The 72089-nt window shown below is 38.5% G+C and overlaps 4 protein-coding genes across 8 annotated transcripts; 2 read left to right on the top strand and 2 right to left on the bottom strand.

Moving 5' to 3' along the window:
- Positions 1-11600: 11600 nt before the first annotated feature.
- Positions 11601-13261, bottom strand: LOC143037251 (uncharacterized). The gene is made up of 2 exons (XM_076205378.1): positions 12013-13261; positions 11601-11734 (listed from the first exon to the last, which is right to left on the bottom strand). Exons 1-2 carry the CDS (start codon positions 12431-12433, stop codon positions 11646-11648), a joined length of 510 nt encoding a protein of 169 aa, XP_076061493.1. The 5' UTR covers positions 12434-13261; the 3' UTR covers positions 11601-11645.
- An 18414-nt stretch (positions 13262-31675) lies between these two features.
- On the top strand, positions 31676-48016 carry LOC143037566 (uncharacterized). Of its 4 annotated transcripts, none has more exons than XM_076205994.1 (6): positions 31676-31735; positions 44151-44369; positions 44784-45712; positions 45960-46029; positions 46332-46503; positions 46632-48014. In XM_076205994.1, the coding sequence occupies exons 3-6, from the start codon at positions 45665-45667 to the stop codon at positions 46741-46743; spliced, it is 402 nt and encodes a 133-aa protein (XP_076062109.1). In that variant the 5' UTR covers positions 31676-31735; positions 44151-44369; positions 44784-45664; the 3' UTR covers positions 46744-48014. The 4 variants fall into 4 exon arrangements, with proteins under 4 accessions (XP_076062109.1, XP_076062108.1, XP_076062107.1 ...); XM_076205993.1 differs by having other exon boundaries at positions 31681-31735; positions 44119-44369; XM_076205992.1 differs by having other exon boundaries at positions 31682-31753; positions 44119-44369.
- On the top strand, positions 40358-41687 carry LOC143037379 (uncharacterized). The gene is made up of 2 exons (XM_076205516.1): positions 40358-40817; positions 41005-41687. The coding sequence occupies exons 1-2, from the start codon at positions 40358-40360 to the stop codon at positions 41685-41687; spliced, it is 1143 nt and encodes a 380-aa protein (XP_076061631.1).
- A 12581-nt stretch (positions 48017-60597) lies between the features above and the next one.
- Positions 60598-63300, bottom strand: LOC143037565 (uncharacterized). 2 transcript variants are annotated; one of them, XM_076205991.1, is made up of 3 exons: positions 63168-63300; positions 62383-62889; positions 60598-61732 (listed from the first exon to the last, which is right to left on the bottom strand). In XM_076205991.1, exons 2-3 carry the CDS (start codon positions 62854-62856, stop codon positions 61373-61375), a joined length of 834 nt encoding a protein of 277 aa, XP_076062106.1. In that variant the 5' UTR covers positions 62857-62889; positions 63168-63300; the 3' UTR covers positions 60598-61372. The 2 variants fall into 2 exon arrangements, with proteins under 2 accessions (XP_076062106.1, XP_076062105.1); XM_076205990.1 differs by having other exon boundaries at positions 61592-62889.
- Between the last annotated feature and the right edge of the window lie 8789 nt (positions 63301-72089).

The following is a 72089-nucleotide window of genomic DNA, read 5'->3' as shown; positions in this document are numbered from 1 at the left end:
GGCAGAGAAGCATGTCAGAATCGTAAGGGCGACGACAGGGACATCTGCTAGGGAAGAAAGAAGGAAAAAATACAACGCCAATAGAGAGAAGCTGATAAAGTTGGAGGAAAAGTAAGAATAATAAATAAGATGTGTAAATAGATATCAAACACATAGGGAATCAACGATAAGAATAATAATTGAAAAAGATCAGCAGAGAAGCATTTCAGAATCGTAAGGGCGACGACATGCATCTTCTGCTAGGGAAGAAAGAAGGAAGAAATACAACGCCAATAGAGATGAGCTGATAAAGGTAGAGAAAGTACATGATTAATAAATAAATGTAAATAAACATGAAACAGATAGGGGAACAACGTTAAGAATAAAAAAAAGTTCACAAGAAGCATTTCAGGTAGAAGTAGGAGAGACCTGTTAAATCGAGGAAATATTAGAATGGTAAATAAAAAGTATATAAAACATACTGGAAACAATTAAGGATGCAACGATAAGAATAATAGATAAATATGAAAAACATGAGAGATAGGGAAGCAACTAAGAATTATGAATAAAATATAAATAAACAAGAAAAACATACGAAAGCTACGATTGGAATGATAAATAATAGATATAAATAAAAAGATAAGAAACAGACAAGGAAGCAACGATAGAAAAATAATTCATCAAAGACGAGAAGACCTTTTACGAAATGCAGATGATGACACGACAGCAACAGTACGACAATACCAATAGAGAAATATGGTAAAAGATGAGAAAATATAAAAATAACGAATAAGAAATATAAAAAAAAAAAAACAAGAAATATATAGAGATGTAAAAATGAAAAGTAATCAAAGACGAGAAGAAAAGTTTGTGTCGTCTGGGCGTAATTACAATGTACATGAGAGGTAAAGATGTCATGGTATCAGTGAACGAAATTTTCAGGTCAGCACGTGGCCTTACGTAACACTGATCGAAACATTCTGAGAAACCCGTGTAGAGAAAAATGTTTTAAGAAGAAAAGACGATGAAATTTGACAATTGTGTTCTTATTAAAACTGAGCGAAACATTCCGAGAAAATCTTTAAATAATATAGAGATAAACGTTTTAAAAATGTAGAGATGATGGATTTTGACAATTGTGTTGAACGAGACATTCTGAGAAATTTTTAAACACGTGGAAAGAAATGTTTTAAAAATATAGAAAATATATGCGACGTGACGTCATAACGTCGGCATCAGAGCGCGGGAAGATTTTTCGGTCCTTGTGTATGGTCATCGCGAATAAAACAAAAAATAAATGTGAAGCAAGACGTCGACATAGAAAACCAAAATCGACGGTATTTTGCCTAATGTGAAGATGGAAATCGACGGCATTTTTGCCTAGTGTGAAGATAAAAAGCGACGGTAATTTTGCCTAGTGTGATTATTGAAATTGACGGCAGTTTTGCTCAGTGTGAACATGGAAATCAACGGTATTTCTGCCTAGTGTGAAGATGGAAATCGACGGTATTTTGCCTAGTGTGAATATGAAAATCGACGGCATTTTGCTTAGTGTGAAGATGGTAATCGACGGTATTTTGCCTAGTGTGAAGACGAAAATCGACGGCAGTTTTGCCTAGTGTGAACATGGATATCAACGGTATTTTTTGCCTAATGTGAAGACGGAAATCAACGGTGTTTTTGCCTACTTTAAGACGACATGAGAGGTAAAGATGTCATGGTATCAGTGAACGAAATTTTCAGGTCAGCACGTGGCCTTACGTAACACTGAACGAAACATTCTGAGAAACCCGTGTAGAGAAAAATGTTTTAAGAAGAAAAGACGATGAAATTTGACAATTGTGTTCTTATCAAAACTGAGCGAAACATTCCGAGAAAATCTTTATATACATATAGAGAGAAACGTTTAAAAAATGTAGAAGAGACGATGAATTTTGACAATTGTGTTGAACGAGACATTCTGAGAAATTTTTAAACACGTGGAAAGAAAGATGTTTTAAAAATATAGAAAATATATGCGACGTGACGTCATAACGTCGGCATCAGAGCGCGGGAAGATTTTTCGGTCCTTGTGTATGGTCATCGCGAATAAAACAAAAAATAAATGTGAAGCAAGACGTCGACCTAGAAAACCAAAATCGACGGTATTTTGCCTAATGTGAAGATGGAAATCGACGGCATTTTTGCCTAGTGTGAAGATAAAAATCGACGGTAATTTTGCCTAGTGTGAAGATTGAAATCGACGGCAGTTTTGCTCAGTGTGAACATGGAAATCAACGGTATTTTTGCCTAGTGTGAAGATGGAAATCGACGGCACTTTGCCTAATGTGAAGATGGAAATCGACGGCATTTTTGCCTAGTGTGAAGATAAAAATCGACGGTAATTTTGCCTAGTGTGAAGATGGAAATCGACGGCAGTTTTGCCTAGTGTGAACATGGAAATCAACGGTATATTTGACTAGTGTGAAGATGGAAATCGACGGTATTTTGCCTAGTGTGAAGATGAAAATCGACGGTATTTTTGCTTAGTGTGAAGATAGTAATCGACGATATTTTGCCTAGTGTGAAGATGGAAATCGACGGTATTTTGCCTAGTGTGAAGATCAAAATCGACGACATTTTTGCTTAGCGTGAAGATAGTAATCGACGGTATTTTACCTAGTGTGAAGATGAAAATCGACGGCAGTTTTGCCTTGTGTGTACATGGAAATTAACGGTATTTTTGCCTAGTGTGTAGATGGAAATCGACGGAAGTTTTGCACTGTGTGAAAGAGGAAATCGACGGTATTTTTGCCTAGTGTGTAGATGGAAATCGACGGTATTTTTGCCTTTTGAGAAGGAGGAAATCGAAGGTATTTTTGCCTAGTGTGAAGATGGAAATCGATGTTGTTTTTGCCTAGTTTAAGACGACGTGAAAGGGAAATCAAGGTATCAGGGAGCGAAATTTTCTGAGAAAGCCGTGCAGAGAAATATGTATAAAAAAGAATATAGACGACGATGAATTTTGACAATTGTGTTCTTATTGTGTTCTGAGCGAAACATTCTGAGAAAATCCTTAAATACACGGAGAGAAACGTTTTGAAAATATAGAAAAGACGATGAATTTTGACAATTGTGTTGAACGAAACATTGAGAAATTTTTTAAACACGTGGAAAGGTGGATAAAAATATAGAAAATATGATGGAATTTGATGCGACGTGACGTCATAACGTCGGCATCAGAGCGCGGGAAGATTTTTCGGTCCTTGTGTATGGTCATCGCGTGTAGGCAACCTTTTCCTTGACTTTTGGCGAAGAAGACATATTTCTGTATTTTGATTTGATTTGATTTATGAATTTTTTTGGCACAAAGGCCAAGCGCCGGAGCCGGTAGGCCATTCAGCGCAATTTTGTATTTTGAGGACCAAAAACTCGATGGACATGATCAGGAAACTTAATATATATATATATATATATATATATATATATATATATATACAAAAATAGCGTTTTCTATCGACGTCACGAAAATAATGACGGCAATGGAGCGCGGTGCATTGTGAGAATCTAAAAAAAAATATATATATATTTTCCTTTTTGTCATCTATGCATGAACACAGTTGTATGATTAAACAGTTGTTACACAGATTATATTTCTGACATATTTCCACCAAAATGGAAATATTTCTTGTCCAAACTCACCCTTTTTGGCGCATTCCGTGTACTGCAAAGTATCTACATTAAATACAATGTCTTCATTTGATTCCTTCTTCCTTAAAGAACCTAATATTGCAAATTAATCGACAAAAGTAATTACAAAGATACCAAGTATCAAGATGATATAATGTATCATCAAAATTCGCAAACACAGTAGCACATGTACTCGTACCTCCAACTTCCATTTGAATAACGACAATATGACTTTCGTTGCAGACATCTAGACGTCTCTAAGGACATATTCAACAGCATATGATGGAAAGATAATTTGTTGTTTGGAGATTTGAAAAATTATATTTTGTAACCATATATCAAAATCCCACGAATCAAAATGCCATAGTCAAAATTATCCCATTGTTCATAATCCCACACATAATATTCTAGGATGTTGATAGTATCAATAAACACTATATGAAGTATAATTTCATTTGATAAATCTATTAATGAATATAGGCCTAGGTTAATTGGCGTGGGATTTTTACCAATGGGATTATGACCTTCTGGGACTGTGATGGATTCGACACAGGCAAGGTCATCATATCGAGATAACAGGTCAGGACTCGCAGTAATGGATTTAAACTGGACAAATTTAGATCAAGTTGTTTTAAGAAACGGTTAGACAACTTTATGCACACGGATGACAGGTGGTAATGTACATGGAACTGCCTAGTGTAGGCCACATGGTCTCTTGCAATCTCCTTCGTTCTTATCACACTAGGCGCCGACGACCGTTGAGAGCTCGTTCGAGTCAAAAACGACTTCGGTTACAAAATTCAAATATTTCCGTTACATCTAGCAAAGATGAAGGATGAACGAAGAGATTATGTAAACCTAGATACGGATGTTAGACATGCTGTAGAATTGTTCTTAGGAATGTCTAGGTTTCTGTAATAAGCGAAGTCATATTCTAGTTATATTCAAATGGAGGTTGGAGGTAGGATGATGTCGGAGGATAAATAGCCCAGTGTGATTGATAACCCTCCTGGAGGTCAGCCATATTGGATTTGCAGATCTCTATTAAAAATTACCCCTTTGGCATAACTAAAGGTATAGTGGGGTTTAACTTCCTTAATGTCGGATTTCTGTTTCAAGTTAAGCACCATGGCAGCTTGTTCATAAGATTTTACATGAATTAAGAAGGAATTTCTTCCAAATCGTGATACCTGCGAGTTCGTCAAATTACCAGAGCTAGGTGACTCTTCAAGAATCTTCTAAACTCGAACAAGTTAGCACGTTCCTTTGCAAGAGTGATAATAAGCCACTTAGCTGGATTGGGAGGCCTCTGCACACTTTCCTTCCTTTCCTCTACCGGGTTTTCTGGATAAAAGATATCCAGGTTAGGTGGCACTCTAGCAACAAGTTGGGCCGAAGACTCATTTTCATTGCAATTATTATAATCCAAGCAGGCAGCAGCTGCATCCTGATTAGAAAGAAATGAGATCCAGACTAGCCAAGCTTTAAAGTTGTCAGTTAGTTTAACCCTGAGCTCTTTAATTTGTCCAAATTTACGGAACTTTTCATATAAGTGTATAACTCTTATCAAGAGAGACATATTTTAGATGTAAGATTCTATGACTATTAGGGGCAGTATTTGGGCTATTTATTGGTTTCTGAGTATCTAAAGATGTTTTCATCACTTCAGAATCCATTCTAATTGTAAGTTTCTGGGCTACAGAACGACTATTTACACATGCAGGGCCTCGGAGGTGAATTAGAGACTTTGTCAACCCGGGGTTTGTCCTCTTTTGTTTTGTCCCATTTAGGATGGGTCCGGCATAGTCACTCTGCATGTGTACTGGATAGGGAGAAAGGAAGTCAGCAGCCTAGTACCTACCTCACAAACATGCATTCCCCAGTCGGTGGGCTTTTGGCCCTCGCAGGGTGTAGTGACCTCGCGGTATACATCCCCACTTGACTGGGTTCAGACATGTAGCTTGGGAGGCACCAAGATACCAGAACCTTCCTTAACAAGTATTAGAGAAAGATGGTGAAAAAGGAGAGTAGGGTAGCAAATATGAAGGGTAGGGATAGGGAAATTTACAAAGGAAAAGGGTGAGGGACCCCCTATCTATTCACTACCCCCCCCCCCCCCAAAAAAAAAAATTGGCTCAGTTTTTGTCTGGTAGCTTAGGGCTGACCTCTCCAGTATGGTTGCACCTGGCTGGCACAGCTCAGTCCGTCCTTGCTACACGGAAGCCCCCCCCACTACATCAAAGTACTGGGCCTCGGGGGGGCAAACACATTTGACAAACGTGTTTGAAGTGACATTTGACTGTGTGAATGTCAAATGATTCGACAAACGTGTTTGAAGTGATGTTTGACCGTGGGAATGTTTGACAGTTTGTCAAACATGTTTGTCGAATGAATGAAAAGTAATGATACAAGATCCATTTTAACATAATTGTAAGTTTTGACTAATTCATTACATAGTGATGGATATGTACATGTTTATGTTAAATATAATTCTTCTTTCCAGGCATTCTACCCATCATAACTGATCGTTTTGGAGTTCTATGGTCCTCCATACGTGCCACATGCCCAGCCCATCTCAGTTTTGTTCTGCTTATAAATGTTAAAAATAATAATAAAGAAAATCAAACTAAAGGCTGCATGTAAAGGTAGGGTTGCCAACTCTGTTAAGCTACAATAAAGGACATAAAAACTTTATTTATACTGATTTCAGTGGCTATAGATCATAATAGATGCAAATATTAAATGCAGCTCAAAATTACATTTCTCTTACCTAAATGAAAATACAAAAACAAGAATGAGAAGCCATTTATTATCAAAGGATTCTAATCTTTAAAACTATATTTGCCCTGGCTTTTTGCTGCCTTCAGAAAACTTGTATCATCTTTGCTGTTTTTAGCAAATTCCAAACAACTATATTTTATGTTAAAATGTATGAGGTTCATTCTTAATTGATTCAACAGAGCATCAGTTCCTTTCATTTCACCATTTAGATGACATTAAACTAAAAACTCTCTCACAATAAGATGATGTTCCAGGAATTGATGGTACAAAAGAAACTATTTTGAAAACATTAATACATTTAAAGTCCATAGAAATAAAATACCATTTCTGGTGGTTGTGTTTGAGCTTATGATGAGTCCAGAGCTTTTGCTAGTGTCGAAGTTTCTTTGAATTAATACTACTTCATCAAAAAGTTCATCCATCTTTAATTTAAACTTTCCTTTTAGCTTCAAATGTTTTACTACTTCTACAAATTTCTGAAACTTTGGGAAATGAATGGCCAACGAAGCTTAGGTTTGATAATTTGCTGAATGTTGAATTTCTTTGAAATTTATTCTGTTTTTCCAAATATATGTTTATAACATGAAATATTGGCACTACAAGTTTTCTCACACAGATTTCAGTTCTTCTGATATTTATAACAAATTATGACTCGATTTTGTGAAGGGTCTCATCATTACATTGTTGTATAATAGGCCATATTTGTTTTGGTTCTTCGTGAGTTCAGTTAATAGGCAGAAGTATTGGTTGCAAAAGATGACAGGGGAGTCATATGAGACGTACAAAGAAAAGAAAAGAGAAGTAAAGCAAAAGGTAAAGGAGGCAAAGAGGAGAGCAGATGTGAAATGGGGTAGGAGTATGACAGAAAATTTTGAAAGTAATAAAAAGATGTTCTGGAAAGAAATTAAGAGAGGAAGAGGAGGCGAATCAAGTAGGGAAGAAAAGGTAAAAGGTACAGATGGAGAGTTGATAATGGAAGAGATGGCAGTGAGGGGAAGATGGGCAGAATATTTTAGGGAGTTGCTGAATGTGAAGGAGGATAGGGAGGGAAAGATAGCTGCAGTGGGAAATGCGAAGAAAATGAGAGTGATGAGTGAGGAGAATGGAGGAGAAATAAGGAAGGATGAGGTGAAGGCAGTTGTTAAGATGATGAAAGCAGGTAAGGCACCTGGTCTGGATGGATGTCATGCAGAATGTCTGAAAAAGGGAGGTTCAGTGATGGTGGACTGGTTGGTGAGGTTATTTAATGTTTGCTGGAGAGAGGGTAGAGTACCGGAGGACTGGAGTAGTGCCTGTATAGTTCCTCTTTACAAGGGAAAAGGGGACAAGTGTGAATGTAGTAATTTCAGAGGGATTAGCCTGTTGAGTGTAGTAGGGAAGGCTTATGGGAGGATCTTAATTGAGAGGATTAGGAGAGGAACAGAAGGAGTAATTGGTGAGGAACAGTGTTGATTTAGGACGGGTAGAGGTTGTGTAGATCAGATCTTTGTGGTAAGACAGATATGTGAGAAAGCTATAGGAAAGGGGAAGGATGTTTTTTGGGCTTTTATGGATCTGGAAAAGGCTTATGATAGGGTAGACAGAAAGGCACTGTGGGAGGTTATGCAGATTTATGGGATAGGAGGAAAGCTTTTGGGAGCTGTTAAGAGTTTCTATGAGAGTAGTAGAGCATGTGTTAGGATTAGAAATGGAGAGAGTGAGTGGTTTGAAGTAAAGGTGGGACTTCGTCAAGGATGCGTTATGTCGCCCTGGCTGTTCAACTTATACATGGATGGGGTGGTGTGAGAGGTGAATGCTAGGGTAGTGAGTCAGGGATTGGAGATGGTTAAAGAAAATGGAGAAAAGTGGGAGGTGAGCCAGCTGTTGTTTGCGGACGACACTGCGCTTGTGGCAGGGTCAGAGGAGGGATTGAGGAAGCTGGTGGCAGAGTTTGGGAGAGTATGTGATAGAAGAAAGCTAAAGATAAATGTGGGTAAAAGTAAGGTGATGAGATGTACAAGGGGTGAAAGTGGCAGTAGACTGGAAGTGAGCATTAAGGGAGAGCGACTGGAGGAAGTGGATAGTTTTAGATACTTGGGTGCAAGTGTAGCAGGAAAAGGTGGAGTGAAGGTGGAGGTAGAATGTAGATTGAGAGAAGCGAGTAAATGCCTTGGTGGTTTAAAGAGTGTAATGAGGAATAGACATTTGGGAATGGATACAAAGAGGAGACTGTATGAAGGAGTGATTGTGCCAACAGCACTGTATGGGGCAGAAACGTGGAACATAAGAGAAGAAGAGAGAAGGAGTTTGAATGTGTTTGAGATGAGGTGTCTGAGAAGTATGGTGGGGGTTACTAGGCTGGATAGAGTGAGAAATGAGGAGGTGAGGAGGAGAACAGGGGTGAAAAAGGATTTGGGAGATAGGGTTGATGAAAGAATATTAGGATGGTTTGGACACATGGAAAGAATGAGTGAAGAAAGACTAGTAAAAGAGGTATGGAAGGCAGATGTGGAGGGAGTGAACATGAGGGGACGTCCTAGGATGAGGTGCATGGATGGGGTGAAGGGGGCTTTGGGGAAGAGGGGAATGTCTGTTGAGGAAGGAAGGGAGAGGACGGAAGACAGAGGTGAGTGGAGAATGGTTGTATATGGATGATGTTGTGACTGCATGAGGAGGAATGGGCGGGGGGGTGGGGGGTGGGGTAGTATGTGTGAGTAAATTTTGACACAGCCCGAAGGGATTTCTCCCCGTCCTCGCCTTATATGCAAAGGGGGACGGAGAGGGGGGGTCGCCGATTAAATGAAGCGGCCTTGCTGTGGATGTACTGTGTCTTGCGACACTGTTTCTGACCCAGGGCGGTGGGCAGGGTGCAGGGATGACCCGTCATCCAGGAGGTGCTCAGATGAGAGGAAGGGTGGGAGGGGTGTGGAGTGTATTTAGGGATGAAATGGGTGGGAGTGTTTTTATGCCTTTCCCTTTTTGGCTACCTCCCTTGGAAGGGGGAAAAAGCCTTGGTATATGTATGTATGTATTGCCTTTCCAAAACGTCCAACGGCACCTCCTTTCTTTCTCTATTGTTTTTCTTTTCTTTTTTCTTGGTAGTGGCTCTCATATTTAATAACATAGTTTATGATTATCTGGTTTTCCCAAAATGAGTGCCTTTTTTTTAATGGAAAATCGAGTTAAAAATAAAATGAGGCTAATTTTACACCCTGGTCTGTGGTCTGCCGTTCTGTGCATCTGGTATTGTGCAGAATGGTGAGTTGACAGAGTGTGCAGTCCTACAAGAAGTAAACACTTTTGCAATCATCACATCTTGAGAGCAGGAAATTGAACTCAGTCAAAACGATTTCAAAATAAAGGACAAATAGTGTCATTTCAAATCTCAATAAAGGACAAGGACAAATAGAGCTGAATAAAGGACTGTCCTTTGAAATAAAGGACGCTTGGCATCCCTATGTAAAGGTGACACACCCCTCCCCCCAACACATGCTGTTCCACAACTGCAGGCTCACATATTCTTATCTTTTGCATACTCGTAGATGTAAGTTCCACATTTTGTGTCGAAAATAATTTCTTTGAAATTATTTTTGTTTGTTCAGGGGGTGTTGAAAATTATTTTGGCACCTTCCAGTGGTTATTACATTTTTTTTTGTTCATTGCTTTGAAATCACTCTCATAAATTCCACATTGATGGGCGTCATGTGTACATTGTATTGAGATTAGTGATTAAAAAAAAAAAATAAATAATAATAATAGCAAGTTTTATTTATAAAATATATGATTTTTTTGAAACATGCAAATTTGTTCAGATATTAAATATCAAGTATATGAAAACAGGTGTAAGTACTTGATTCATCTTAAGATCACCCAAGAGAATTGTACTTTCTTCTAATATGTGCGGAGGTAAATTATCAATGTACAGGGCACCAGAATGAACATACATATTAGTGATATATATATAGTTATTTGATAAATGTAGACACACAGTGATATATTCTATTCCCCCATTGACTCCTTTCTCCACCAAGGTAACTGGAAGTCCAGACTTAACATAAGTAACCATACCTCTACTGCTTCCATCATCACAACTAAGAATATGTTGATAATATCCTCTGAGTTCATACACCTCTGGTCCAGTTTCCTGTACAGCTATGAAGTCAGGGCTCTGTTGAAGAATATATGCATGTATATCAGTTACCCTACCTCTTAGTCCATTAACATTCCATGTCAATAAATGGAAAATTTTGTTATTCATTGTAGGGTTTTGCATCATTTTGGTGGGGGCCACTGTTTATTGTTCTGGCTAGCTAAGACTTCTCTTCTGAAGGCTTCAAATTTCTCTAGAATTAGTTCTATATTCCTAGATAGCTGTTCATAATTTTCGTGTCTCTCCTTATCTCTCTTTTTCAAAATTTCAAGTTTTTCCATGATAGATTCCATATTCTTTGCTTGTTGACAGTTAGCCTTCTGTATTTCTTGATGCACAGTTTCCTTTACTTCTTGATGAACTTTCTGAATGCCTTGATACACAGTTTCCTGTAATTCATGATGTACTTTCTGAATGTCTTGTTGCACAAATTCCTGTACTTCCTGTTGGACTTTTTGTATGTTTTGATGCACTAATTCCTGCACTTCTTTAAATTTAGAGTCTGTGTATTCTTTCATCTTTCTCTCAAGCCTTACTCTATCTGCTCTTAATTCTTCTATACTTTCATTTAACAATGTATTAAGTCTGTCCACTGCTATACTTTGTCGTTCCTGCTCTTTAGCCACTATATTTACTTTATTTGACTGAGTAACGGATAGTGACCTCACCTTAGTTGTAGAATTAGTTGTTGCTTTCTCCTGTTGCAAAGGTGGAAATTCTTCCTGCATTGCTGTGACGTTCCAAGCAGTTCTTGTAGGTGGAGGAGCAGTTTGGTATACAGTAGTGGGTATACTTGGTATACTTGGTGGTAGAGTCTTGTAGCGTGGTTTTTTTAGGGCATACTGGAGAACTTGCATTGTGTTGACCTCCACAGTTGCAGCATTTCGGTGGTACAGCTACTTTTTGTTGAATCTTTTCCCAGCACTCCTCTGAGAGATGTCCCCCAGCACAGTATCTGCATCGCACATATGTAGTTCGACATCGCCAACTTTTGTGTCCCCATTTGCTACATTTTTGACACAGGTCTGGCTCTGGAACATAGGGAGCAACTCTCTTCCTTCCAACACCGATGATGTGAGTTTCTGTGTCAATAGGTCCTGATACTGCTCCTAGGAGTTGTGGCCTTGGATTTTTTCCAACCATCCGTCGTTTTAGCCACTGGAATCCTGGTGGACACTGTAATAAATTGACATTTATATAAGTAGGTACGTCAAAAATGACCACAGTACGTTGTAAGCCAGTTATAGGTTTCATTACTTGTCCCTGGAAGCCATCTGTTATCATGGTGTTATATTGCTGACCATTGATTAATGTGATATATGGTGCATTCCTCCCTTCCTTAAAGAGTGGCCTACAGTCAGGGTGTTGTTTTAATAGTGCCATATACCAGGTATATTTGTTTTCCAGAGAGAGGTTACATTTTTCTGGAAATGTTATCATAAGTCTTTCCTTACCAGTGGACGTGGTGATGTCCCCGACTATATCTTGATTCACATCAGCTGCTTTAGTGTCTGCGGTGTTATTTTCTTCAATTATCAAGTCCTGGTCCATGCCGGCTGCTTCTATTGCAGTCATTAAGGGATCTTTCGTGGTGGCAGATTTAGCTTGGTCTTCAGTCTTTCCACTAACCTTCAATCTCTTGGCACGGGAACCGGCATTGTTGACACTGTCGTTCAAGTTTTCAGCTATCTCGGTCCAGCCCTTCACTTCTCCTACTCCCTGTGTTGACGTCTCTCCCATGCTACTTCCTTCACAGTTTTCATTATTCCGACTCTGTGGCAGAGTCATATCCATGTTGTTAACTTCCTGGGAGGATTCAATAGTAGCATAGGTGTGATCTAAGGAGCTCCTTTTCTTCCCAAATTTCGTGGTCATATAACTCAAAAAGATTATCTGGAGTTATGATCGGAACAACCTTTCTCCGCCGCTGCCCGGCAGCGAATGTATAAAAAAAAAAAAAAAAAAAAAAAAAAAAAAAAGAGAGAGAGAGAGAGAGAGAAATGTAAACATCGCTTATGAGTCATCCATTTATTTCTAAAAATGCTAAACAATTAAATGCCTGCATTGTTATGCAAAAAAATGACTAATTAAACAAAAATGACATTGAAATAAAAAATATCTAGTGATTAAGAATATAAACTGATTTAGAATACTTATATAAAGGAAAATTGTATACCATATAGATCAAACCCAAATAATTTTCTTTTTACTCATTCTTTTTTGACTGGTGTTTGGTCCAGAAGTGCTAGAACTGGTTCAATTGAAGTTAAAGGATTTTCTTCAACTGAATATTCACTGTATAGATCTCGATTTCAAGATATCATATCACTCAAATCACTGCTTGAAGATGATTTGAATAAATGTTCCTCAGTCTCATAGTTTTCAATAGTTCTAATTATTGTGGGGTTATTCATTATTAGTGTTCAACAGTTCACACACAACAATGAGTCTTTTTTCCATCTTCCATCACACTTTTCAATAAGCACATCAGTCAATTTTCTAAGATTGATTGTTATGCACTTATGTTTTTAGTAGTAGGGTCTTGGCAGTATTTCAAGTGCTGAACCATTGTATTTTGTTGAAAAGGCCTAATAGCCAAGATGTAGATATCACTATGAGTAATTTCTATAAATCTATACAAAAAAATATACAATAAGGTGACACATTTTAGAATCCAGTTATAGATTATATTTGAATTCTTAGTCTATGAGGCTCATTAGAAAACCATAGCAACCAACCACACACACACTTCTGGCTGAAACTGTACTAACTTGTAGATCTAAACTACAACTATCTGTACTGATTCTGTACAAATAGCAACATGTTCCAAAAATTGCCAGATCATTCGGTACTTTATGAATTGACAAACAATTTGTAAATACATGGTGTTCACTTATAAGTTCATTACATGAAAATTACCAAGACAAACAACCTTATATGGCTGTTTATAATAGCCTAGAGATACGCTTTATTTTTCTTATTAGAATAAAAATTCTAAATTAAGAGGAGGAGGAGGTGAATCAATTGGAAAAGAAAAGGTAAAAAGTTTAGATGGAGAGATGATAATGGAAGAGATGGCAATAATAAGAAGATGGGCAGAGTATTTTAGGGAGTTGCTCAATGTGAAGGAGGATAGGGAGGGAAAGGTAGTTGCAGTGGGTAGTGCTAAGAAAATGACAGTGATGAGTGAGGAAAATGGAGGAGAAATAAGGAAACATGAGGTGAAGGAAGTTCTTAAGATGATGAGAGCAGGTAAGGCACCTGGATTGGATGGATGTCATGCAGAATGTCTAAAACAAAAAAGAGGTACAGTGATGGTGGACTGGGTGTTGAGGTTATTTAATGTTTGTTTAAGAGAGGGTAGAGTGCCGGAGGACTGGAGGAGTGACTGTGTATTTCTACTCATCACTCATCACGGTCATTTTCTTAGCATTTCCCACTGCAGCTATCTTTCCCTCCCTATCCTCCTTCACATTTAGCAACTCCTTAAGATATTCCGCCCATCTTCCCCTTACTGCCTTCTCTTCCATTATCATCTCTCCATCTGCACCTTTTACCTTTTCTTCTCCACTTGATTCTCCTCCTCTTCCTCTCTTAATTTCTTTCCAAAACATCTTTTTATTACTTTCAAAATTTTCTGTCATACTCTTACCCCATTTCACATCTGCTCTCCTCTTTGCCTCCTTTACCTTTTGCTTTACTTCTCTTTTCTTTTCTTTGTACCTTTCATATGATTCTCTCGTCCTATTTTGTAACCAATCTGCGCAAGCTTGCTTCTTCTCTTCTACAACCTTCTTTGTTTCCTCATCCCACCATTCACTACCCTTTCTTCTATTTCCTCCTGTCCTTCTTGTTCCACACACCATCGTTGCACACTTTGTGACTCCCTCCTTGAACCATCCCCATTCTTCCTCCACACCTGGCTCTACTCTATCCTTCACTCCCTCCCACTCCTCCTTCAGCTTCTTCTTGTACTCCCTCTCCTTTTCCTTTTCATTTAAAGAGTTCACTCTAAGCACCTCCCTACCTTTTGTCCCTTTCCTCTTTCTCCATCTATCCTCCACTCTCAACTTACCTTTCACCAAAAAATGATCTGATATTCCCCCACCCTCTCCCCTTACCACATGTACATCCTTAACTCTTCCTATCATAATCCTATCTACCACTACATAATCCATTAACGCTCTACCACCCTTCCATCCACCACCCTCTCCCATGTGTATTTATGCTTGACTTTCTTCCAAATCACTGTATTTGCTATCATCAACTCTCTTTCTAGACACATTTCCACCATCAACTCTCCACTACGATTCTTTCCTGGAACTCCACATTTCCCAACCACTCCATCAATTGGACCATTTCCTACCCTAGCATTAAGGTCTCCCAGTACTATTATATTGACATTTCTCCCTAAATCCTCTATGCACTCATTTAAATCTATCCAAAAGGCCTCCCTTTCTTCTACACTCTTCTCACTGCCAGGCCCATATGCACTTACAAAAACCCACATCTCCTTTCCCAGTTTCACCTTCATCCACATTATCCTTGAGGAAACCTCCTTCCACTCCACTACACATTTACCTATCTCTTCACTTACTAGTATAGCCAGCCCTTCCCTCCCTCACCCTCTTCACTCCTGATAACCTCCCACTTACACTCCCAAACTTACACTTGCTCTTCCCTTTCAACATAGTTTCACTCAAAGCCAACACATCCATCTTCCTTCTCACAAACATACTACCTATCTCTTCCCTTTTACTCTCATCTGTACCACATCCACGCACATTAAAAGACCCAAACCTTAGGGTGCTGGTCAGAAAACTCCTACACCCTCTTATGCCTTTACTTTTCTTAGGAATGTCCCCTGCGGGGCTACAAGGAAGGATGCCTAGTCCCAATCCCCGTCCCTTTCTTCTTGCCTCTTATGATCCAAGTGGAAATACTTGGTGGCAGTATTCTTTTCCTCCACCACAGGGAATTCCCCCATCACAGAAAATGAATACTCAGGGAAATGATACAGGACAGCAACAAGGGGTTGGGGGACAGCATAACGGAGGAACAGTTGTAGTATAAAAGTGTCATAATTTCTCTATGAACAGAGTTTTCCTCTATCATAGACAAAATGATGTGTGACTCTGGTCCATAGGGGTGCCCCATATAGACCCTAAAGTATCAACTGCATGCTATTTTGCCACAATAACAAGCAGCCAATACCCCAGACGGGTGAGATTTACTAGAAGAGTGTTTGTGGAGTGTAGTGGCCTAAAACCGTGTTGTGATTCAGCAAGGGGAATATATGGTGTGAGGGAGTTGAGAGATAGGGTTGATGAAAGCGTATTGAATCTATTTTTCCTAATAAAAAAGTAGACTTAGGGGTGATTTGATACAGGTGTTTAAGATTCAAAGGAAATTAATATCAAAAGTAACAATATTTCCACACTGAATGCGAATCAGACAAGACATAATGGTCTCAAATATCAGGAATATGATTTAATTTGGAAGTGGGTACAAACAATTTTGCCAACCGTGTAGTAAATGAATGGAACAAACATCCTGCAGAAGCAGTGCAATGTAGTACAGTTTGAAGTTTTAAGATTCATTTAGATAAGCACCTAAGAAATATGCTGTAATGCCTGGCTTTTTTATTTATTTGTTATTATTATTGGTTTATTTTTTGTTATTCATTTATTATCAATTATTCCTATTTTTGTTTATCATTTTTCATTATTTACTTTATTCTTTTATCTACCTGTTTATTTATTTCTTTCGCATCCAACCTAGTTATGGACCAAAAGGTCACCACCCCTCCCTTGCTCTCTTCTTGGTTCCTCCTGGACAATGGGTCATCCCTGGATCTCGCCCACTGCCCTGGGTCAGAAGCAATGCAGCAAGACACAGCACCTTCACAGCAAGGCCGCTGCATTTAATTAGCGACCCCCGTCTCCGTCCCCTCATGCAGAAAAAGAGAAAATGGGGAGAAATCCCTTTGGGCTGCATCAAAATATCATTTGCACATACAAAAACGGGTCACAACAAGCATAGCTCCCATCCCATAAAATACAACTAGGTAAATACACCCATCCCCTACCCACTCCCTTCCATATATTACAGCATCATCCATACACATTTGTATACTACAATTAGGTAAATACAACTATTCTCCACTCACCCCTATCTTCTATCTTCTTCCATCCTTCCTCAATAGACATTCCCCTCTTTCCAATGCCCCTTTTACCCCATCCATCCATCATATCCTAGGTCGACCCCTCATGTTCACTCCTTCCACACCTTTTACTAATCTTCCTTCACTCATTCTTTCCATGTGTCCAAACCATCCCAACACTCATAAACCCCATCTCCCAACTCCCTTTTCACCTCATTTCTCACTTTATCCAGCCTAATAATCCATAACATACTTCTCAGGCATTTCATCTCAAACACATTTATACTTTTCCTATCTTATGTTCCATGTTTCTGCCCTATAAAGTGCTCTTGGCACAATCACTCCTTCATACAATCTCCTCTTATCATCCATTCCCAAATGTCTATTTCTCATTACACTTTTTAATTCACCAAAGCATTTACTTGCTTCTCTCAATCTACATTCTACCTCCACCTCCATTCCTCCCTTTCCTGCTATATTTGCACCCAAATATCTAAAGCTATCCACTTCCACCAGTCTCACTTCCAATTTGCTGCCATCCTCTCCCGTTGTAATTTCATCACCTTCTATTTACCCACATTTATCTTCTACTTCCTTCTTTCACACACCTTCTCAAACTCTGTTACTAACTCCCTCCTCTGATCCTGCTACAAGCACAGTGTCATCAGCAAACAAGAACTGACTTATCTCCCACTTTTCTCCATTTTCTTTAACCATCTCCAATCCCTGACCCACTACCCTTGCATTTACCTCTCGCACCACCCCATCCATGTATTGATTGAACAGCCAGGGTGACAGAACACATCTCTGACCAGGTCCCACCTTTACCTCAAACCACTCACTCTCTCCATTTCTAATCCCAATGCACACCCTACTCCTCTTGTAAAAACTCTTGACTGCTCTTAACAGCTTTCTTCCTATCTCATATATCTGCAATACCTCCCACAGTGCCTTCCTGTCTACCCTGTCATAAGCCTTTTCCAGATCCATAAAAGCCCAAAAAAACATCCTTACCTTTTCCTATACCTTTCTCACATATCTGTCTTACCACAAAAATCTGATCTACACGACCCCTACCTGTCCTTAACTCACACTGTTCCTCACCAATTACTCCCTCTGTTCCTCTCCTAATCCTCTCAATCAAGACCCTCTCATAGGACTTCCCAACTACACTTAACAAGCTGATCCCTTTAAAACTTCTACACTCACACTTGTTCCCTTCTCCCTTGTAAAATGGAACTATACAGGCAATTCTCCAGTCCTCTGGCACTCTATCCTCTCTTAATCAAACATTAAATAACCTCACTAGCCAGTCCACCATCACTCAACCTCCTTTTTTCACACATTCTGCATGACATCCATCCAACCCAGGTGCCTTACCTGCTCTCATCATCTTAACTGCCTTCACTTCATCTTTCCTTATTTCTCCTCCATTTTCTCCACTCATCACGGTCATTTTCTTAGTGCTTCCCACTGCAACTACCTTTCCCTATCCTCCTTCACATTTAGCAACTCCCTAAAATATTCTTTGTTTTGCATTTTTATTTTGTATTTTATTTTGTATTTCTAGTTTTACCATAGATTTTTATTTTGATGTTTCAATTTATAGTTTCACCATAAATAAATAGTTTTGCAATATATAAACTCTCAAAATTATTCTGAAATTACCTCAGCGGTGATGGCGTTTGGGGGACACTTCTGTATGGGTGACTGAGTGATTGACTGTACAATAACGACTACCGATATGATTCCAGGAGACAAAACAGCAAAGAAGCGTAGACAGAGGTACCTATGGACGTGGCTAACAGCTACCAAGGGTATAATGAAGAAGACGTTCCAAGAAGATAAGGTGTTGGCAGCTAAACTAAGGGACGAGTACAGTAAAATGTTCCCTGGGTTGTACGCTGAAATCAAGACTTTTAATGTGTCTTTTAAGTGTCTACACGTGAGTTCCAAGGGAAGGTGATCGCTTTCAAATTAACTCTAGAGAATGATAAACAATTCAAATACAGTGATGATATGTTTGACAGATTGGAGTGTTCGGATGATATGATAGAGGAGGATTCAGAGGCGTTCATGCGGCATTACTTCTCAGGATATAAGAAATTCGTTAAACACAGACTAGGTCACCCTGATTAATACTGACTGCTGTGTGATACAGAAGAAAGCCCCCCACCCCATCCATCCATCCATCCGTGCACTTGATTTCAAGCTATTTTGGGCCCGTCACTGGGAACAGGGATCTCTGCTTTAAAGACAGCGAGATTGGATCAATGGTGTTTGCAGTATAGGCTATGGTATAGGCGCGAGGCCTAAATCTAGCATGCCTAGGCTTGGGTTTTTATATATCTAACATTTTATGTTGGCATATGTACATAACTATATATTGGTTTGCATTTGGATGCAGAGCCAGGTTTTAAACTGAAAATGGCTGAGTTCAAACCTGTGTCCTATTGGACTCAACGTGGCATAGAAGGATTTTAGCTGGGGTTTCACGGCATCTTCTGGAAATTGCTGATAGCTGTGAAAATAATGATGAAAGTGAAATGCCTTAAGTTTTTACCATGCCTGCTGTATCTGATTATAGTCTGGACAGCTGTGAGAACATTGCTGATGATTGATTCACTTTGTTTTGTTCAGGAAGGTTTTGATCATTAAAACAGGCACGACGTATTGTGGAAGTACTGGGATGACTGGTTCCTTGCATGATTACATTTCAACATATGAGAATGCAGTTGGCTATTTGGTTGGTGATATGGGTGACCTTGACAATGATCATGCAGGAAGTTTATTAAGCAATTTTTCAGATGAAATTTTTTATTCTTCATCTGACTCGGAGGATGAAGTGGGAAAAACTGAATGTATCCATGAAAATTTAGCAGAATGGGCCAGTAAATTTAAAATTTCACACATTACCCTGTATTCCCTTCTTGGCATATTACGGAAAAGTCATTATGACCTTCCCAAAGACCTGAGAACATTAATGTGCACTGAGACAGTAACAAGTATAAGAGAGGTTGCTGGTGGGGGGTGAGGTAGTATGTGTGAGCAAAATTTGATGCAGCCCAAAGGGATTTTTCCCCGACTTCTCCTGTTATGCATGGGGGGACGGAGAGGGGGGCTCGCCGATTTAATGAAGTGGCCTTGATGTGGATGTGCTGTGTCTTGTGACACTGCTTCTGACCCAGGGCAGTGGACAAGGTGCAGGGATGACCTGTCATCCAGGAGGTGCTAAGATAAGAGGGAAGAGGGAGGGTGGAGGGGTGTGGAGTGTATTCAGGGATGGAATGGGTGGGAATGATTTTATGCCTTTTCCATTTTTGGCTACCTCCCTTGTAAGGGGGGAAAAAGCCTTGGTATATGTATGTATGTATGTTGTGTTTTTGTATATATATTGTATATATATATTTGTATATTTTTATATCTATAGTTTTATATATAAAGGTGCAGGATATGATATTGTGTTTTCATAATTTCCAAAAACTTACAAAAAAAAATAATACATTATACAGTTTTGGCTATATTATATATTTGTTACTTTCTTGGGTGGTTTTTTTTTTTTTTTTTTACATTTCTTGGTGTGTGTGGGTGTTCTGCTATGTAGTGTAGCGGGTGTGCTATGTTTGTGGAGGCTGCAGCAAGTGTTTGTGTGTTTCTAATGTCAAGGTGATCTTTGACTTTGAGGACTTTTGTTTCATAGTGTAGGTGGTCTGTAGGTGTTGTATATGTGCAGCCTGTAATTGATTTTAATGCTTTGTTTTGTATGGTCTGAAGGATGTTGAGGTGTGTCTCACTGAGATTAGGTGCCCATGCTGGACTCGCATAATTCATCACTGAGTGTATGCATTGTTTATATAAGGTAGTATTAGTTTCTTTGTTTTGTCCAAATGTTGTTCCAGTAATTTATTTAAGTGCATTGAGTCTAGGTGTGCATTTATGTTTTATGTTTGTGATGTGTTGTTTAAATGACATGGATGTATCATATGTTACACCAAGAATTTTTGGGTGTGTGTGTGTGTGTGGTATTAGTGTTGTTGATATAGAGATGAGGAATGTATTTGTGTTCTTTTGTCCAGTTGGTGAGAAGTGTTGCTGTAGATTTGGCTGGAGCTATCTTGAGTATCTTTGTAATAAACCATGTGTTGAGCGTCTCAAGGTATGGCTGTATTATTTTTGCAGTTTTGTTATGTCATCTGCGTAGGAAGAGATTTGTGTTTCTGAGGTGTCTGGTGTGGGTATATCATGCATGTATAGATTAAATAGTGTGGGGGATAGAACTTAGTCCTGTGGTACGCCATTCTTAACGTTTCTGGTGTGCGATGATTGGCCATCATATGACACATAAGCATTTCTGCCTGCCAGATAACACAACGTAACATTTTTTTTTCTTCAAAAGTTTTGTTTATTGTATTTTTTTTAGAGTTTATTAATCCATTTTTCCTGCTGATTTCAAATATCCAATTATTTTTTCTGTATCATCGACCGTTATAGAAATACATATAATTTCAATGTTACCATGTATATTTTGGAATTGTCATATGGTCTGCTACTAAATGTTTATCTAATTTTCTCTTTCAGATCAATGACTGAACTATTTACCTGTTAAGATGGCTACTAGAGGATGTGAAAATTCTCCTGATACATTTTGCTATGTGTGTGGTTATTAAATTGGGAAAAAACAAGTACTACATAAGATCGTGAGAGGTGCTAAAGTGTGGATAGCGTAGACTCTTATTTCGGAATGCCCATGGGTGACCAGGACAAGCCATGTGATATGTGGAAGCTGCCGATCTACTCTAGAAGGATGGCTGAGAGGTACAGGAAGGGCAATGCCTTTTGCCATTCCTAGAATATGGAGAGAGCCGAAGAACCATCACGACGACTGCTACTTTTGTATGATTGATGTGACGAAGTACAGGAAAGTGAAAGGAAGACAAGCTCTGCAGTATCCAGACATACCATCATCTAGAGCACCTGTCCCACATGATGATAGCTTACCAGTACCACAACCACCAGAAAATGCGAGTTTATTTTTATCATACTCTCTTTACTTTTAATTAACTTCAATATTAAGTACTTAATATACATTCACTTTCCTAAAGATATATGGAATACTAATGCTATTCGTCTTTGTTGAAGTTGCTATATTTAGTTATTTCTTTCTTTCCAGATGGAAGATGCAATGGAAATTTCATCTGAAGGGTCAGCAGGTAGCAGCAGCCATGAAATGGGAGACGAAGATTTCGCACCAAGAACGACTTCGGAGCCTCACTTTCCAAGTCAGAGTGAGCTAGATGACTTAATCAGAGACTTAGGTCTTACTAAGTCAGGAGCTGAGCTTCTTACATCAAGGATGAAAGAATGGAATCTACTAGGAGAAGACTGCAGGACATCTGTGTACCGGAAATGACATGAAGAATTTAAAATTTACTATGACTTTAGTGATGATATGTGTTATTGTAAGGATGTTACTGGTTTGTTTACAGCCCTTGGACTCGAACATGATCCTGCAGAATGGCGACTGTTCATAGATAGCTCAACACGAAGTCTCAAAGCAATATTGCTCCACAATGGAAATAAAAACCCATCTTTGCCTCTTGCACACTCAGTACAGAAGAAAGAAAACTATCATAATGTCAAACAGCTTCTTGAAAAAATCAATTATGCTGAATTCAAATGGGATGTTTGTGGTGATTTCAAGATGCTAGCCTTTTTGCTTGGCTTACAAGGGGGATGCACAAAGTATTCCTGTTTTCTTTGTTTATGGGACAGCAGGGCTGATGATGATCATTATAATAAAGTTCATTGGCCCCCAAGAGTTGAACTGCAGCCAGGAATGTTCAATGTTCTCAGACAGCCTCTAGTAGATTCGAAACAAGTTTTATTACCCCCACTTCATATCAAGCTAGGGTTAATTAAACAGTTTGTGAAGGCTTTGGATTTTGGAGGCGAAACTTTCCAAGAAATTTGTCTCATGTTTCCCAAGCTATCTGAGGCTAAGCTCAAGGGTGGTATATTTGTTGGACCCCAGGTAAACAAAATGTTGAAGTCGGAGAAACTGGAAAGAGCGATGACGAAAGTTGAAAGAGAAGCTTGGTGTTCATTTCGTGATGTAGTTCGTGGATTCCTAGGAAATCACAAGGACCCTAATTATAAACAAATAGTGGCAAAGCTTATTGAAAACTTCAGGAAACTTGGTTGTCGTATGTCCTTGAAGATACATTTCTTGCATTCTCACCTAGATTTCTTCCCCCGAAAACTTGGGGGCTGTCAGTGAGGAGCATGGCGAGAGATTTCATCAGGATATCGCAACTATGGAAAGAAGATATCAAGGACGATGGAATACTGCTATGATGGGAGATTACATATGGTCACTAGTCAGAAAAGACGAAAGCATGCATTCTAGAAAATCTCGATCGTCAAAGCACTTCTAATCATGAGAAGAGTCATCAAAACACTTGCAGTGCAAAGTTGTGTTGTTTATTTTGTTCTTACTAATATTGTAGCTCTTAAATACACTTCATATTATGAAAAAAATACTAGCTGTTGTATAATTATCCTTAGAATGCTAAAGTAGATTGAATCAATTAACTACTGTAGAGAAAGGTTGCGTATATAACAATAAAATATAAAATCAAGAATAAATAAAGAAATATCGATGTTACGTCAAAACTAATGTGATATTTGAATTCAGTGACACGAAATACATATATAAACATGAAAAAATACAAATAAACAGAACATGTGTTACATTGTTATTTGCGCGCAATAGCCCATAACCTAGCTTTATAATTTTAAGTAAACCAATTTATAGTTTTAAGTTTAGTTTAAACTAATTTGTAATTTTCAATAGTTCTGTCATTAAAGAATTTTAACTATTCTTTATAAATACTACGAAAAGATTGGCGGTCTCAGCGGGCCAATCAGAACACAGCGTTATACGCTCGCACACCCCCTTGAGCCGTAAGGCGTGTATATAAACTCTGTATTCAAACCTAGGCTTAATGACCACCTTTTGAGTCGATAGAAAAAAAAATAGTATGCTCATTCCTTTGAGAAAGTCGATAGACGAAACGTCAGGAATAAAAGCTTCACCTCCAGTCCATGTTTCCTTTACCGTGTCTATACAACTTGTTCACATGGATTTTCAACTACGAAAAGAAATTCTTGATCCTAAATAAAGGTTATGAAAGTAATTATTTCATTATCAAAGGTAAAAGTATGCTAAATCAAGGATGAAAACACAACCTAGAATATTTTTATTTTTCGATGAATTGTGTATATCGATGAATTGAGCGTGTCCATGATGTTGTCGGTGAATTCGCCGGATCCCAAAATATATACTATTATTTTCATTATATTTCTTATCGTTAAGGGAATTTTCGTTACAAATAGTTTGATCTTTTAATGATTGTCGTCGAGTTTGCGTAGCATCTAGATGCAGACTTGCAAATCCAATATGGCTGACCTCCAGGAGGGTTATCAATCACACTGGGCTATTTTTCCTCCGACATTATCCTACCTCCAACCTCCATTTGAATATAACTAGAATATGACTTCGCTTATTACAGAAACCTTGACATTCCTAAGAACAATTCTACAGCATCCGTATCTAGGTTTACACAGTCTCTTCGTTCATCCTTCATCTTTGCTAGATGTAACGGAAATATTATTTGAATTTTGTAACCGAAGTCGTTTTTGACTCGAACGAGCTCTCAACGGTCGTCGGCGCCTAGTGTGATAAGAAAATAAGAACGAAGGAGATTGCAAGAGACCATGTTGCCTACACTAGGCAGTTCCATGTCCATTACAAAGGATTACAAAGGCAAAGCATGCCGACAGGAGACCTTTTGATCCATATCTAGGTCGGATGCAAAAAAAAAAAAAAAAAAAAAAAACATATTAATAATAAATTAAAACTATAACAATGTAAATAACAATTAAAATACATAAATAAATGCATTGGTATAGTTGAATAACAAACAAACAGGTAAATAGTAAATGATAATAAATTGACATATAACTAATAATAAATGAAAATCAGACAGACAAATTATAACAAAACAAAAACAAATAATATAACATAAATTATAATAATTACAGCATCTTACTTAGGTATTTATCTAAATGATTCTTAAAGCTTCGAACTGAACTACATTGCACTACCTGTGCAGGAAGTTTATTCCATTCATTAACTACACGGTTGGCAAAGTTGTTTCTACCTACTTCCAAATTGAATCTATTTCCGGACAGTTTGAGACCATTGTTTCTTGTCTGATTCTCATTCAATGTGAAAATTTGGTCACTTTTGATGTTGTCAATTCCCTTTAAAATCTTAAAGACCTGTATCAAGTCACCTCTGAGTCTACGCTTTTTTAGGGAAAACAGATTCATGTGCTTAAGTCGATTTTCGTATGATTTATTTTTGATATTTGGAAACAGTTTTGTGGCTCGCCGTTGTACTTTTTCCAGTCTGTCAATGTCTTTAATGAGATTCGGTGACCATACGGAAACAGCATATTCCAAATGTGGACGAACTAACGATTTATATAGCTTGTTAATGAGTGAGTGACTTTTGAAATCAAAAGATCGCGCAATCAATCCCAGAATCTTATTTGCTTTCTCAGAGGCTGAAATACACTGCTTGGATGATTTGAGGTCGTTACTGATAATTACGCCGAGATCTTTTTCACTATCCACTTTTGTTAACGAATTTCCAAATAACTTGTAATCGTACTTGCTGTTATTTTTACCTATGTGCATTACCTTGCATTTACTTGTGTTAAATTTCATTAGCCACTTTTCAGACCATTGCTGTAATTGATCTAAATCTTCTTGAATATCTAATTGGTTTGAGTGATCATTTGCCACTCCGCACAGTTTTGTATCATCAGCAAATTTGGAAACAGTAGATTTTAGTCCATGGTCTATATCATTTATATATACTATGAATAGAAGTGGCCCAAGAACGGAACCCTGAGGAACTCCACTTGCAACACTTTTCCATCCAGAAGTTTTTCCATTTAAAACAACTCTCTGTTTTCGACCTTTCAACCAATTACTAGTCCAACCTAATAGGCTACCACTTATTCCATGCAAAGCTAATTTAGTAAGTAGTCTTTCGTGTGGGACGGTATCAAAAGCTTTTGCAAAGTCTAGATATATTAAATCTATATTGTTTCTTTTGTCATAATTCGAGACAACTGTGTTGTAGAATTCGAGTAAGTTAGTCACGCAAGAACGTTTCCGTCTGAAACCATGTTGGCTATCATTTATCAAACGGTTACTTTCTAAATGATATTCGATAGCATCTCTGATGATAGTTTCCATTATTTTTCCTACGATCGAAGTCAAACTAATAGGCCTATAGTTATTTGGTTTCTTTTTGTCACCTTTTTTGAATATGGGAGTAACGTTAGCTAGCTTCCATTCTCTTGGGACATCTCCGGATATGATGGATTTCTTGAAAATAATTTCTAATGGAACAACAATCTCATTTTTCATTTCCTTTAAGATTCTTGGATGCCAACCGTCAGGCCCTGGTGTTTTATTAACTTTGAGTTTGTCTATACACCTTTTAATTTTTTCTTTTGTTATATTTACCGTAGTGAGTAAGTTTACCCCAGACTTTTCACAGGTTTCAGTTTGGAATTCACTTTGAGGTGTTTCGTTTACGAATACCGAGCTAAAATAATTGTTTAAGAGATTACACATTCCTTCATTTGAATATTCAAGTTGACCGTCAGCAGATAATAGTGGACCAATGTGATTCCTAACAACCTTTTTATCTCTAATGTAACTATAGAATTCTTTGGGATTCTCTTTGGATTTCTCAGCGATGTTCATTTCGTATTGTCGTTTTCTTTTTCTTATTGTCTTTTTTAAATCTCTCTGTATTGATACATAACTTTCATAGTCATTAGATGCACCCGAGCACTTATATTTCTTATAAGCCTGTCTCTTTTTAGCAATACTTTTTTCAGTTTCTTTGTCGAGCCACTTTGGGCGAGCCTGATTTGGGGGACGTCTGTCCTTAAAAGGAATGTAAGTTTGAATCATCTTAGTGAGCGTATTTTGAAATATTTCCCACATCTGATCTACAGGCCTTTCGTTTAATTTTTCCTCCCAATCTGTAAGCTGAAGCTCCTGACGTAGTTCTATGAACTGAGCTTTACTGAAATCGGGTATTTTAGAAGCACAAGTATCTATTCTAAAATTGTTTAGGAGTTTGAATCTGACTAAGTTGTGATCGCTATTTGCAACAGATTCACCGACTTCTACATCAGTTGCCATGCTTTCGCGGCTAGTGATCAATAAATCGAGTAAGTTTCCATATCTTGTGGGCTCTTTTACATGCTGAATTAAGTAATTGTCACCAAGAAAATCAATCAAGCGACTACCTATATGGCCATGTTCAAGGGTCATCCAATCAATGTCAGTAAAATTGAAATCACCCATTATCAATAAATCCCGGTTGCAGAAACTAGACAGTTCTTGAAATAACAGTTTGTCGTCTGCTAATGATAATGTCTTTGGCCTATATATTACACCTATATTCATTTTTTGTCCATTTGTTTGGGTTAACTCAACCCACAAACTGTCATATGCATCCTGTTTCACTTTCTCTAAAACACAAGCATGAACATTGTTTTTAACGTACAATAGAACACCCCCACCTTTCTTGTGGTTTCTATCCTGATGAAAGTGTTTAAATCCCGCAATATTAAATTCAGCTTCGAACTCTGTACCATTTAACCATGTCTCAGTTATTCCTATCATATCGAGATTTTCGCTTTTGACATACGCCTGTATTTCTTGAAATTTGTTCCTAATACTACGAGCATTAAAGTACATAGTTTTAAGAAACTCCTGATTATTTCTTTTTGACACATTTTGAGTTTCAATATCATGTCTTATATTATCATTTTGTTTTTTATTTATGCCTTGCTCTATATTATTATTATTTGGTCCTTCATTGACATTCAATGCCTCATTAACATTTCTCCTATCAAAATTAACATTTCCCCCATCACGGACATCTGGTCGATTACGGTCATCCGATCTATTTTGTACATTTTGTCCCCCTACGTCACCGTGATTCACGCCGGCCTCCCGTCGTTCAGTGACATTATGTCCGGCATCCCTTTCTAAAATTATATTTTGTCCTCCAGTGACATTATATCCTACCGTGATATTTTTTCCTCCACTATAATTACATCCCATCGTGATCTTTTGTCTTCCACTGTCATTACATCCTATCTTGATATTTTGGCCTTCATTGACATTCTGTCCGGTATCTCTTCCTAAAATTATATTTTGTTCTTCACTGACATTATATCCTACCGTGATATTTTCTCCTCCATTATCATTACATCCTATCGTGATATTTTGTTCTCCACTATCATTATTTCCCATCGTGATCTTTTGTCCTCCACTGTCATTACATCCCATTGTGACATTTTGTCCTAAGACATTACATCCTAATGTGTCATTTCGTCCTCTAGCGATATTACATCCTATCATGATATTTTGGCCTTCATTGGCATTCTGTCCGGTATCCCTTCCTAAAATTACATTTTGGCCTTCAATGACATTATATCCTACCGTGATATTTTCTCCTCCATTATCATTACATCCTATCGTGATATTTTGTTCTCCTTTATCATTACTTCCCATCGTGATCTTTTGTCCTCCACTGTCATTATATCCCATTGCGACATTTTGTCCTATGACATTATATCCTAATGTGACATTTCGTCCTCTAGCGACATTATATCCTAAAATTATATTTTGTCCTATACTGGTACATTGTTCTACATTAATGCTATACTCTACACTGTTTTCCCAAGTACATTCTATTTCCCCTTCCCTTTGGCCTTCTACCCTAAAAAAGGAACTGGTTCATTACAAACTCCCACAATGAGGTTTGTAAGAACATCTTTGCCTCTGCGGGTAAGGTGGATCCCATCAGAAGCGTAAAGGTCATGGCGCCTAGAAAAGAGATACCAAGGATCAAGAAAGTGGTATCCCAATTGTGTGCACAACTGCGATATCCTATCATTGATCCCTATGGCTCTACTGTTCCAACACGAACCTGCGTAGATCCTCGGGAGGATCCCACAGACTACGTGACGGCTCCCACGTTCCTTCATCTCCTGAAGGAGGACCTTGTAATTCCGAACAAGCTCCTCTGATCTCACCCTACCTACATCGTTACTACCCGTATGTACAATCGTAACCGTGTTCTTCCGTCCTTGCTCCCTGATGGACCGGGTACAATCAACGATCCCACGGCCCGGTTGACATACAAGCTTGCAACGTCGCTTAGTCTTTCGCTGCAGGATGTCGTCATAGCCTCGAACCATGGAGTCCCCCACCACCAAGAACTCCTGGTTTCCAGCCACTTCATCCTCCAGTAGAGCAAAACGATTGACTAGAGCCAGCGGTTGCTCCACAGGGCACACGTCTACCGAACGCGGGCTCGACAAACGGGACCCCACGGAGCGCCACTCGCTCATGGCAGTGACAGTAGGTGAAGAAGTGGAACGCTCTTTGGGTTGTGGGGAGGGTTCACTCTTCTCACGGAGCGCACTCCTGAGAAGCCGAATTTCCTCCTCACACATCCTGAGACGGACCTCTAGGTTCACGCAACCTTCACAAGCCATTTCGCTCCCCCTTTAGCAATAAAAACGGCAAAGAGAAAATACAAATCAACAACAACAAAAAATCAAAGCGGTCTCTAATAAACTAAATACGCGAAGCTTACTCTGCTTACCTTATACTATTTCTCCTACCTTTGGAATACGGTAACAGAAAACTGTTTTGAAATTAAATAGAACCCTGCACTTTATCTTATATCTGTAACTGTATAGCGCTATACGTATACAATTACAAAAACACAACACAATCACTTAACACTATTCGGAGATATAAAATTCACAGGTATTCACTAGCTGGTGTCTGTGCAGAAAAACGAGGTCTCTAGCTGAGGTCACGAGTCATCCCTGTGCATAAAGTTGTCTAACCGTTTCTTAAAACAACTTAATCTAAATTTGTCCAGTTTAAATCCATTACTGCGAGTCCTGACCTGTTATCTCGATATGATGACCTTGCCTGTGTCGAATCCATGACAGAGTCCCAGAAGGTCATAATCCCATTGGTAAAAATCCCACGCCAATTAACCTAGGCCTATATTCATTAATAGATTTATCAAATGAAATTATACTTCATGTAGTGTTTATTTATACTATCAACATCCTGGAACATAAGAGAGGAAGAGAGAAGGAGCTTGAATATTCATTACTGCGAGTCCTGACCTGTTGTCTCGATATGATGACCTTGCCTGTGTCGAATCCATGACAGAGTCCCAGAAGGTCATAATCCCATTGGTAAAAATCCCACGCCAATTAACCTAGGCCTATATTCATTAATAGATTTATCAAATGAAATTATACTTCATATAGTGTTTATTTATACTATCAACATCCTGGAACATAAGAGAGGAAGAGAGAAGGAGCTTGAATGTGTTTGAGATGAAGTGTCTGAAAAGTATGATGGGGGTTACTAGGCTAGAGTGAGAAATGAGGAGGAGAACAGGGGTGGAAAGGGAGTTGGGAGATAGGGTTGATGAAAGAGTATTAGGATGGTTTGGGCACATGGAAAGAATGAGTGAAGAAAGACTAGTAAAGGAGGTATGGAACAGATGTGGAGGGAGTGAACATGAGGGGACGTCCTAGGATGAGATGGATGGATGGGGTGAAGGGGGCTTTGGGGAAGAGGGGAATGTCTGTTGAGGAAGGACGGGAGAGGACAGAAGACAGGGGTGAATGGAGAATGGTTGTATATGGAAGATATTGTGATGCATGAGGTGGAATGGATGGGGGGTGAGATAGTGTGTGTGAGCAAAATTTTGACGCAGCCCGAAGGGATTTCTCCCCGTCTTCTCCTTTATATGGGGGGGGGGGGCGGAGAGGGGGGGGTCGCCGATTTAATGAAGCGGCCTTGCTGTGGATGTGCTGTGTCTTGCGACACTGCTTCTGACCCAGGGCAGTGGACAAGGTGCAGGGATGACCCGTCATCTAGGAGGTGCTAAGATGGGAGGGAGGGTGGAGGGGTGCGGAGTGTTTTCAGGGATGGAATGGGTGGGAATGATTTTAGGCCTTTTCCTTTTTGGCTACCTCCCTTGTAAGGGGGAAAAAGCCTTGGTATATGTATGTATCAACATCCTGGAATATTATTTGTGGGATAATTTTGAATATGGCATTTTGATTCGTGGGATTTTGATATATGGTTACAAAATATAATTTTTCAAATCTCCAAACAACAAATTATCTTTCCGTCATATGCTGTTGAATATGTCCTTAGAGACGTCTAGATGTCTGCAACGGAAGTCATATTGTCGTTATTCAAATGGAGATTGGAGGTACTAGTACATATGCTACTGTGTTTGCGAATTTTGATGATAACATTATATCATCTTGATACTTGGTATCTTTATAATTACTTTTGTCGATTAATTTGCAATATTAGGTTCTTTAAGGAAGAAGGAATCAAATGAAGACATTGTATTTAATGTAGATACTTTGCAGTACACGGAATGCGCCAAAAAGGGTGAGTTTGGACAAGAAATATTTCCATTTTGGTGGAAATATGTTGATGTCAGAAATATAATCTATGTGTAACAACTGCTTACACTCTAAGAAATGGCTGTAAAATATACGGTACATTACTGAGAAAATATTCAGTATGACTGTATTACTGAGGAAGTTCAGTATATTACTGAGAAAATGCGTTTTAATTTTTCTTTTAATTTTAGCATTATAAAATATAAGGTACATTACTGAGAAAATATTCAGTATGACTATATTATTGAGGAAGTTCAGTAACTTACCGAGAAAATGCGTTATCTCATTAATTATAATGCACTGACAACGTGCGGAGCATTGCATTCTGGGATACATACAGCGGCCATCTTGCAGCCCAACAAAGGAGATCGGAACATTGAGGGAAATTTGGTAAAACTGTTATTTCCTGTATGTATATTTGTTTTTCTTAGCAGCTGGCACATTATTCTCTTTTAGTAATTTCTCATTTGATGCCAATTGATTGTTTATCTCTGTAAATTCGACCTTAACTGCAATTTTTTTAATCTTTCTGGTTGCCACAAATTTTCGAGAGTAACTGACTGGATTTTACAGTGCAGATAAATAGTTTAGGCAAATATTTCACTAAACTGTAGCAATGTACAATTGTAATCAGTGTACATACTCTGCATCAAACATGAAGCAATATGTCAGTCACTATAAGTATCACAGAAATACACCAAACTATCAATTTCCGTGTGGAATCTGTAAATGTGTGCAAAGTTTTTCAAGCTATTCTGGTTTCAAGACACGTGTATCGTGAGCATAAGTACAGGTCTAGTTGTAGTTCATTATATGACAAAACTGCATCCAAAAGTCTTCTGAAGTGTACTCAACCCCATTGTCAACAGAAATGTAGTAACTTGAGAGATTTTATTTGCCATTTGAAAAAACATCGGACAATTTATGGAGTCTGCCAACCTTACAACTTGATATCTGGCTCATGTGTTCCTAGTGATAAATGTTGTGATGTGAACGATGGTGTACTTCATTTCCTTCGGAATTGCGTAGTTTTATAGATATTTATTGTTAAAGTAATGCACTTTGGCCTACCTCTCCTCCCGAACGATCTGGGGGGGGGGGGGAATGTGGGAAACCGGGGTTTTTGGGTGGGGGGAACATATCCTTTTAAAAACTCAGAAAACATTTGGTGTGACCTCATCTTTTACATCACATCTAACTAGGAAACATAGATATTGGACTCACACATTATTGCAAGATAGCTGTTTCCAAATTAGCACAGAGGAAACTGATTTCTCTGTAAATGAAATCTTAGAAATGGAAATTGATGAAAATTATGTTTCACTGAATAATGATACAGATGATGATGATTCGCTCTCGGATGAGATGAAGGAAGAGCTACTTTTGAGGGAATTAGCATTATTTTACTTGAATTTAGAAGCAAAATTTATTATACCTGCTAAAACAGTACAAAAAATTGTAGATGAAGTCAGATGCCTACAACAGATAGAGAATAAACTGTTGAAAGTTATGGGTATTATATAAACGCTTAGAAAAGTACTTAACTGTTTATTGTTCTTGAAAGGCACAATGCACATGACACGATTAAGTTTATATTCAGACAAAAATGTACACGTCAACCTCTCCACACTGTGGCTTCAAAATGACTGACTTGTAATGGAGTAACGTCTCCCTTAGCGCGGGAAATCTCTCAGGCCTAGCAACTGAACTTTGTTATACATGCAAGTTAAGTACAGATTATACAATAAATCAAATGACAAAATTCTTACTATACATTGCATTGTTATTGTACATTCAATCAAAAACAACACAAGATGCACAATAACAAATATTCATATTTCAACACTCCTTCTCAGATTGTATTGTTTTTGTAAATTCTATTCATTCACTTTTTGTTCAGTCATTCCCATACCTTTTCTAAATTGTTGAAACTTATCCACAGGGAGTGCCTTGGTTAATATATCAGCCAACATATTATCACTTGGACAATATTTCACACCAATGATTTTGTTATTGATCAACTCTCTCACAAAATGAAACTTCATATCAATATGTTTAGTACGAGAATGATCTTTCTGATTCTTCGCAAGGACTATAGCAGACTGATTATCCTCAAAGATAGTTATAGGACTTTGACAATCGTGTTTCAAGTCCGTTAGCAAAGATTTAAGCCAAACAGCTTCCTGTGCTGCACCAGATAGTGCTACATATTCAGCCTCAGCAGTTGAGAGTGCAACGCATGATTGCTTGTTTGAGCGCCAAGAAATCAGTCCACTGGTCCCGAGCCTAAAACAATAACCTGATGTGGATTTACGGTCAGATCTATCACCAGCCCAGTCAGCATCAGCAAAACCTACACATTCATTTACATCATCATCATCCTTTGAGATATCTGAAGATCCTCTTAACTGCTGACCAATGCTGTTGATAAGGTTTATTACAATACTTTGCAACATTACATACTGCATATGAAATGTCTGGTCTGGTTTTTGAGGACAAAAATAACAAACTGCCAACTGCAGATTGATACTTAGTAGTATCAAAGAGATCTGATTCATCATAGTCTTTTAAAAAACATTGCTTACATCACATGGAGTAGATACAGGCTTACAGTCACCAAAGCCAAACTTGTTAAGAACACTCTTAATAAATCCAGATTGATTGATGAATATTTTACCATTATTTTGTGCAATTTTTACACCTAAAAAATATTTCAATTCTCCTAAGTCCTTCATCAAGTAACGCTCACTCAACAAATTCTTAATCTCAGCAATAACATCAAAGGACTTACAAGCTAAAATGACATCATCAACATATATGGCAATTATACACAAATCATTATCATACATACGAGTGTAAACACATGAATCACTAGGACTTTGTTCAAAATGCAAGTCTAAGAAATTTATCTAAGTTATCATTCCAACATTTAGGACCTTGTTTGAGGCCATAAATGGCCTTATTTAGTTTGCATACTAACTCTTCTTTTCCAGGTTCATGAAAAGATTCGGGTTGAGTTAAGTAAATCTCTTCACGCAGTTCTCCATTGAGAAATGCAGAAGATACATCCATCTGATGGATCTTTAATCCTTCTCTAGCAGCTAATTATAAGATGGTACGTATTGACTCAAACCTAACCACAGGACTGAAGGTCTCATCATAGTCAATACCAGGTCTTTGTGAAAAACCTTGAGCAACTAAGCGAGCTTTGTAAGAGGAAACTGAGCCATCAGGTCCAATTTTCTTTTTAAAAACCCACTTTGATTTGACGGGAGTTCGTCCTTCTGGCAACTCTGTCAAATCCCAAACATCATTAGAAGAAAGAGCTGTTATTTCACTCTGCATAGCTGCCTTCCAAAGAGATTTTTCAGGTCTATTCAAAGCATCTTCAACACTTTGTGGTTCACCAAGTGATGGTGCATCACAAATATTAACCCATTCACCAAGACGTTCTGGTGGACGTCTATCTCTATTGGACCTCCTAACATGCATTTCAGGAGCTTCATTTCCATTTTTCTCATCTTTATCTACAGGAATGGAAATATCAACTTTTTCAACTGAAACAGAATCAACATTAGCACACTCCTTCTCAAGAAAATACATTTGAGATTCATTGAAAATTACATCCCTGCTGTAAATTATTTTCTTACTAGTTACATCATACAATCTGTAACCTTTAGTAGTAGATCCATATCCTAACATAACACAACGCTTAGATTTGGAATCTAATTTAGATCTTTCATCTTTAGGCACATGAACATACGATACACATCCAAAAATTCTTAAATGTTCAACATTATGTTTTCTGCCATTAAGAGCTTCATATGGTGTCATGTCTGTTAGAGCAGCTGGACACCTATTTCTAATATACTGTAGACTGCTGTACTTAGAGCTTCAGCCCAAAATGACTTAGTTAAGTTTGAATCTGATGGCATTGCTCTTACGGTTTCAACCAGGGTACGATTTTTCCTTTCTGCAACACCATTCTGTTCAGGAGTTTTAGGTACAATAGTTTCATGACGTATACCCTCCTTCTTAAGATAATTTTGGAACTCATTGGAGGTATACTCTCCCCCGTTATCTGATCTCACAATTTTGATTTTAGCATCATATTGTTTCTCAACCAATGTCTTCCACTCTACAAATTTGTTGAAAACATCACTCTTATTTGTCAAAATACACCCATGTATACCTAGAAGCATCATCTATGAAGGTCAGAAAGTAATTACCATTACCCAAAGAACTAGGGTTAAGCTTCCCACATACATCAGTATGTATTAATTCAAACAATTTTCTATTTCCGTCCTTCAGTGATGGTCGAAATGGTTGTCTATGATTCTTACCATCAACACAGCTTTCACAAAAAATAGTCACTTCTAAGAGAACTGTTGACACCATTTATCATATCTTTCCTAACTAATTTACAAAGGTTATCAATGCCAAGGTGGCCTAACCTGCGATGCCATAACATCTCTTTTGACTGTGCAACAAGTGCAGAATTGGGGACAGAGTCAAGTGTTGATGCAGCTGCAATATCACTAACACATTCTAGAAAATACAAATTCCCTACTAAATTTGCAACAGCCAACAACTCATTTTCTTGGTTGAAAATTTCACATTTACCTTCATGGAAATTTACAGTTACATCATTCTTAACCATCTTAGGTACTGACATCAAATTATAAGTTAAATCAGGAATGAAGAGAACATCTTTTAGAGTACAATTAATTATTTCATCATTAGGTAGTTTCAATTTAATGCAAACATCACCCACTCCATAAGCTTTCAAAGCTCTACCATCTCCTACTTCAACAAACAAGGGCATTTCTAGTGTCTCATAACTTGAAAAAAGTTCCTTTTTATGGGACATATGTTGCGTAGCACCTGAATCAATTACCCAACTGCCTGCTTTGACTACAGTATTTATAGATAAAGCACTAGCAACCAATGCTATTTCTTTTTCCTTTTTATTTCCCACGGCACAATTCACTTTTTCATTTTTACACTTCTTCAAATAAACCCAACAATTTTTCTTGACGTGCCCCATCTTTTTGCACTCAAAACACTGTATCTTTCTATATGACTTTGTTTTATTAACAACAAGTGCACTGTTATTGTTTGTTGACTTCATAAGACTACACTTACTTTCTTCGTGTAGAAGACGTTCCGTCACAGTTTCCCACTTTGGAAAATTTTCCGAAGCCTCTAGTGCTGTTACAAGCACTGAATAACTGTCAGGCAATGACGATAATAATGAAATTACCTTGTCTTCCTCGTTAACGGCGTCGCCAACCACTGCGAGTTCATCAAATAGTTCTACGAACTTCTTCAAATGTTCCTGCATACTGTCTTCCTGGCGTAATTTCATGTTGTACAACCGTTTCTTGAGTCTTAGTTTATTTGACCAGGTTTTCTTTTGAAAAGTGTCCTCCAGTAGTTTCCACACAGCACCTGGATCAGTTGGATCCCCAACCAAATAAAGAAGGTTTTGGTCAATAGCCAATACAATAAAAGCCAACGCCCTGGCCTTTTTCTTATTGTATTTTTCCAGTTCCCATTCCTCTGTCGGTACTGTTTCTGAGCCATTTACTATACCAAACATATCCTCTTTAATCAAGTGCATCTTCATCTGCAACTTCCACGTAGGATAGTTCTTATCATTCAACAGTGTGAGGTTGATTGTACTGCGCTCCATTTTGTCAGTCTGTGTCACACAAATGAAATGCAACGTAATAAACACTTACGTTCACTCTTGTTCACGTGCCTACACTGCCATGCTCGATTCAATCACTATTCGCTGTGACACAGTGTAATTTCTAAGCACACAAAATAACGTGTCCTGGGCCCATAACCTATGTTGAAAGTTATGGGTATTATATAAACGCTTAGAAAAGTACTTAACTGTTTATTGTTCTTGAAAGGCACAATGCACATGACACGATTAAGTTTATATTCAGACAAAAATGTACACGTCAACACCTCCACACTGTGGCTTCACAATGACTGACTTGTGAGTAACGTCTCCCTTAGCGCGGGAAATCTCTCAGGCCTAGCAACTGAACTTTGTTATACATGCAAATTAAGTACAGATTATACAATAAATCAAATGACAAAATTCTTACTATACATTGCATTGTACATTCAATCAAAAACAACACAAGATGCACAATAACAAATATTCATATTTCAACATGAACATATACAAAAAAATTATGTGAAAAATTGATTGAGGCAGGTGTAGAAAATGACAAAATTCAAGGAATTCTTGAGACAGTGGAGCAGGGATTTTTCAGAGTAGTATGAATGGCCCCTTAACCCGTATCGGACACAGAGCCGAGATATCGGTTTGTTCGACAGAGTCCTAATGACGATATTTCGGCTCCGTTTAAATTTCGCGGTTCTTAAAGATATTCGTCTTTGTTTACACTGAGCCGAGACTTGATGTATCTAGACCAACCATTGGCCTATCATTTCCACCAGGTGGTCCAGCCAACCAATCACAGGGTGGCTTATAAATTCAATCTTATCAGCAGTAGCGGCACATTCGCTTTCCTGGTCAAAGTGCGTCGCAAACGTTTACATATTTTGCCCATTTGTTTTCTTGTGATTAGTGCCGTAATCAGAAAAACTTTGTTATAGAAAAATAGATAAGTATCTGAGGAACAATACTTATAATAGATATTGTTATACAGTGCGTAATACCTTTCAAATAGGCAAATATAAGACGGCCTCATTGCAAAAGTCATGGCGTCTGCGTGTTTTAGTGGTGAAGACGAAATTGTCTTTCAACTTTCTGATTCCTTTCAAGTGTTTCCAATGGATGAGTGCCTTACAAGTGAGGAAGAATCTAGTGATGATGAAGGTGATGCGAGTTGTGATACGCGTAGTGCAAGTCAATGTCAAAGTGATGGTGATGATAGAAGTGCAGTGTTGTCCAGTGGAGCAGATGAATGGATGCTTGTCCCAGGAAATGATCCAGGCCCTGCAACAGTGCCTTTTACAGGTGTTAGTGGGCTCAAGCATCCCCCTAAAACTGATGCCAAGCAAGCCTGTGGAGTATTTCAAACTTTTTTTCAACGTGCAATTCATGAATGGAATTGCTACGGAGACTAACAGGTATGCAGGTCAGTGGGTTCAAAGTAACAAACCATGTTTGAAGGATAAACAAACCCAGGTCTCTTGTACATCTTTGGTTGAAGCAAGGTTAGACATCAGTGGAAGAGTTATATGCATTTCTGGCAGTTATTCTAAATATGGGGGGGATTGTAAGAAAACCTACTATCAAATCCTACTGGAACACCTCAGATCTTTCTATGGCCACACCATGGTTTGGAACCAATTTTAGTAGGGGGCGTTTTCAACTTGTCCTGAAATTCTTGCACTTCAGTGATAATAGTAAGATGCCTGACCAGCAAGACCCTGCATACAAGTTGTATCAAGTGCAACCACTACTGGATCATTTTATAAAAGCATTCAAAGCCCATTATAATCCTGAGAGGGCCATCTCAATTGACCAAGGTATCATTGGGTATCGAGGTAAGACCCCTCACTTACACCAGTATATGCCTAATAAGCGCCATGCTTCTTTTGGTCTCAAGTTATGGTGCTTGTGTGAGGCAGCAACAGGCTATACTGTGACATTTGAACTGTACAAAGGGTTCTCCAAGAGTGTACAAGGTGCAACATATGACCTAGTGATGCACCTACTGACCCAGGCAGACCTCCTGCATCATGGATATCATCTGGGCCTAGATAACTATTTCTCCTCCTCGCCCAAACTTTTTTTAGATCTCTGGGAAAAGCAGACAACAGCAACAGGGACTGTCAGAACAAACAGGAAAGGCCTGCCACAGGAAGCAGTAAAGGAAAAATTAGAAAACCATCATGCATCACAGCGGAGGAAAGGACCTTTACTGTGTGTTGCCTATAGAGATGGAAAAAAGACTCCTGTACTCCTGTCAACAGTTACCAAAGGTGGCTACACTACTGTAAGGAGAGAGAGGAAACCTGAAAAGGAGTTGCCTTATATTGTTGCTGATTATAATCAAGTAATGGGTGGCGTCGATCTGAAGGATACCCAGCTCTACACCTATCTTGCAGAGAGAAAGACCATCAAATGGACGACTAAAGCTGCTTTTTCTCTGTTTGGAACAGCTACTCTCAACAGCTATATTCTGTACAAAAAGAATACATCCCAGAGACCTATTCTAACAAGGCTCCAGTTCATGAACTCTGTCATAAGGGACCTTGTTAAAAATATTCTCCTCAAAAATTCCTGAAGAGGCGACGTACTCAAGAGCAGATTCAGGAAAGCAGAAATATACCAACATCAATATCATCTCCATCACATTCAGTACATACAGTGAGTATACATGAGCTGAAACAGGTGCCAGATGGTAGAGAGAGAGTGTGTATTGGGGACCATAGCAAGCGTGTACGAACCCGCAGGTACTGTCCTAAATGTGACAGTGGATTTTGCATAGATTGCTTCTTCAATCACCATGTATTTTCAACCAAGTAAAGTACAAACACTCTACAAGGCTCTACTCATCACTGCCTTCAAATAAATGTAAGCACTTTCCCTCCAGAGCCAGTTACATAAAATGTATGTTTTCTTTTCCAGATTTAGTGTCATATTTAATATTTTTTTTTCATTATCCATATTAATTTTTCTTAGTTTCCTTTTCATCAAAAGAAAATACAGACTCTAAGCTTTATTTTGATGTATAATCATCCATATTATGTTTAATAACAAGTACATTTGTAAATAAAATTAAAATGTGAGTGTATGGGCCATTGTATCCATTGTTTTTATGAACGCATAGCAAATCCTTTGTTTACATATGTGCTCCGGGCAATATGGGTTAAGATCAGAACAAACTAGGAAAACATTATGAGAATAAATTTCCTTCTTTGCATCTTTATGATCTTAGACCAATATATCTTGGACATGATGATGAAAATAGTGCAAGATATGCTCAATACATCCCAATTAAAGATAGTATAAGATTTATGTATGATAGTTATCCTGCTTTCAAAAATTTACATAATGTCCCAGAAGCTCGTACTGCAGAAAATGAGGTGCCTGAGATACTCAGAGATGTTAAAGATGGGACAGTATTTAGATCTTTATTTCAGCAGGAATCATTCCAAATTATTTTGTACCAAGATGCCTTTGAAGTGGTGAATCCTCTGGGATCAGCCAGGAAGAAGCATAAAGTTGTAGGTGTCTATTTTACCTTGGCTAATATTGATTCACATTTACGGTCATCCATTGACCATGTGCAACTGGTTATGCTATTCACCGAGTCGGATCTGCAGTTTGGGCAAGATAAAGTGTTTTCAAGACTAGTGAAAGATCTGCAGTCACTGGAAACTACAGGCATAGAAGTGAAAACTGTTGAAGGTGAAAAGAATATTCAAGGCACTGTTTGTGCAATTGTTGGAGATAATCTTGGATCTCATGGAATTGGTGGATTTGTGGAGAGTTTTAGACACCAATACATTTGCAGATTTTGCACACTTGACTTGGACTCCTTCAGAGAGAGACACCTTACAAACTTGGGACTAGGAGATCTGTAGAGAGTTACACCAGGGATTTAAATACATTGATGAGTATGCTAACCTTGCTTCTCATCATGGTATTAAATTTGATTCAGTTTTTAACCAGTTGACACATTTTCATGTTGCAAATCCAGGACTGCCACCTTGCTTGTGGCATGACCTCTTTGAAGGTGTAGTGTCATATGACATGCCACTCGTCATACATAATCTTGTCAACAAGAAGTGGTTTAGTTATGACAAATTGAATAGCAAGATATTTAACCTGGTCTTATCAGGAACTGATAGCTTGGATAGACCAGGCGGTGTAACTAGGAATAATGACAGACTGGTGGGCCATGCTGTTCAAAATTGGGTTTTTCTCAGGCTGTTTTCTGTGTATATTGGGGATTTAGTTAAAGATACCAATGATGAAGTCTGGCAGCTTTATTTAAAATTAAAGTTGATAGTTGAATTGGTTTGTGCTCCAGCTATAGCCCAAGGTCAGATTGTCTTCTTGGCTTCTCTAATTGAAGATTATATTGATTACAGAGCTACCATATTCCCAAACATCAACCTTAGACCAAAACATCATTTTCTCTGTCACTACCCTGAGCTAATTGTCAGATTTGGTCCACTGATCCGATTGTGGACAATGAGATTTGAGAGCAAACACTCATACTTTAAAAAGTGTGCTAGAGGTCTTCATAATCTAAAAGATCTCCCCAAATCACTTGCCAAAAGACATCAGTTGCTACAGGCATTTTACAGTGCTGGTTGTCTCTTCCCTGCTGCCTTTTAAATATAACATTCTATAGATTTCAAGCTTGACATTCTTGATGGACATATTAAAACAGCAGTATTTAAAGGTACCGAGTATGAAAAAGACCAAGCCTTGCTTCTAGAAAAGAACGAGGATGGTTTTCTGGTAGGAAAAATTATCCTTATTTTGGTGAAAGAAATGACTTTGTTTTTTGTTGTGCAAACCTATCAGTTCATTTCTGTGCCAACCTCTGGCTTGCTAATATGTCATGGATCCTCACAGTCTGTAAAGAGTACAAAATGTGTAAATTTGAGTCATATTCTGAGTTATGCACCCCATAACATCTACAAGCTTAGACAGGATTGGGGAATTTCATTAAAATACACTGTTCCTACATAAATATATGTAGACAAGCAGATTTATGTGCAATCCAAATACAAGCCAGCCTAAAAAAATTTGTTTAGGTTAACATGACTTGAAAAAATTATGTAGGTAGGTCTCTATCTATATACCAAGGCTTTTTCCCCCTTCCAAGGGAGGTAGCCAAAAAGGGAAAGGCATAAAAACACTCCCACCCATTTCATCCCTAAATACACTCCACACCCCTCCCACCCTTCCTCTCATCTGAGCACCTCCTGGATGACGGGTCATCCCTGCACCCTGCCTACCGCCCTGGGTCAGAAACAGCGTCGCAAGACACAGTACATCCACAGCAAGGCCGCTTCATTTAATCGGCGACCCCCCCTCTCCGTCCCCCTTTGCATATAAGGCGAGGACAGGGAGAAATCCCTTTGGGCTGCGTCAAATTTACTCAAACATACTACCCCCCTCCCCCGCCCATTCCTCCTCATGCAGTCACAACATCATCCATATACAACCATTCTCCACTCACCTCTGTCTTCCGTCCTCTCCCTTCCTTCCTCAACAGACATTCCCCTCTTCCCAAAAGCCCCCTTCACCCCATCCATCCACCTCATCCTAGGACGTCCCCTCATGTTCACTCCCTCCACATCTGCCTTCCATACCTCTTTTACTAGTCTTTCTTCACTCATTCTTTCCATGTGTCCAAACCATCCTAATATTCTTTCATCAACCCTATCTCCCAAATCCTTTTTCACCCCTGTTCTCCTCCTCACCTCCTCATTTCTCACTCTATCGAGCCTAGTAACCCCCACCATACTTCTCAGACACCTCATCTCAAACACATTCAAACTCCTTCTCTCTTCTTCTCTTATGTTCCACGTTTCTGCCCCATACAGTGCTGTTGGCACAATCACTCCTTCATACAGTCTCCTCTTCGCATCCATTCCCAAATGTCTATTCCTCATTACACTCTTTAAACCACCAAGGCATTTACTCGCTTCTCTCAATCTACATTCTACCTCCACCTTCACTCCACCTTTTCCTGCTACACTTGCACCCAAGTATCTAAAACTATCCACTTCCTCCAGTCGCTCTCCCTTAATGTACACTTCCAGTCTACTGCCACTTTCACCCCTTGTACATCTCATCACCTTACTTTTACCCACATTTATCTTTAGCTTTCTTCTATCACATACTCTCCCAAACTCTGCCCCCAGCTTCCTCAATCCCTCCTCTGACCCTGCCACAAGCGCAGTGTCGTCCGCAAACAACAGCTGGCTCACCTCCCACTTTTCTCCATTTTCTTTAACCATCTCCAATCCCTGACTCACTACCCTAGCATTCACCTCTCGCACCACCCCATCCATGTATAAGTTGAACAGCCAGGGCGACATAACGCATCCTTGACGAAGTCCCACCTTTACTTCAAACCACTCGCTCTCCATTTCTGATCCTAACACATGCTCTACTACTCTCATAAAAACTCTTAACAGCTCCCAAAAGCTTTCCTCCTATCCCATAAATCTGCATAACCTCCCACAGTGCCTTTCTGTCTACCCTATCATAAGCCTTTTCCAGATCCATAAAAGCCCAAAAAACATCCTTCCCCTTTCCTATAGCTTTCTCACATATCTGTCTTACCACAAAGATCTGATCTACACAACCTCCACCCGTCCTAAATCCACACTGTTCCTCACCAATTACTCCTTCTGTTCCTCTCCTAATCCTCTCAATTAAGATCCTCCCATAAGCCTTCCCTAGGGATGTAGGTAGGTAAGAAAAAAAAATTAAGCATGGAATCTAAGCACTTTTGTTGAACTTGCATACCTTTCAGACAAGTGTATAAGTATTGATTAGTGTGTGTGTGAGATCTCTTCCCCCATCTCACTGAAAGTGAAAAAGCGAACTATTCTATTTTTCAAATATAAAAAAGCCGATGTTCTCTTTACATACTTAGAATTTTCTTCATTTAATAAACTCTTAACATGTGCCAGTTGTGCTAAGCTTATCAAATATACCTCTTCCAAACAGTTTTGAATTGATTTTTTTTTTTTTTTTTTTTTTTTTTTTTTTATACATTTCATATCTTGCATTTGGTGGTGTGTAGCTGTTTCTGGACTACATACTGTCATTTTCCAGTGGCTGTATCATTTTTAAACATGGATGAAGTGAAAGACCTAGTCTTGTCTGGGCTGGTGAAACTTAAGCTTGAACACAAGCTAGAAGAAGTGATGAAGTGCCTGGAGGATGTTGGAGTGGATAGAGCTGATGAGTTGAGGCTTATAAAAGACATTGACCTTCATGCATCACTGAAGCCTATAATGGCCAGAGCCCTCATGGAGACATGGACAGCCCAGGGTAAGTCAAGTGGTATGGTTGTGTCTGTAGGAGATTTAACTTGGGTTGACAAGCCAAAAAAAAGAAAGTCCTTACCCCTAAAATGGGTTCACAGGCATCCATCATTATCTCAACATGAAAACATCAAGACAGAATTAAGCCAGTAAAATATATTTTCTGTAAGTAGCAGTAAACAAAGTGAGTACACTTCCTGGCCTTTTTAAAATAGAAATCTGTACTTAGAATGTGTATTGGTAATTGAAATACCTTAAACAGCATTTTGGGAAAATTGAGAAATCAAATGAATGCTATGAATGGGCAGGCCCGATTTAGAGTTGGCCATGATAAGTGGGTGGGGATGTGGTCCCGATCAGGGCCATCCACATTGGGCAGAACCTGGTCAGTTTAATTAAATTCATTTGTTATATTTTACAGTGGATGATAACCCTCAAGTTGTCAGTGAGGCAAGCAGTCCCCTATGACTGATACCTCACACCCCCTTGAGGTCCATAGTTCCTGACAGCCAGTCACCATCCCCAAGTGCTCACTGTGCAACATGGCCCTCAACTGTTGAGCTGACATTTGAGGACATGGAAGACAGGCCAAAGGGGGTCAGGAAGGCAGTTCATAGAGTGCTGAAGCATGGTGGAACTGCAGAGCTGTCTCCCAGAGATAGGAGGGCCATTGTCAGACATGTGGTGGCCAAAGTACTGCAGGTGCACCCAAAGCCTTATCGATGCCACATGGAGGTGATTGCTAAAAAAGTGATTGACATCTTCCCATGCCTCAAAGATGTGCAAGTGGCTGGCACCAGTATTGGCAGAGGATATGATTCTGTTCTCAACCAGCTGGTTGCTAGAGCGGAGACTGAGAGGCGTGGGCAGTACAAAATAAAGATAATTGCTGAAGATTCTGACAGTGAAGAAGCTGCAGTAATAAAAAAAATCAAGTTATGGACCAACAAATAGATTGCCTGACCCCCCTGAGGAACAATCTGGTCCTGAGTTTGAGTATTACCATCAGAGGGTAATGATTATGAAGGGCTGCAGCAAATTCGAGCTGAGGGACAAATGGCCAGCTCTGTTTACAGCAGAAGCTTTGGATGGTCACTTTCAACAACTGATGGGCTTCAGTTGTCAAGGCAGAATGTTGGAGGCTTTTGGGGAGAAGCAGCAACTTATTGTTGACTCTTTTGAAGAAGAAAGCAGAGTAAAATCCAAACTTGCAAAGAAACTGAGGGACTAAGATGTGCAAAAAAAGCATGTGAAGAAGTGGGAAATCAGTTGCCCTACCAGGTGGCAACAATCACCCTCATCATGGCATACTTTCAAGAGGAAAAAGAATCCCTTTTTCGAGTTGCAGAGGTAGGATTTATACTGTACTTGTTAAGCAACTACAGAATTAAAAGATATTTCAATAAAAATAAAAAAAAAAGGTTTAAAAAAGCTGCAACATAACATAAAGACTTTAAATAATATTAGAATTATTCAGTATCCAGGACATTTTAGGCAATATATTAAGTTGAGAATTTATTGGTGATGTACACATGACTTGGAAAAAAGATTGATGTTGAAATTATATGAATAATTAATTGCTCTATTTCTTTTCTAGAAACCATATGATGTGAACAGACTGACAGAGGAACCAGACTTCCCAAAAACGCCATGTTTGATTGCAGTTGGTAAGTATATGTGCATGCATAAATTATTCTAATATGGAAATTACTTGCTCCAACACTATTCCATGGCCTCTTTATTTTAATCAGGAAACTTCTGTTTGTCCAACCATGATTTCCTTTTTTGAATTCCTACTTATCCTGAACAAGTAAAGAGCTGTTAATGTTGAGCCCTGGCAAATGAAAGTGTTTAGAAGCCTTGAAATTGTTAATGTGTTTCTATTGCAGTGATATTTGCCTCACAATAGTCACCTTTCTCTAGGTCTTTAAGTGTCAAGTCATTAAATGTGTTTATATATTTTTTGAAGGAACCCCTTGCCTTTACAATGGATCAAATTTCTACTTGGCGTCAGATGGAGTGATCGTCATGAGGGACATTCCATGCTTCATCCAGGCCTTTGCTCTCATGTTTAAGCTATTTTTCATCATGGATGTAAAATACCCATCAAATGCTGGGTTTACTTTGGAGTTTGTTCAGAGGTACTTGTTCAAGTGGATCAGTAAATTCAATAACGATAGTTGCTGAAATACATGTATTTCATTTACAATCCAAAATAGCACTCCATGACTGAAGTAACTTTAAATGTTGAATTGAATTTTCCATGCAGGTTCTTCATGAAGATCGACCCAAATTCTGGGACCAAAATCCACAAAGGACCCCAAAAAAAAAGAAGGTGGCTCCTGTTAGCCCAAAGGTGCTGTCTCTGTTTAATCTGTTGAAACATCACCAGCCAGATCAGCCAGAGCATGTGAGAATGTTGTGATTCTCTAACTTTGATGGGAAAAAGTGTTGTTTATATATACATATAGTTTTCTTTGCATAATTATTTATTTGTAAATTGCTTTATAAATCGGTATTTTGATCATTTCAACAGTCAGCGAGGTTATGAATAAATTCTTGTATTGGCTTCAGTAGGATAATGGTAATGGGTCTCAAGCACAATACCTACAATGCTCTTTTTGTGTTATATAGGTTTATTTTCGTATTGCTCGTAGGTATTGTACATAGTTTTTATTTATCCATTTTAAAACTTTTTTACACTGTATGTATATATATATATATATGGGCCATGTGTGCCTGAAATAAAAGTATTATTATTTTTTACTAAAAATTAGAGTACCAGTTAAAAAAAGTATGTTAAATTTTCTTTTGAATAAACATATTTTCATTTGTTAGTCATAATACTTCAAGTGCTAAGAGTTCTGTATGTTCCCATTGCCAGACAGCCAGTTTAGTTTCTTTTTCTTTAATTTGTTAATGCTTGTAAGAGATTATATCACTTGAAGACTACGTTTAATTAGGTAGCACTCCTCACATTGACATATAGGCCTTATAGGCATATTTTCCAAGAAAATATTATCCTTGTGACAAGTATTCATTGAATCTTGAATAAAACTGGATCTGTAATTTTATTTCACAAAGTGTTCAGTTTTTTGTCATAAGTACTGTTTGGGTATCATTTATTCTCTTAATTAAGGATTTGATCTTAGTAGTTATTCAGTTAAATGTTGTGATTCTTTAACTTTGATGGGAAAAAAGTGTTATATGTACATATATTTTTCTTTGCATAATTATTTATTCCTAAATTGCTTTATACATCAGTATTTTTATCATTTTGATAGTCAACAAGGTTATGAATAAATTCTTGTATTGGCTTCAGTAGAATAATGGTAATGGGTCTCAAGCACAATACCTACAATGCTCTTTTTGTGTTATGTAAGTTTATTTTTGTACTATAAGCTAGGCTACCAGTTTAAATAGTATGTTAAATTTTCTTTGGAATGAACATATTTTCATTTGTTAGTGTTAATACTCTAAGTGCAAAGAGTCCTGTATGTTCCCATTGCCAGCTAGCCAGTTCATTTTTTTTGTTTTTGTTTTTGTTTAATGCTTGTAAGAGATTATATCGCCTGAAGACTTTCATTAGGAAGCATTCCTCACACATATATGCCACATATAGGCATATTCCCCCCCCCTAAAAAAATATCCTAGTGGAAAATATGGGATTATACTGTAAAAAAAATTTTGGTGTGTCTAAAAAAAAATTGGCGACTAAAAAAAATTTCGGTGTGACTATAAAAATTTCGGTGTGACCGTAATTTTTTACAGTAGAAAGATGGAAGCCCCAGCTGCCATAGTACCGTAAAATTACTGAAAATTTCTTAGAGTAATCATACAATTGTGTTCATGCATAGATGACAAAAAGGAAAAGAAAAACAAATATTTAGATTCTCACATTGGGAAAGACGTCCCACAATGCACCGCGCTCCATTGCCGTCATTATTTTCGTGACGTCGATAGAAAACGCTATTTTTGTATATATAAAGTTTCCTGATCATCTCCATCGAGTGTTTTGTCTTCAAAAAAGCAAAATTGCGCTGAATGGTCTACCGGCGCTTGGCCTTCGATCCAAAAAATTTCATAAATCAAATCAAATCAAAATACAGAAACATCGCCAAAAGTCAAGGAAAAAGTCGCCTACGCGCGATGACCATACACAAGGACCGAAAAATCTCGCGCTCTGATGCCGACGTTATGACGTCACGTTGCATCAAATTCCATCATATTTTCAATAATTTTATCCATCTTTCCACGTGTTTAAAAAAATTCTATTTCGTTCAACACAATTGTCAAAATTCATCGTCTTTTCTATATTTTTCAAAACGTTTCTCCACATGTATTTAAGGATTTTCTCAATGTTTCCCTCGGAACACAATTGTCAAAATTCATCGTCTATATTCTTTTATTATACATTTTGCTCTGCACGGCTTTCTCAGAATATTTCGTTCCCTGATACCATAACCTTGATTTCCCTTTCACGTCTTAAACTAGGCAATAACACCGTCGATTTCCATCTTCACACTAGGCAAAAATACCGTCGATTTCCTTCACACAAGGCAAAAAATACCGTCGATTTCCATCTACACTAGGCAAAAATACCGTCGATTTCCATGTACACAGGCAAAACTGCCGTCGATTTTCATCTTCACCCAAATCAAAATACCGTCGATTACTATCTTCACTGCAAAAATGCCATCGATTTTCATCTTCACACTAGGCAAAATAACGACGATTTCCTTCACACTAGGCAAAATATCGTCGATTACTACCTTCACAGCAAAAATGCCGTCGATTTTCATCTTCACACTAGGCAAAATACCGTCGATTTCCATCTTCACACTAGGCAAATGTACCGTTGATTTCCATGTTCACACTGAGCAAAACTGCCGTCGATTTCCATCACATAAGGCAAAGTTACCATCGATTTTCTAGGCAAAAATGCCATCGATTTCCATCTTCACATTCGTCAAAATGCCATCGATTTCCATCTTCATACTAGGCAAAAAAATACCGTTGATTTCCATGTTCACACTGAGCCAAAGTGCCGTCGATTTCCATCTTCACACTAGGCACGATTATCGTCGATTTTTATCTTCACTAGGCAAAAATGCCGTCGATTTCCATCTTCACATTAGGCAAAATGCCGTCGATTTTGGTTTTCTATGTCGACGTCTTGCTTCACATTTATTTTTTGTTTTATTCGCCATGACCATACACAAGGACCGAAAAAGCTTCCCGCGCTCTGATGCCGACGTTATGACGTCACGTCGGATATATTTTTAAAACATCTTTCCACGTGTTTAAAAAATTTCTCAATGTCTCGTTCAACACAGTTGTCAAAATTCATCGTCTCTTCTATATTTAAAAAAAAATTCTCTACATGTATTTAAAGATTTTCTCGGAATGTTTCGCTCAGTTTTAATAACAATTGTCAAAATTCATCGTCTTTTCTTCTTAAAATATTTTTCTCTGCACGGGTTTCTCAATGTTTCGTTCAGTGTTACGTAAGGCCACGTGCTGACCTGAAAATTTCGTTCCCAGATACCATGACATCTTTACCTTTCATGTCGTCTTAACCCCGAGGTTAAGGGATTTAAAGTTTCGATAGCGTGGTTGGTTGTTGTTGTTGTTGTTGTTCCCTAGACTGTCCGAGCAGTCCCGTCTCCCCAAGGAATGCCACAGCCGAAACTGGGTTTTCCCACAAATCCTTTATAGAGTGTATGTTGTGTTGTTTGCGTGCATGATTGTGTATAATGCAGTCTTCCATTATGTGTTGTATGGTATGGGGTGAAGTGTTACATCCTGGGCAGCTGTTCACAACACGGTCGTCCAGCCTCTTCTGGTAGCTTAGAAGTGCTGGGTGGTGACCGCATCGCAGTCTGGCCAAGTGGACTCTGTCCTTTCGTGGGAGAGAGGATTCAGAAGGGTGGATATCAGGGGGTCTGGCATGCAGCAGTGTGTTGTCTTTCAGTGTGTTAATGGAGCGGTGAGTGATACGATTATGAATATGTTTCCGGAGGCTGGTATTTGGTGGTTGTGGAGGAAGAGAAGAGAGTATCTGTGCGTAATAAAGGTCTTTGGGTGTAGTTTTAATGTTTCTTGGTGTGTGTGTGTGTTCTGCTATGTAGTGTAGCGGGTGTGATGTGTTTGTGGTGGCTGCAGCAAGTGTTTGTGTGCCTCTCATGTCGAGGTGGTCCTTGACTTTGAGGACTTTTGTTTCATGGTGTAAATGGTCTGTAGGTGATGTATTTGTGCAGCCTGTAATTGTTTTTAGGGCTTTGTGGTTGTGGTTTTGGTTTTAGCGTGGTTGGTAGAAGCATTGATTTGCCAACGTACAAATCTTGGGTCCGGGGACAACTGTCGGAGAAATTCCTCTTCAGAGAAAAAGTATTAAAAAAATACTGATGACATAATTACAAAAAAATTAAAAATCGTCTCGAATGAAATGTGAACTAATGGCGGGAATTCGACTTGCGCGTTCGATTGGAGGCAAAAGGTTTTTCGTAAGAAAATGGCATCTACAAAGAAAAAACAGTTCAACACACATGCACCTGTTGAAGAGGAAAATAAACATATATTTGCTGACCACAAGATAATGGCGTGACTCAGAGCGACTTGAAAAGAAAATTTAGATTTTTTCTTCCCCCGTTTGACGTTCGGTTAGGCGTTAGGGGGAGGCATTTCAGAATCGGGCGACGACATGCACCATCTGCCAGGGAAGGTATATAAAATAGCTGATAAAGGTAGAGGAAAAGTAATAATAATAAGAAATTTAAATAAATATCAGATAGGGAATCAACGATGAGAATAATAATTTTGAATAATCGGCAGAGAAGCATGTCAGAATCGTAAGGGCGACGACAGGGACATCTGCTAGGGAAGAAAGAAGGAAAAAATACAACGCCAATAGAGAGAAGCTGATAAAGTTGGAGGAAAAGTAAGAATAATAAATAAGATATGTAAATAGATATCAAACAGATAGGGAATCAACGATAAGAATAATAATTGAAAAAGATCAGCAGAGAAGCATTTCAGAATCGTAAGGGCGACGACATGCATCTTCTGCTAGGGAAGAAAGAAGGAAGAAATACAACGCCAATAGAGATGAGCTGATAAAGGTAGAGAAAGTACATGATTAATAAATAAATGTAAATAAACATGAAACAGATAGGGGAACAACGTTAAGAATAAAAAACAGTTCACAAGAAGCATTTCAGGTAGAAGTAGGAGAGACCTGTTAAATCGAGGAAATATTAGAATGGTAAATAAATAGTATATAAAACATACTGGAAACAATTAAGGATGCAATGATAAGAATAATAGAAATATGAAAAACATGAAAGAGATAGGGAAGCAACTAAGAATAATGAATAAAATATAAATAAACAATAAAAACATACGAAAGCTACGATTGGAATGATGAATAATAGATATAAATAAAAAGATAAGAAACAGACAAGGAAGCAACGATAGAAAAATAATTCGTCAAAGACGAGAAGACCTTTTACGAAATGCAGATGATGACACGACAGCAACAGTACGACAATACCAATAGAGAAATATGGTAAAAGATGAGAAAATATAAAAATAACGAATAAGAAATATAAAAAAAAAAAAACAAGAAATATATAGAGATGTAAAAATGAAAAGTAATCAAAGACGAGAAGAAAAGTTTGTGTCGTCTGGGCGTAATTACAATGTACATGAGAGGTAAAGATGTCATGGTATCAGTGAACGAAATTTTCAGGTCAGCACGTGGCCTTACGTAACACTGATCGAAACATTCTGAGAAACCCGTGTAGAGAAAAATGTTTTAAGAAGAAAAGACGATGAAATTTGACAATTGTGTTCTTATTAAAACTGAGCGAAACATTCCGAGAAAATCTTTAAATAATATAGAGATAAACGTTTTAAAAATGTAGAGATGATGGATTTTGACAATTGTGTTGAACGAGACATTCTGAGAAATTTTTAAACACGTGGAAAGAAATGTTTTAAAAATATAGAAAATATATGCGACGTGACGTCATAACGTCGGCATCAGAGCGCGGGAAGATTTTTCGGTCCTTGTGTATGGTCATCGCGAATAAAACAAAAAATAAATGTGAAGCAAGACGTCGACATAGAAAACCAAAATCGACGGTATTTTGCCTAATGTGAAGATGGAAATCGACGGCATTTTTGCCTAGTGTGAAGATAAAAAGCGACGGTAATTTTGCCTAGTGTGATTATTGAAATTGACGGCAGTTTTGCTCAGTGTGAACATGGAAATCAACGGTATTTCTGCCTAGTGTGAAGATGGAAATCGACGGTATTTTGCCTAGTGTGAATATGAAAATCGACGGCATTTTGCTTAGTGTGAAGATGGTAATCGACGGTATTTTGCCTAGTGTGAAGACGAAAATCGACGGCAGTTTTGCCTAGTGTGAACATGGATATCAACGGTATTTTTTGCCTAATGTGAAGACGGAAATCAACGGTGTTTTTGCCTACTTTAAGACGACATGAGAGGTAAAGATGTCATGGTATCAGTGAACGAAATTTTCAGGTCAGCACGTGGCCTTACGTAACACTGAACGAAACATTCTGAGAAACCCGTGTAGAGAAAAATGTTTTAAGAAGAAAAGACGATGAAATTTGACAATTGTGTTCTTATCAAAACTGAGCGAAACATTCCGAGAAAATCTTTATATACATATAGAGAGAAACGTTTAAAAAATGTAGAAGAGACGATGAATTTTGACAATTGTGTTGAACGAGACATTCTGAGAAATTTTTAAACACGTGGAAAGAAAGATGTTTTAAAAATATAGAAAATATATGCGACGTGACGTCATAACGTCGGCATCAGAGCGCGGGAAGATTTTTCGGTCCTTGTGTATGGTCATCGCGAATAAAACAAAAAATAAATGTGAAGCAAGACGTCGACCTAGAAAACCAAAATCGACGGTATTTTGCCTAATGTGAAGATGGAAATCGACGGCATTTTTGCCTAGTGTGAAGATAAAAATCGACGGTAATTTTGCCTAGTGTGAAGATTGAAATCGACGGCAGTTTTGCTCAGTGTGAACATGGAAATCAACGGTATTTTTGCCTAGTGTGAAGATGGAAATCGACGGCACTTTGCCTAATGTGAAGATGGAAATCGACGGCATTTTTGCCTAGTGTGAAGATAAAAATCGACGGTAATTTTGCCTAGTGTGAAGATGGAAATCGACGGCAGTTTTGCCTAGTGTGAACATGGAAATCAACGGTATATTTGACTAGTGTGAAGATGGAAATCGACGGTATTTTGCCTAGTGTGAAGATGAAAATCGACGGTATTTTTGCTTAGTGTGAAGATAGTAATCGACGATATTTTGCCTAGTGTGAAGATGGAAATCGACGGTATTTTGCCTAGTGTGAAGATGAAAATCGACGACATTTTTGCTTAGTGTGAAGATAGTAATCGACGGTATTTTGCCTAGTGTGAAGATGAAAATCGACGGCAGTTTTGCCTTGTGTGTACATGGAAATTAACGGTATTTTTGCCTAGTGTGTAGATGGAAATCGACGGAAGTTTTGCACTGTGAAAGAGGAAATCGACGGTATTTTTGCCTAGTGTGTAGATGGAAATCGACGGTATTTTTGCCTTTTGTGAAGGAGGAAATCGAAGGTATTTTTGCCTAGTGTGAAGATGGAAATAGATGTTGTTTTTGCCTAGTTTAAGACGACGTGAAAGGGAAATCAAGGTATCAGGGAGCGAAATTTTCTGAGAAAGCCGTGCAGAGAAATATGTATAAAAAAGAATATAGACGACGATGAATTTTGACAATTGTGTTCTGAGCGAAACATTCTGAGAAAATCCTTAAATACACGGAGAGAAACGTTTTGAAAATATAGAAAAGACGATGAATTTTGACAATTGTGTTGAACGAAACATTCTGAGAAATTTTTTAAACACGTGGAAAGATGGATAAAAATATAGAAAATATGATGGAATTTGATGCGACGTGACGTCATAACGTCGGCATCAGAGCGCGGGAAGATTTTTCGGTCCTTGTGTATGGTCATCGCGTGTAGGCAACCTTTTCCTTGACTTTTGGCGAAGAAGACATATTTCTGTATTTTGATTTGATTTGATTTATGAAATTTTTTGGCACAAAGGCCAAGCGCCGGAGCCGGTAGGCCATTCAGCGCAATTTTGTATTTTGAGGACCAAAAACTCGATGGAGATGATCAGGAAACTTAATATATATATATATATATATATATATATATATATATATACATATATATATATATATATACAAAAATAGCGTTTTCTATCGACGTCACGAAAATAATGACGGCAATGGAGCGCGGTGCATTGTGATAATCTAAAAAAAAAAAATATATATTTTCCTTTTTGTCATCTATGCATGAACACAGTTGTATGATTAAACAGTTGTTACACAGATTATATTTCTGACAACATATTTCCACCAAAATGGAAATATTTCTTGTCCAAACTCACCCTTTTTGGCGCATTCCGTGTACTGCAAAGTATCTACATTAAATACAATGTCTTCATTTGATTCCTTCTTCCTTAAAGAACCTAATATTGCAAATTAATCGACAAAAGTAATTACAAAGATACCAAGTATCAAGATGATATAATGTATCATCAAAATTCGCAAACACAGTAGCATATGTACTCGTACCTCCAACTTCCATTTGAATAACGACAATATGACTTCCGTTGCAGACATCTAGACGTCTCTAAGGACATATTCAACAGCATATGATGGAAAGATAATTTGTTGTTTGGAGATTTGAAAAATTATATTTTGTAACCATATATCAAAATCCCACGAATCAAAATGCCATAGTCAAAATTATCCCATTGTTCATAATCCCACACATAATATTCTAGGATGTTGATAGTATCAATAAACACTATATGAAGTATAATTTCATTTGATAAATCTATTAATGAATATAGGCCTAGGTTAATTGGCGTGGGATTTTTACCAATGGGATTATGACCTTCTGGGACTGTGATGGATTCGACACAGGCAAGGTCATCATATCGAGATAACAGGTCAGGACTCGCAGTAATGGATTTAAACTGGACAAATTTAGATCAAGTTGTTTTAAGAAACGGTTAGACAACTTTATGCACACGGATGACAGGTGGTAATGTACATGGAACTGCCTAGTGTAGGCCACATGGTCTCTTGCAATCTCCTTCGTTCTTATCACACTAGGCGCCGACGACCGTTGAGAGCTCGTTCGAGTCAAAAACGACTTCGGTTACAAAATTCAAATATTTCCGTTACATCTAGCAAAGATGAAGGATGAACGAAGAGATTATGTAAACCTAGATACGGATGTTAGACATGCTGTAGAATTGTTCTTAGGAATGTCTAGGTTTCTGTAATAAGCGAAGTCATATTCTAGTTATATTCAAATGGAGGTTGGAGGTAGGATGATGTCGGAGGATAAATAGCCCAGTGTGATTGATAACCCTCCTGGAGGTCAGCCATATTGGATTTGCAGATCTCTATTAAAAATTACCCCTTTGGCATAACTAAAGGTATAGTGGGGTTTAACTTCCTTAATGTCGGATTTCTGTTTCAAGTTAAGCACCATGGCAGCTTGTTCATAAGATTTTACATGAATTAAGAAGGAATTTCTTCCAAATCGTGATACCTGCGAGTTCGTCAAATTACCAGAGCTAGGTGACTCTTCAAGAATCTTCTAAACTCGAACAAGTTAGCACGTTCCTTTGCAAGAGTGATAATAAGCCACTTAGCTGGATTGGGAGGCCTCTGCACACTTTCCTTCCTTTCCTCTACCGGGTTTTCTGGATAAAAGATATCCAGGTTAGGTGGCACTCTAGCAACAAGTTGGGCCGAAGACTCATTTTCATTGCAATTATTATAATCCAAGCAGGCAGCAGCTGCATCCTGATTAGAAAGAAATGAGATCCAGACTAGCCAAGCTTTAAAGTTGTCAGTTAGTTTAACCCTGAGCTCTTTAATTTGTCCAAATTTACGGAACTTTTCATATAAGTGTATAACTCTTATCAAGAGAGACATATTTTAGATGTAAGATTCTATGACTATTAGGGGCAGTATTTGGGCTATTTATTGGTTTCTGAGTATCTAAAGATGTTTTCATCACTTCAGAATCCATTCTAATTGTAAGTTTCTGGGCTACAGAACGACTATTTACACATGCAGGGCCTCGGAGGTGAATTAGAGACTTTGTCAACCCGGGGTTTGTCCTCTTTTGTTTTGTCCCATTTAGGATGGGTCCGGCATAGTCACTCTGCATGTGTACTGGATAGGGAGAAAGGAAGTCAGCAGCCTAGTACCTACCTCACAAACATGCATTCCCCAGTCGGTGGGCTTTTGGCCCTCGCAGGGTGTAGTGACCTCGCGGTATACATCCCCACTTGACTGGGTTCAGACATGTAGCTTGGGAGGCACCAAGATACCAGAACCTTCCTTAACAAGTATTAGAGAAAGATGGTGAAAAAGGAGAGTAGGGTAGCAAATATGAAGGGTAGGGATAGGGAAATTTACAAAGGAAAAGGGTATTGGCTCAGTTTTTGTCTGGTAGCTTAGGGCTGACCTCTCCAGTATGGTTGCACCTGGCTGGCACAGCTCAGTCCGTCCTTGCTACACGGAAGCCCCCCCCACTACATCAAAGTACTGGGCCTCGGGGGGGCAAACACATTTGACAAACGTGTTTGAAGTGACATTTGACTGTGTGAATGTCAAATGATTCGACAAACGTGTTTGAAGTGATGTTTGACCGTGGGAATGTTTGACAGTTTGTCAAACATGTTTGTCGAATGAATGAAAAGTAATGATACAAGATCCATTTTAACATAATTGTAAGTTTTGACTAATTCATTACATAGTGATGGATATGTACATGTTTATGTTAAATATAATTCTTCTTTCCAGGCATTCTACCCATCATAACTGATCGTTTTGGAGTTCTATGGTCCTCCATACGTGCCACATGCCCAGCCCATCTCAGTTTTGTTCTGCTTATAAATGTTAAAAATAATAATAAAGAAAATCAAACTAAAGGCTGCATGTAAAGGTAGGGTTGCCAACTCTGTTAAGCTACAATAAAGGACATAAAAACTTTATTTATACTGATTTCAGTGGCTATAGATCATAATAGATGCAAATATTAAATGCAGCTCAAAATTACATTTCTCTTACCTAAATGAAAATACAAAAACAAGAATGAGAAGCCATTTATTATCAAAGGATTCTAATCTTTAAAACTATATTTGCCCTGGCTTTTTGCTGCCTTCAGAAAACTTGTATCATCTTTGCTGTTTTTAGCAAATTCCAAACAACTATATTTTATGTTAAAATGTATGAGGTTCATTCTTAATTGATTCAACAGAGCATCAGTTCCTTTCATTTCACCATTTAGATGACATTAAACTAAAAAACTCTCTCACAATAAGATGATGTTCCAGGAATTGATGGTACAAAAGAAACTATTTTGAAAACATTAATACATTTAAAGTCCATAGAAATAAAATACCATTTCTGGTGGTTGTGTTTGAGCTTATGATGAGTCCAGAGCTTTTGCTAGTGTCGAAGTTTCTTTGAATTAATACTACTTCATCAAAAAGTTCATCCATCTTTAATTTAAACTTTCCTTTTAGCTTCAAATGTTTTACTACTTCTACAAATTTCTGAAACTTTGGGAAATGAATGGCCAACGAAGCTTAGGTTTGATAATTTGCTGAATGTTGAATTTCTTTGAAATTTATTCTGTTTTTCCAAATATATGTTTATAACATGAAATATTGGCACTACAAGTTTTCTCACACAGATTTCAGTTCTTCTGATATTTATAACAAATTATGACTCGATTTTGTGAAGGGTCTCATCATTACATTGTTGTATAATAGGCCATATTTGTTTTGGTTCTTCGTGAGTTCAGTTAATAGGCAGAAGTATTGGTTGCAAAAGATGACAGGGGAGTCATATGAGACGTACAAAGAAAAGAAAAGAGAAGTAAAGCAAAAGGTAAAGGAGGCAAAGAGGAGAGCAGATGTGAAATGGGGTAGGAGTATGACAGAAAATTTTGAAAGTAATAAAAAGATGTTCTGGAAAGAAATTAAGAGAGGAAGAGGAGGCGAATCAAGTAGGGAAGAAAAGGTAAAAGGTACAGATGGAGAGTTGATAATGGAAGAGATGGCAGTGAGGGGAAGATGGGCAGAATATTTTAGGGAGTTGCTGAATGTGAAGGAGGATAGGGAGGGAAAGATAGCTGCAGTGGGAAATGCGAAGAAAATGAGAGTGATGAGTGAGGAGAATGGAGGAGAAATAAGGAAGGATGAGGTGAAGGCAGTTGTTAAGATGATGAAAGCAGGTAAGGCACCTGGTCTGGATGGATGTCATGCAGAATGTCTGAAAAAGGGAGGTTCAGTGATGGTGGACTGGTTGGTGAGGTTATTTAATGTTTGCTGGAGAGAGGGTAGAGTACCGGAGGACTGGAGTAGTGCCTGTATAGTTCCTCTTTACAAGGGAAAAGGGGACAAGTGTGAATGTAGTAATTTCAGAGGGATTAGCCTGTTGAGTGTAGTAGGGAAGGCTTATGGGAGGATCTTAATTGAGAGGATTAGGAGAGGAACAGAAGGAGTAATTGGTGAGGAACAGTGTTGATTTAGGACGGGTAGAGGTTGTGTAGATCAGATCTTTGTGGTAAGACAGATATGTGAGAAAGCTATAGGAAAGGGGAAGGATGTTTTTTGGGCTTTTATGGATCTGGAAAAGGCTTATGATAGGGTAGACAGAAAGGCACTGTGGGAGGTTATGCAGATTTATGGGATAGGAGGAAAGCTTTTGGGAGCTGTTAAGAGTTTCTATGAGAGTAGTAGAGCATGTGTTAGGATTAGAAATGGAGAGAGTGAGTGGTTTGAAGTAAAGGTGGGACTTCGTCAAGGATGCGTTATGTCGCCCTGGCTGTTCAACTTATACATGGATGGGGTGGTGTGAGAGGTGAATGCTAGGGTAGTGAGTCAGGGATTGGAGATGGTTAAAGAAAATGGAGAAAAGTGGGAGGTGAGCCAGCTGTTGTTTGCGGACGACACTGCGCTTGTGGCAGGGTCAGAGGAGGGATTGAGGAAGCTGGTGGCAGAGTTTGGGAGAGTATGTGATAGAAGAAAGCTAAAGATAAATGTGGGTAAAAGTAAGGTGATGAGATGTACAAGGGGTGAAAGTGGCAGTAGACTGGAAGTGAGCATTAAGGGAGAGCGACTGGAGGAAGTGGATAGTTTTAGATACTTGGGTGCAAGTGTAGCAGGAAAAGGTGGAGTGAAGGTGGAGGTAGAATGTAGATTGAGAGAAGCGAGTAAATGCCTTGGTGGTTTAAAGAGTGTAATGAGGAATAGACATTTGGGAATGGATACAAAGAGGAGACTGTATGAAGGAGTGATTGTGCCAACAGCACTGTATGGGGCAGAAACGTGGAACATAAGAGAAGAAGAGAGAAGGAGTTTGAATGTGTTTGAGATGAGGTGTCTGAGAAGTATGGTGGGGGTTACTAGGCTGGATAGAGTGAGAAATGAGGAGGTGAGGAGGAGAACAGGGGTGAAAAAGGATTTGGGAGATAGGGTTGATGAAAGAATATTAGGATGGTTTGGACACATGGAAAGAATGAGTGAAGAAAGACTAGTAAAAGAGGTATGGAAGGCAGATGTGGAGGGAGTGAACATGAGGGGACGTCCTAGGATGAGGTGCATGGATGGGGTGAAGGGGGCTTTGGGGAAGAGGGGAATGTCTGTTGAGGAAGGAAGGGAGAGGACGGAAGACAGAGGTGAGTGGAGAATGGTTGTATATGGATGATGTTGTGACTGCATGAGGAGGAATGGGCGGGGGGGTGGGGGGTGGGGTAGTATGTGTGAGTAAATTTTGACACAGCCCGAAGGGATTTCTCCCCGTCCTCGCCTTATATGCAAAGGGGGACGGAGAGGGGGGGTCGCCGATTAAATGAAGCGGCCTTGCTGTGGATGTACTGTGTCTTGCGACACTGTTTCTGACCCAGGGCGGTGGGCAGGGTGCAGGGATGACCCGTCATCCAGGAGGTGCTCAGATGAGAGGAAGGGTGGGAGGGGTGTGGAGTGTATTTAGGGATGAAATGGGTGGGAGTGTTTTTATGCCTTTCCCTTTTTGGCTACCTCCCTTGGAAGGGGGAAAAAGCCTTGGTATATGTATGTATGTATTGCCTTTCCAAAACGTCCAACGGCACCTCCTTTCTTTCTCTATTGTTTTTCTTTTCTTTTTTCTTGGTAGTGGCTCTCATATTTAATAACATAGTTTATGATTTTCTGGTTTTCCCAAAATGAGTGCCTTTTTTTTAATGGAAAATTGAGTTAAAAATAAAATGAGGCTAATTTTACACCCTGGTCTGTGGTCTGCCGTTCTGTGCATCTGGTATTGTGCAGAATGGTGAGTTGACAGAGTGTGCAGTCCTACAAGAAGTAAACACTTTTGCAATCATCACATCTTGAGAGCAGGAAATTGAACTCAGTCAAAACGATTTCAAAATAAAGGACAAATAGTGTCATTTCAAATCTCAATAAAGGACAAGGACAAATAGAGCTGAATAAAGGACTGTCCTTTGAAATAAAGGACGGTTGGCATCCCTATGTAAAGGTGACACACCCCTCCCCCCAACACATGCTGTTCCACAACTGCAGGCTCACATATTCTTATCTTTTGCATACTCGTAGATGTAAGTTCCACATTTTGTGTCGAAAATAATTTCTTTTAAATTATTTTTGTTTGTTCAGGGGGTGTTGAAAATTATTTTGGCACCTTCCAGTGGTTATTACATTTTTTTTTGTTCATTGCTTTGAAATCACTCTCATAAATTCCACATTGATGGGCATCATGTGTACATTGTATTGAGATTAGTGATTAAAAAAATAAATAGATAAATAATAATAATAGCAAGTTTTATTTATAAAATATATGATTTTTTTGAATCATGCAAATTTGTTCAGATATTAAATATCAAGTATATGAAAACAGGTGTAAGTACTTGATTCATCTTAAGATCACCCAAGAGAATTGTACTTTCTTCTAATATGTGCGGAGGTAAATTATCAATGTACAGGGCACCAGAATGAACATACATATTAGTGATATATATATAGTTATTTGATAAATGTAGACACACAGTGATATATTCTATTCCCCCATTGACTCCTTTCTCCACCAAGGTAACTGGAAGTCCAGACTTAACATAAGTAACCATACCTCTACTGCTTCCATCATCACAACTAAGAATATGTTGATAATATCCTCTGAGTTCATACACCTCTGGTCCAGTTTCCTGTACAGCTATGAAGTCAGGGCTCTGTTGAAGAATATATGCATGTATATCAGTTACCCTACCTCTTAGTCCATTAACATTCCATGTCAATAAATGGAAAATTTTGTTATTCATTGTAGGGTTTTGCATCATTTTGGTGGGGGCCACTGTTTATTGTTCTGGCTAGCTAAGACTTCTCTTCTGAAGGCTTCAAATTTCTCTAGAATTAGTTCTATATTCCTAGATAGCTGTTCATAATTTTCGTGTCTCTCCTTATCTCTCTTTTTCAAAATTTCAAGTTTTTCCATGATAGATTCCATATTCTTTGCTTGTTGACAGTTAGCCTTCTGTATTTCTTGATGCACAGTTTCCTTTACTTCTTGATGAACTTTCTGAATGCCTTGATACACAGTTTCCTGTAATTCATGATGTACTTTCTGAATGTCTTGTTGCACAAATTCCTGTACTTCCTGTTGGACTTTTTGTATGTTTTGATGCACTAATTCCTGCACTTCTTTAAATTTAGAGTCTGTGTATTCTTTCATCTTTCTCTCAAGCCTTACTCTATCTGCTCTTAATTCTTCTATACTTTCATTTAACAATGTATTAAGTCTGTCCACTGCTATACTTTGTCGTTCCTGCTCTTTAGCCACTATATTTACTTTATTTGACTGAGTAACGGATAGTGACCTCACCTTAGTTGTAGAATTAGTTGTTGCTTTCTCCTGTTGCAAAGGTGGAAATTCTTCCTGCATTGCTGTGACGTTCCAAGCAGTTCTTGTAGGTGGAGGAGCAGTTTGGTATACAGTAGTGGGTATACTTGGTATACTTGGTGGTAGAGTCTTGTAGCGTGGTTTTTTAGGGCATACTGGAGAACTTGCATTGTGTTGACCTCCACAGTTGCAGCATTTCGGTGGTACAGCTACTTTTTGTTGAATCTTTTCCCAGCACTCCTCTGAGAGATGTCCCCCAGCACAGTATCTGCATCGCACATATGTAGTTCGACATCGCCAACTTTTGTGTCCCCATTTGCTACATTTTTGACACAGGTCTGGCTCTGGAACATAGGGAGCAACTCTCTTCCTTCCAACACCGATGATGTGAGTTTCTGTGTCAATAGGTCCTGATACTGCTCCTAGGAGTTGTGGCCTTGGATTTTTTCCAACCATCCGTCGTTTTAGCCACTGGAATCCTGGTGGACACTGTAATAAATTGACATTTATATAAGTAGGTACGTCAAAAATGACCACAGTACGTTGTAAGCCAGTTATAGGTTTCATTACTTGTCCCTGGAAGCCATCTGTTATCATGGTGTTATATTGCTGACCATTGATTAATGTGATATATGGTGCATTCCTCCCTTCCTTAAAGAGTGGCCTACAGTCAGGGTGTTGTTTTAATAGTGCCATATACCAGGTATATTTGTTTTCCAGAGAGAGGTTACATTTTTCTGGAAATGTTATCATAAGTCTTTCCTTACCAGTGGACGTGGTGATGTCCCCGACTATATCTTGATTCACATCAGCTGCTTTAGTGTCTGCGGTGTTATTTTCTTCAATTATCAAGTCCTGGTCCATGCCGGCTGCTTCTATTGCAGTCATTAAGGGATCTTTCGTGGTGGCAGATTTAGCTTGGTCTTCAGTCTTTCCACTAACCTTCAATCTCTTGGCACGGGAACCGGCATTGTTGACACTGTCGTTCAAGTTTTCAGCTATCTCGGTCCAGCCCTTCACTTCTCCTACTCCCTGTGTTGACGTCTCTCCCATGCTACTTCCTTCACAGTTTTCATTATTCCGACTCTGTGGCAGAGTCATATCCATGTTGTTAACTTCCTGGGAGGATTCAATAGTAGCATAGGTGTGATCTAAGGAGCTCCTTTTCTTCCCAAATTTCGTGGTCATATAACTCAAAAAGATTATCTGGAGTTATGATCGGAACAACCTTTCTCCGCCGCTGCCCGGCAGCGAATGTATAAAAAAAAAAAAAAAAAAAAAAAAAAAAAAAGAGAGAGAGAGAGAGAGAGAAATGTAAATATCACTTATGAGTCATCCATTTATTTCTAAAAATGCTAAACAATTAAATGCCTGCATTGTTATGCAAAAAATGACTAATTAAACAAAAATGGCATTGAAATAAAAAATATCTAGTGATTAAGAATATAAACTGATTTAGAATACTTATATAAAGGAAAATTGTATACCATATAGATCAAACCCAAATAATTTTCTTTTTACTCATTCTTTTTTGACTGGTGTTTGGTCCAGAAGTGCTAGAACTGGTTCAATTGAAGTTAAAGGATTTTCTTCAACTGAATATTCACTGTATAGATCTCGATTTCAAGATATCATATCACTCAAATCACTGCTTGAAGATGATTTGAATAAATGTTCCTCAGTCTCATAGTTTTCAATAGTTCTAATTATTGTGGGGTTATTCATTATTAGTGTTCAACAGTTCACACACAACAATGAGTCTTTTTTCCATCTTCCATCACACTTTTCAATAAGCACATCAGTCAATTTTCTAAGATTGATTGTTATGCACTTATGTTTTTAGTAGTAGGGTCTTGGCAGTATTTCAAGTGCTGAACCATTGTATTTTGTTGAAAAGGCCTAATAGCCAAGATGTAGATATCACTATGAGTAATTTCTATAAATCTATACAAAAAAATATACAATAAGGTGACACATTTTAGAATCCAGTTATAGATTATATTTGAATTCTTAGTCTATGAGGCTCATTAGAAAACCATAGCAACCAACCACACACACACTTCTGGCTGAAACTGTACTAACTTGTAGATCTAAACTACAACTATCTGTACTGATTCTGTACAAATAGCAACATGTTCCAAAAATTGCCAGATCATTCGGTACTTTATGAATTGACAAACAATTTGTAAATACATGGTGTTCACTTATAAGTTCATTACATGAAAATTACCAAGACAAACAACCTTATATGGCTGTTTATAATAGCCTAGAGATACGCTTTATTTTTCTTATTAGAATAAAAATTCTAAATTAAGAGGAGGAGGAGGTGAATCAATTGGAAAAGAAAAGGTAAAAAGTTTAGATGGAGAGATGATAATGGAAGAGATGGCAATAATAAGAAGATGGGCAGAGTATTTTAGGGAGTTGCTCAATGTGAAGGAGGATAGGGAGGGAAAGGTAGTTGCAGTGGGTAGTGCTAAGAAAATGACAGTGATGAGTGAGGAAAATGGAGGAGAAATAAGGAAACATGAGGTGAAGGAAGTTCTTAAGATGATGAGAGCAGGTAAGGCACCTGGATTGGATGGATGTCATGCAGAATGTCTAAAACAAAAAGGAGGTACAGTGATGGTGGACTGGGTGTTGAGGTTATTTAATGTTTGTTTAAGAGAGGGTAGAGTGCCAGAGGACTGAAGGAGTGACTGTGTATTTCTACTCATCACTCATCACGGTCATTTTCTTAGCATTTCCCACTGCAGCTATCTTTCCCTCCCTATCCTCCTTCACATTTAGCAACTCCTTAAGATATTCTGCCCATCTTCCCCTTACTGCCTTCTCTTCCATTATCATCTCTCCATCTGCACCTTTTACCTTTTCTTCTCCACTTGATTCTCCTCCTCTTCCTCTCTTAATTTCTTTCCAAAACATCTTTTTACTACTTTCAAAATTTTCTGTCATACTCTTACCCCATTTCACATCTGCTCTCCTCTTTGCCTCCTTTACCTTTTGCTTTACTTCTCTTTTCTTTTCTTTGTACCTTTCATATGATTCTCTCGTCCTATTTTGTAACCAATCTGCGCAAGCTTGCTTCTTCTCTTCTACAACCTTCTTTGTTTCCTCATCCCACCATTCACTACCCTTTCTTCTATTTCCTCCTGTCCTTCTTGTTCCACACACCATCGTTGCACACTTTGTGACTCCCTCCTTGAACCATCCCCATTCTTCCTCCACACCTGGCTCTACTCTATCCTTCACTCCCTCCCACTCCTCCTTCAGCTTCTTCTTGTACTCCCTCTCCTTTTCCTTTTCATTTAAAGAGTTCACTCTAAGCACCTCCCTACCTTTTGTCCCTTTCCTCTTTCTCCATCTATCCTCCACTCTCAACTTACCTTTCACCAAAAAATGATCTGATATTCCCCCACCCTCTCCCCTTACCACATGTACATCCTTAACTCTTCCTATCATAATCCTATCTACCACTACATAATCCATTAACGCTCTACCACCCTTCCATCCACCACCCTCTCCCATGTGTATTTATGCTTGACTTTCTTCCAAATCACTGTATTTGCTATCATCAACTCTCTTTCTAGACACATTTCCACCATCAACTCTCCACTACGATTCTTTCCTGGAACTCCACATTTCCCAACCACTCCATCAATTGGACCATTTCCTACCCTAGCATTAAGGTCTCCCAGTACTATTATATTGACATTTCTCCCTAAATCCTCTATGCACTCATTTAAATCTATCCAAAAGGCCTCCCTTTCTTCTACACTCTTCTCACTGCCAGGCCCATATGCACTTACAAAAACCCACATCTCCTTTCCCAGTTTCACCTTCATCCACATTATCCTTGAGGAAACCTCCTTCCACTCCACTACACATTTACCTATCTCTTCACTTACTAGTATAGCCAGCCCTTCCCTCCCTCACCCTCTTCACTCCTGATAACCTCCCACTTACACTCCCAAACTTACACTTGCTCTTCCCTTTCAACATAGTTTCACTCAAAGCCAACACATCCATCTTCCTTCTCACAAACATACTACCTATCTCTTCCCTTTTACTCTCATCTGTACCACATCCACGCACATTAAAAGACCCAAACCTTAGGGTGCTGGTCAGAAAACTCCTACACCCTCTTATGCCTTTACTTTTCTTAGGAATGTCCCCTGCGGGGCTACAAGGAAGGATGCCTAGTCCCAATCCCCGTCCCTTTCTTCTTGCCTCTTATGATCCAAGTGGAAATACTTGGTGGCAGTATTCTTTTCCTCCACCACAGGGAATTCCCCCATCACAGAAAATGAATACTCAGGGAAATGATACAGGACAGCAACAAGGGGTTGGGGGACAGCATAACGGAGGAACAGTTGTAGTATAAAAGTGTCATAATTTCTCTATGAACAGAGTTTTCCTCTATCATAGACAAAATGATGTGTGACTCTGGTCCATAGGGGTGCCCCATATAGACCCTAAAGTATCAACTGCATGCTATTTTGCCACAATAACAAGCAGCCAATACCCCAGACGGGTGAGATTTACTAGAAGAGTGTTTGTGGAGTGTAGTGGCCTAAAACCGTGTTGTGATTCAGCAAGGGGAATATATGGTGTGAGGGAGTTGAGAGATAGGGTTGATGAAAGCGTATTGAATCTATTTTTCCTAATAAAAAAGTAGACTTAGGGGTGATTTGATACAGGTGTTTAAGATTCAAAGGAAATTAATATCAAAAGTAACAATATTTCCACACTGAATGCGAATCAGACAAGACATAATGGTCTCAAATATCAGGAATATGATTTAATTTGGAAGTGGGTACAAACAATTTTGCCAACCGTGTAGTAAATGAATGGAACAAACATCCTGCAGAAGCAGTGCAATGTAGTACAGTTTGAAGTTTTAAGATTCATTTAGATAAGCACCTAAGAAATATGCTGTAATGCCTGGCTTTTTTATTTATTTGTTATTATTATTGGTTTATTTTTTGTTATTCATTTATTATCAATTATTCCTATTTTTGTTTATCATTTTTCATTATTTACTTTATTCTTTTATCTACCTGTTTATTTATTTCTTTCGCATCCAACCTAGTTATGGACCAAAAGGTCACCACCCCTCCCTTGCTCTCTTCTTGGTTCCTCCTGGACAATGGGTCATCCCTGGATCTCGCCCACTGCCCTGGGTCAGAAGCAATGCAGCAAGACACAGCACCTTCACAGCAAGGCCGCTGCATTTAATTAGCGACCCCCGTCTCCGTCCCCTCATGCAGAAAAAGAGAAAATGGGGAGAAATCCCTTTGGGCTGCATCAAAATATCATTTGCACATACAAAAACGGGTCACAACAAGCATAGCTCCCATCCCATAAAATACAACTAGGTAAATACACCCATCCCCTACCCACTCCCTTCCATATATTACAGCATCATCCATACACATTTGTATACTACAATTAGGTAAATACAACTATTCTCCACTCACCCCTATCTTCTATCTTCTTCCATCCTTCCTCAATAGACATTCCCCTCTTTCCAATGCCCCTTTTACCCCATCCATCCATCATATCCTAGGTCGACCCCTCATGTTCACTCCTTCCACACCTTTTACTAATCTTCCTTCACTCATTCTTTCCATGTGTCCAAACCATCCCAACACTCATAAACCCCATCTACCAACTCCCTTTTCACCTCATTTCTCACTTTATCCAGCCTAATAATCCATAACATACTTCTCAGGCATTTCATCTCAAACACATTTATACTTTTCCTATCTTATGTTCCATGTTTCTGCCCTATAAAGTGCTCTTGGCACAATCACTCCTTCATACAATCTCCTCTTATCATCCATTCCCAAATGTCTATTTCTCATTACACTTTTTAATTCACCAAAGCATTTACTTGCTTCTCTCAATCTACATTCTACCTCCACCTCCATTCCTCCCTTTCCTGCTATATTTGCACCCAAATATCTAAAGCTATCCACTTCCACCAGTCTCACTTCCAATTTGCTGCCATCCTCTCCCGTTGTAATTTCATCACCTTCTATTTACCCACATTTATCTTCTACTTCCTTCTTTCACACACCTTCTCAAACTCTGTTACTAACTCCCTCCTCTGATCCTGCTACAAGCACAGTGTCATCAGCAAACAAGAACTGACTTATCTCCCACTTTTCTCCATTTTCTTTAACCATCTCCAATCCCTGACCCACTACCCTTGCATTTACCTCTCGCACCACCCCATCCATGTATTGATTGAACAGCCAGGGTGACAGAACACATCTCTGACCAGGTCCCACCTTTACCTCAAACCACTCACTCTCTCCATTTCTAATCCCAATGCACACCCTACTCCTCTTGTAAAAACTCTTGACTGCTCTTAACAGCTTTCTTCCTATCTCATATATCTGCAATACCTCCCACAGTGCCTTCCTGTCTACCCTGTCATAAGCCTTTTCCAGATCCATAAAAGCCCAAAAAAACATCCTTACCTTTTCCTATACCTTTCTCACATATCTGTCTTACCACAAAAATCTGATCTACACAACCCCTACCTGTCCTTAACTCACACTGTTCATCACCAATTACTCCCTCTGTTCCTCTCCTAATCCTCTCAATCAAGACCCTCTCATAGGACTTCCCAACTACACTTAACAAGCTGATCCCTTTAAAACTTCTACACTCACACTTGTTCCCTTCTCCCTTGTAAAATGGAACTATACAGGCAATTCTCCAGTCCTCTGGCACTCTATCCTCTCTTAATCAAACATTAAATAACCTCACTAGCCAGTCCACCATCACTCAACCTCCTTTTTTCACACATTCTGCATGACATCCATCCAACCCAGGTGCCTTACCTGCTCTCATCATCTTAACTGCCTTCACTTCATCTTTCCTTATTTCTCCTCCATTTTCTCCACTCATCACGGTCATTTTCTTAGTGCTTCCCACTGCAACTACCTTTCCCTATCCTCCTTCACATTTAGCAACTCCCTAAAATATTCTTTGTTTTGCATTTTTATTTTGTATTTTATTTTGTATTTCTAGTTTTACCATAGATTTTTATTTTGATGTTTCAATTTATAGTTTCACCATAAATAAATAGTTTTGCAATATATAAACTCTCAAAATTATTCTGAAATTACCTCAGCGGTGATGGCGTTTGGGGGACACTTCTGTATGGGTGACTGAGTGATTGACTGTACAATAACGACTACCGATATGATTCCAGGAGACAAAACAGCAAAGAAGCGTAGACAGAGGTACCTATGGACGTGGCTAACAGCTACCAAGGGTATAATGAAGAAGACGTTCCAAGAAGATAAGGTGTTGGCAGCTAAACTAAGGGACGAGTACAGTAAAATGTTCCCTGGGTTGTACGCTGAAATCAAGACTTTTAATGTGTCTTTTAAGTGTCTACACGTGAGTTCCAAGGGAAGGTGATCGCTTTCAAATTAACTCTAGAGAATAATAAACAATTCAAATACAGTGATGATATGTTTGACAGATTGGAGTGTTCGGATGATATGATAGAGGAGGATTCAGAGGCGTTCATGCGGCATTACTTCTCAGGATATAAGAAATTCGTTAAACACAGACTAGGTCACCCTGATTAATACTGACTGCTGTGTGATACAGAAGAAAGCCCCCCACCCCATCCATCCATCCATCCGTGCACTTGATTTCAAGCTATTTTGGGCCCGTCACTGGGAACAGGCATCTCTGCTTTAAAGACAGCGAGATTGGATCAATGGTGTTTGCAGTATAGGCTATGGTATAGGCGCGAGGCCTAAATCTAGCATGCCTAGGCTTGGGTTTTTATATATCTAACATTTTATGTTGGCATATGTACATAACTATATATTGGTTTGCATTTGGATGCAGAGCCAGGTTTTAAACTGAAAATGGCTGAGTTCAAACCTGTGTCCTATTGGACTCAACGTGGCATAGAAGGATTTTAGCTGGGGTTTCACGGCATCTTCTGGAAATTGCTGATAGCTGTGAAAATAATGATGAAAGTGAAATGCCTTAAGTTTTTACCATGCCTGCTGTATCTGATTATAGTCTGGACAGCTGTGAGAACATTGCTGATGATTGATTCACTTTGTTTTGTTCAGGAAGGTTTTGATCATTAAAACAGGCACGACGTATTGTGGAAGTACTGGGATGACTGGTTCCTTGCATGATTACATTTCAACATATGAGAATGCAGTTGGCTATTTGGTTGGTGATATGGGTGACCTTGACAATGATCATGCAGGAAGTTTATTAAGCAATTTTTCAGATGAAATTTTTTATTCTTCATCTGACTCGGAGGATGAAGTGGGAAAAACTGAATGTATCCATGAAAATTTAGCAGAATGGGCCAGTAAATTTAAAATTTCACACATTACCCTGTATTCCCTTCTTGGCATATTACGGAAAAGTCATTATGACCTTCCCAAAGACCTGAGAACATTAATGTGCACTGAGACAGTAACAAGTATAAGAGAGGTTGCTGGTGGGGGGTGAGGTAGTATGTGTGAGCAAAATTTGATGCAGCCCAAAGGGATTTTTCCCCGACTTCTCCTGTTATGCATGGGGGGACGGAGAGGGGGGCTCGCCGATTTAATGAAGTGGCCTTGATGTGGATGTGCTGTGTCTTGTGACACTGCTTCTGACCCAGGGCAGTGGACAAGGTGCAGGGATGACCTGTCATCCAGGAGGTGCTAAGATAAGAGGGAAGAGGGAGGGTGGAGGGGTGTGGAGTGTATTCAGGGATGGAATGGGTGGGAATGATTTTATGCCTTTTCCATTTTTGGCTACCTCCCTTGTAAGGGGGGAAAAAGCCTTGGTATATGTATGTATGTATGTTGTGTTTTTGTATATATATTGTATATATATATTTGTATATTTTTATATCTATAGTTTTATATATAAAGGTGCAGGATATGATATTGTGTTTTCATAATTTCCAAAAACTTACAAAAAAAAATAATACATTATACAGTTTTGGCTATATTATATATTTGTTACTTTCCAAATATTGATGTAAAAAAAGAAAGGGCATACTTTGAAAAAAAAAAAAAAAACTTAGCTGTGACATCCTGAACAGGTACAGTGCAAAGCTCATGAGACAATTTGGAAACCCCCATGTATTCCCAAATTCTGCAAATTCAGTGGATAGGTAAAAAATGCTATTTTCTTGGTGAGCTTGTTTACAATAAGGTAGTAGCCAGATTCATTCTGAAGAATATTTTTAACAAATGTGACATAGTTTCCAACATTGATGCAGTTGTTACCTTGGTACAGTATGTTGAAATCAATCCTAGATTGCTGCCTAGACTCGCATGTACTTCTTTGTACTGAACACTGCAACAAGAACCAGCTGGAATAGGGCCTGTGAAATGCATTATTTTTTTTTTTTACCAGTAACAGCTGCCTGTTCTTCCTTGGGTGAATTGCAGAACATGCTGTACTCACAAAGGTGTCGAATAACCTGCTGAAGAGGGAACTTGGGTTTTCGAACCAACTTCTTCAACTTCTGAAGGAAATGTTCAAGTGGGAAGGCTGAGACATTGTTTAAATTGCCAAACAACCCAACATCTTCAGCCAGGTGAATTAGTCCATGCACATTATGGACAAATTGATCCTTACCATACATGTCTGAAAATGTTTTGTACAAACAGTAGAATGAGCTCATGGGCATGCAA

Source organism: Oratosquilla oratoria, chromosome 22 (assembly GCF_046742065.1).
Source record: "Oratosquilla oratoria isolate Oo_2021 chromosome 22, ASM4674206v1, whole genome shotgun sequence".
Taxonomy (NCBI): domain Eukaryota; kingdom Metazoa; phylum Arthropoda; class Malacostraca; order Stomatopoda; family Squillidae; genus Oratosquilla; species Oratosquilla oratoria.
The sequence above is the reverse complement of the archived record's forward strand: the minus strand, read 5'-3'. Positions and strand labels throughout refer to the sequence as shown.

What these genes read in the sequence shown, in the direction of transcription:
- LOC143037251 (XM_076205378.1), bottom strand. Translation starts at nt 12,433, where the DNA reads ATGACCACGAAATTTGGGAAGAAAAGGAGCTCCTTAGATCACACCTAT. An exon ending in GGACATCACCACGTCCACTG is followed by an intron (nt 11,735 to 12,012) that starts GTAAGGAAAGAC and finishes AATTTATTACAG; the next exon opens with TGTCCACCAGGATTCCAGTG.
- LOC143037379 (XM_076205516.1), top strand. Translation starts at nt 40,358, where the DNA reads ATGTATGATAGTTATCCTGCTTTCAAAAATTTACATAATGTCCCAGAA. An exon ending in TCTTGGATCTCATGGAATTG is followed by an intron (nt 40,818 to 41,004) that starts GTGGATTTGTGG and finishes AATTTGATTCAG; the next exon opens with TTTTTAACCAGTTGACACAT.
- LOC143037566 (XM_076205994.1), top strand. Translation starts at nt 45,665, where the DNA reads ATGGCATACTTTCAAGAGGAAAAAGAATCCCTTTTTCGAGTTGCAGAG. An exon ending in GCCATGTTTGATTGCAGTTG is followed by an intron (nt 46,030 to 46,331) that starts GTAAGTATATGT and finishes TATTTTTTGAAG; the next exon opens with GAACCCCTTGCCTTTACAAT. An exon ending in ACTTTGGAGTTTGTTCAGAG is followed by an intron (nt 46,504 to 46,631) that starts GTACTTGTTCAA and finishes TTTTCCATGCAG; the next exon opens with GTTCTTCATGAAGATCGACC.
- LOC143037565 (XM_076205990.1), bottom strand. Translation starts at nt 62,856, where the DNA reads ATGGTTGGAAAAAATCCAAGGCCACAACTCCTAGGAGCAGTATCAGGA.